We start from the raw sequence: 72,089 nt of genomic DNA on the forward strand, positions 1-72,089 counted from the left end.
TGTTGTTACTGAAATGTTTCATTCTTTACTGTCTTTTATAAAATAATATAATATTTTTGAACAGAATGCTGTAATTTATAACTTATTTAATTCTCTAAACATTTTTGCACTACCTTGCATCCACACCAACACTGGCGACATTAGCGTTCTTTGGGTAGTATTTCTGTTATGTAGTAGTAACCTCTATAGTTTTTTTTTAACGATCATAACATAATTATCGTGAGCGTAGTAGTGGAAATAACATAGAAGTAGCTTTTGTATTTGTAGTTAAGGTACCATGATATTAATTGAATCACGGTTTCGCGCGTGTTTTCGGCACTGGAGATTTTTTTTTGTTTTTTCCTGTTTTGGAGCGTCTTGCTGGGTAGTGCTTCGTGAAGCCCAAGCAGGACAGTTTTTACATTCAGAAATGGAATAGTAAAAAGTGAAAAATGAAAAAGTGATTTGTTTGATTTGTGTCCTCAGTACTGTTGGTTTTTGGCTGCCCTAAGTTCACCGAACCATCCGGAAGTGACAGGCAGCACATAAATTTAGAGAATCAATCCGGTGAGTTTGTTCCAGTATGATACTTTTTTTTTGTGAGCCTTCCGGATCGTTTTTGTCCGCGTCGTGGAACTTCTGATCGTTTCTTGAACGAAAAATGTTATTTTCGGAGTTTGATAATTATGTTCAGATTGCGCATTCTGTCCGGGCGGGTGTTACGCAACTAACAATCGGTTGTGGATGCTTTTTAACCGTTCGATGACCCTGGAGGGATCGATTCTGCTTTTCGTATAATTTTGAGCAGAAAAACCGACTGTGTTATCCTAGGGTGTTTAGTTTGAACGCGCTTCCTTTCGTTTTTCGATTATCTAAAAATACAGTACAGTTTTTCAATGGGCACAGTACAGTTTTTCAATAGGCGTGATTTTTTTTTTACGCTTATCGTTATTTTATACAATCCGATGACCCTGGAGGGATCGGTTTTGCTTTTTACTGGTTATTGAACAAAAATATTACTGCACAATCGACAAGCATTTCGCGAAATACTATTTATACTATAAATAAGCTATTGTTTTCTCTTATGATTGCCGGCATTCAAAAGATTGATTTGAAAACGCTTAAACAACAAATATTTATGGTTTATCGCCAGCTTTCTAGGCGAATCCTGACAATATACCTTCCCCAACCTCCAACTCCGTAGCACTTATGAGGGTGTCGCTGAGTCGGTGGCCTCTCATTAAGTAAGTGCTACATCAACATTTCCTTCCCTTATCCCAAGTTACGGTAAAGATGGGCGTGGCCGGGAATAGCGATATTCATGCTTTTAGTATTCTTGTTTATGATTTGAACAAGGTATATTCCCCTGCCTTGTTCTTGAAAGTAGTCAGGATGAGATTATTAAAAAGAAACATGAATGTTGCTAGTATCCAATCTACGAAGTATACCGTAACTACGCTAACGCTAACTACACGGAGCCAAAAATTACGTACGAATTTCATAAGAGAACGCTTGTGAATTGCTTTCTTGACTTGGTTTCCCTCTTTCATAATGAATGATTCTTATGAAACACAAAACGTCCGGTAATCACAAGAAGTACTTGTCGGTGTCATTAGAGATCTTATGAAAATCTCTCTTTTATTAAATTCAAAGAGCGATCCTCTCAATACACAATAGTCCTAAAGAATTCCATAATTGAAATCTATAATCCTTCCTAAGAGTATCTTATGATATTACACTCATTTGTATTATGAACGCAATGATCGATGGAAGTTCACAAGTTTTTCTTATGAATCTCATTAGCTGCTTCTTATGCAAGGGGTGGATCACTTGTTCGATGCACATCTAATGTACATCGATTTGCATTAAATGCATTTTTTCGATAAATTCATCAACTTAGCCCTGGACCATACCATTGTATCGTGCTATAGCAACAAGTCATTGTTTGTTTTGGAAATCTCAACATTGTTTTACTCTATGCTAATTTTCTTCAACGTATAACAAATTTTATTCGTTTCAGATCTCCATCAAAACGCAAGCCAACAAATCCCCAAATTAAGATGCCTGATTAGTGCTGTTTATATACCATTGATTCATTAGGCATCTGATTTTCAAAGGATTTCAATAACAATCTATAGATATGTAAGATGTACAGTGGGGAAATGATGATTGACTGCAGTACTCCTGTGACTAATCAGGATTTATTAGAACCCTCAAAATTTCCTTCCCGATAAAGTCTTTGGCCTAGAGTCTTTGGCTTAGTGGGACAAATAAAAATCCTCATCGATTCTTAAATCAAGGAAATCCAAATAAAACAAATATAATACTATTTGTCATAATCAATTGTTTTATTTTTTTAGTGTTGGTCAGGGATTTCGGAGACAGGAATAGAATTAATAACCCTTATGGTTGATATTCTCCTCCTTGAAGTATATCTTGCAGAATGAATATTTCTCCATCGGAACGTTGAATCACTGCAACGTTTAGATTAAATTAAGGGACACGAGTGTAGGTAAAGGGGTTAAATAGTGTATGGGTCGTCGAATAACTAGCCGTCTCTTCAAGACCTCAACTCTCACTATAAAATTCGCTTCTGGGTACTCTGGATTTGCCTGGTTTAAGTTATAAACTGACGGGAGATAATAGTACTGGAAATTAAACTCTAAGGTCATTAGCGGATTGATGATTAAGATTATATTTATTCCACATAGGAGAATGAAGCCCAACATGCTAATATCCGATGGTCCAATGAATCCGAAAAGTGCCAGCAGCTGGTCAGAAGCGTCCATTTCGCAGCTTGCAAAAAAGTAAAGTTTTTGGAGTTTTCCTCACTGCGGGTCCTAAGCGGGTCTGTTCTTTGGCAAAAAGAACACAGGATTATCAGAATCGGTTACGACACGACGTGATTTTCTTGGGTGAGCAGCAGCTTTTCTTCAGCTTGTGCAAAAATGAGTTTGACATTAAGACTAGGATAGCAAATAAACATTGGAGCATGCCATGAAGTGCGAATTTGCTGAGTGTGCATTTAAATGCATTTGAATGCATGAAATAATTCAAATTTATCAGATGCATCAGAAGTGATCCACCCCTTGTTCTTATGTCTTTATTCCATTAGAAATTCGTATGAAACTCCTACGTGTTTGTTGATAGAAAGTTTTTTCACAAGTGTTACTAATCATTGTCATACGCACACTTATGAATCTCTATTTAAAATATTATGTTATTGACATCGCTCCTCGTAATTCATAAGATTTAGGCATGATTTTTTTTACAAAAGTCGTACTTCATTAGATTGTTTTATGAAAGCCAACGATCAATGCATGTGATTACCAAAAAGAGTTTCTTATGAAATTATATCTGTTTATGTTATGAGTATTGTTTCATAAGTCTTCTATGGAATATTATAAGATTCTCGAATGAAAAAAAGAAATACCGTAAAACGGGGTAACTTTGATAATGCGGGTAACTTTGATAATGCGAGACTCTCAACATACTAAACGAAATAACAAAGTTCCTGTTAATCTGTTAAGCAAAACAAATGCAAAAGTAAAGAGTATTAGTATGACACTTCATGTTAAAGCTTTTTCCGTTGGAATCAAGTACATTTGAGGATTTATATGCATATATGGAAAATATATAAGATTTTAGCAATTTTGAAATGCTCTCAAACAATCTGTTCTACGATCACTATTTGATGAAGTCATAATGAATTCGTCACTTATACCTGACAGCCTAGTTATAGTAGAACTCGAATTCGGTCTCAAAACTCTTAGCGAATACTATTTTTACAAACTGGGACCATTTTTGTAATCTAAGTCAGAAGTTTCCATATAGCGTTGAACGCCTAAAGATATGCAACGCCCTACAAATGTTCTGTAATTCATTCAATTTTGTTCGAGTGATGCTCCATTATCAAAGTTACCGTAAAACGGGGTAACTTTGATAGTTTTTTCGAAGAAAACTTCAATATATATGCATGCTGTTTCAAAGAATTACAATTTATATTTTTAAAACAAGTACTGACATCCTAGCTATCGATTGCACTTGATAGATTGCCTAAGGATTTATTCTGAATGGATATATAATTTTTCATATAATCGAAAGTCGGTTTTCTGTTTTGGGGTAACTTTGATAATGGAGTATAAATCGAACAAAATTGAATGAATTACGGAACATTTATAGGGCGTTGCATACCTCTAGGCGTTTAGCGCTATATGGAAATCTCGGAACATTTCTGACTTAGATTACAAAAATGGTCCCAGTTTGTAAAAATGGTATTCGCTAAGAGATTTGAGACCGAAATCATGTTCTACTATAACTAGACTATCATGGATAAGTGACGAACACATTATGACTTTATTAAATAGTGATCGTAGAACAGATTGTTTGTAAGCGTTGCAAAAAAGATAAAATATTGTCATTTTTTAATATTTGGATTTATATCCTCAAATGCACTTGATTCCAACGAAAATAGCTTTGACATGAAGTGTCATACTAATACTTTTTAGTTTTGCATTCGTTTTGCTTAACTGATTGACAGAAACTTCGTTATTTCGTTCAATATGTTGTGGGTCTCGCACTATCAAAGTTACCCGCATTATCAAAGTTACCCCGTTTTACGGTACCCCAAAACAGAAAACCGACTTTCGATTATATGAAAAATTATATATTCATTAAGAATAAATCTTTTGGAAATCTATCAACTGGAATCGATAGTTAGGATACCAGTACTTGTTTTAAAAATATGAATTAAAATTCTTTGAAAAAGCATGCATAAATATTCAAGTTTTCTTCGAAAAAACTATCAAAGTTACCCCGTTTTACGGTACCGTAAAACGGGGTAACTTTGATAGTTTTTTTGGAGAAAACTTGAATATTTTTGCATGTTGTTTCAAAGATTTACTATTTATATTTTTAAAACAAGTACTGGCATCCTAGCTATCGATTACAGTCGATAAAATGACAATAGATTTATTTTGATTAGATATATAATTTTTCATATAATCGAAAGTTGGTTTTCTGTTTTGGGGTAACTTTGATAATGGAGCATACCTCGAACAAAATTGAATGAATTACGAACATTTGTAGGGCATTGCATACCTCTAGGCGTTTAACGTTATATGGAAATTTCTGACTTAGATTTCAAAAATGGTCCCAGTTTGTGAAAATGCTTTCCGCTAAGAGATTTGAGACCGTATTCCAGTTCTATGATAACTAGGCTGTCAAAGATAAGTGGCCAACTATTCAAAACTACATCAAATAGTGATCGTAGAACAGATTGTTTGTAAGCGTTTCAAAAATGCTAAAATTGTGTTAATTTTTTAAATTCGTATAAAAAGCCTAAAATGTTCTTGATTCAAATGAAAACCGCTCTTATATGAAGTGTCATACTAATGTTCTTTAGTTTTGCATTCGTTTTGCTTAACTGATTAACAGAAATGATGACATTTCGTTTAGTATGTGGTGGGTTACGCACTATCAAAGTTACCCGCATTATCAAAGTTACCCCGTTTTACGGTACTTCTTATGTCGTTATTCCATAAGAAAATCTTATGTACCTCACACGTTCCATTTCCTCTGTGAATAATATTACCGATAGAGATTCATAAGTATGCGTATGACAATGATTAGTAACACTTGTGAAAAAGAGTCAACTTCCTATCACAAAACACGTAGGAATTTCATACGATTTCTTTTTTTTTTTCTTTGCTGTCTTTAGAGCTCGGACCTAGTTGATCCATCTCGCTCTCATACGATTTCTTATGGAATAAAGACATAAGAAGCAGCTAATGAGACTCATAAGAAACTTGTGAAGTTCCATCGATCATTGCGTTCATAATACAAATGAGTATAATATCATAAGATACTCTTATGAAAGATCATAGACTTCAATTATGGAATTCTTCAGGATTATTATGTGTTAAGAGAATCGCTCTTTAAATTTAAGAAAAGAGAGATTTTCATAAGATCGCTAATGACAACGACAAGAATTTCATGTGATTATCGGACGTTTTGTGTTTCAAAAGAATCTTATGAAAGAAGGAAACCCAGACAGACAAGAAAGCAATTCACAAGCGTTCTTTTATGGAATTCGTACGTGATTGTTGGCTCCGTGTAGTGGGAAGCGGAAACTAAAATTGTGCTTGAACGTTATTAGTTAGATAAGAAAGGGGTCAACATTTTACGATTTTTCAATAGTTTAGTTGCTAATAATCATTAGTGTTCTCCTTTTGAATCAACGCGTAGGTAAATTTCCGATCGATTGATGGATAAATATTGAAAATCTATCGATAAATGGCTGAGTTATTAGCGGTCAGAACCTGACCGTTTTTCATTACATGCTCAATTTTTCGTTTTTTGGAATTGTACGAGGGATGTTATCCAACGTCTAACACATTTGTTTGAAAATTTTGGCACATGAGTCAAAGAAGCTGACCGTCGTACTTGTTTTCCTGCATTCAGTTGTTTGGCATTTTGAACATAATTGAAAACTGACAAGAAAAACCATGAAAAATGATCAATTTCACCCTAAATCACGGTACATGTAAACTTCAAAACTTCAAAACCTTATAATAGCAAGAAAAATGTGCTTTTCTATGGAAAATAAGACATGCCTCGATATTTACCTATTTTTCAATAGTTTTGTCATGAAAATCAATAGTTTTCATTATTGGAGTCGATTCGTAGAAAGATTTCCAATCGATTGGTGCAAGAATTTTGAAAATCTATCCGGGCGTTAGTAAGTTATTAACAGTCAAAATCTAACCACTTTTCGTGACGCGAGCGATTTTTTGTTTTTCGAAATTGTACCCCAGTATGTTGCCGTAAGACGTTATCCAACGTCAAAAAGCTACTGAAGTTCCTCGCTCTTCCTCGAAAACCCCCCGGGCCAAGCGAGGACTGATAACTTTTACGGCCCTTGTGGATCGCATATGTGATGCCCTCGGAGTTACAGACTCATTCAGAGGCATACTCGACCTTTTTCTCCCCGCAATAGAAGAGTATCTCAGGGAATTGACTATCTCGTGGCCCCTCATTGCTTCGATCATATCTCATCGATCATATTCATATCTTTCATCGAGTGAGGTACAAGATATGATCACTGTGTTACAGTGGAACTGCCATAGTCTTAAACCTAAATTAGACACATTTAAGTTTTTGCTTCACAATTCAGATTGTGATATATTTGCACTTTGTGAAACATGGCTTTCTTCTGAAGATGATCTTAACTTCTACGATTTTAACATTATACGCCAGGATCGAGATGATAATTACGGGGGTGTGCTTTTAGGGATCAAAAAGTGCCATTCATTCTACAGAATCCCCATCCCGACTCATCCAGGCATAGAAATCGTTGCTTGCCAAATAAACGTAAAGGGTAAAGATCTTTGCGTAGCTTCTGTTTATATTCCTCCAAGAGTTTCAATAAACCGCCGTCATCTTTGGAATGCAGTCACTATGCTTTCATCTCCAGTTTTAATACTGGGTGATATGAACTCACATGGTACTGGATGGGGCGAATCTTATGACGATTATAGAGCGGCTATTTTCTATGACTTATGCGACGATTTCAACTTGAACATTTTGAACACAGGTGAACTTACACGTATTTCATCCGACGGCAAAGGAAGCCGTCTTGACCTGTCTTTAGGATCAAGCTCACTATCATTCGATTGCATGTGGAAGGTTATCGATGATCCCCATGGTAGTGATCACTTGCCCATAATAACCTCTATCAGAACTAATTGTGAAAGGTCAGAACAGTCAATTCAGGTTCCTTTTGACCTCACTAGGAATATCGATTGGCAAAAATTTGCATCAGCGGTAACTTTTGGTATCGAATCATTCAACACTCTCCCACCGTTGGATGAGTATCGATTCCTAACAGAATTGATTTATAAAAGTGCATTAGAATCCCAAAAGCAACGAGTTCCAAGTGCATCCTTCAAAAGACGACCAGCCACACCTGGTTGGGATGATGAATGCACTCAGTTGTATCGAGAAAAATCTAATGCCTTTAAAGCTTTTCGTAGATATGGTACCTCAGAACTTTATTTAGAGTACTCGAAGCTCGAAAAAAGACTGAAGAATCTTATTAAAGCGAAGAAGCGTAGCTATTGGCGACGTTTCATCGATGGCCTCTCACGAGAAACTTCAATGACGACGCTTTGGAGAGTGGCTCGCAACATGCGAAACCGCTCATCCTCAAATGAGAGTGACGAATACTCCAATCGTTGGATATTCAACTTCGCAAAAAAGGTCTGTCCAGACTCAGTTCCAGCTCATCCGCCTTTTTGGGAAACTCCAAGAGACGATGCTTTGGATAGACCATTCACTATGCTGGAATTTTCTATGGCTCTTCTTTCATCAAACAACTCCTCTCCGGGACGCGATATGATTAAGTTCAATCTTCTTAAAAATCTCCCTGATATCGCTAAAAGACGGTTGCTTGACCTGTTCAACTCATTCATGGAACACAACATTGTTCCACCTGAATGGAGACAGGTCAAAGTAATAGCTATTCAAAAGCCTGGGAAACCAGCGTCTGATCATAATTCGTACCGCCCGATCGCTATGTTATCATGTTTAAGGAAATTGTTAGAAAAAATGATCCTATCCCGACTCGATCACTGGGTCGAATCAAACAACATGCTTTCCAGTACACAATTTGGCTTTCGCAAGGGCAAAGGAACAAACGATTGTCTAGCGTTGCTTTCATCAGATATTCAACTAGCCTTTGCGGACAAGGAGCAATTGGCTTCGGTTTTCTTGGACATTAAGGGCGCTTTTGATTCAGTTTCCATAGAAATATTGTCAGGAAGCCTGCACAATAGTGGACTACCTGGAATGTTGAATAATTTCTTGTACAATTTGTTGTCAGAAAAACACATGAGCTTCACTCTCGGTCAACTGACAACTTCCAGAATTAGCTATATGGGTCTTCCCCAAGGCTCATGTCTAAGTCCCTTGCTTTATAATTTTTATGTTAAAGATATTGACAACTGTTTGGAAGAACCATGCACGCTTAGACAACTTGCAGATGATGCTGTGGTCTCTATGAAGGGTCCACGAGCGGAAATCCTGCAAAGACCATTGCAAAATTCCTTTGATAATCTATCCACTTGGGCTAGAAACTTAGGGATCGAGTTTGCTCCGAAAAAAACTCAACTGGTTGTATTTTCTAGGAAGCGGAATCCTGCCCAACTGAAGCTTAAGCTTTTGGGAACAGACATCGACCAGTCTTTGACTTCAAAATACCTTGGGGTCTGGTTTGATTCAAAAGGCACTTGGCGAACCCATATTAGGCATTTAACGGAAAAATGCCAACAAAGGATCAATTTTCTACGAACAATTACCGGAACATGGTGGGGTGCTCACCCGGAAGACCTCATAAAACTCTATAAAACAACCATTCTCTCTGTTCTAGAGTATGGCTCTTTCTGTTTTCTCTCAGCAGCAAACTGCCACCTGATTAAATTGGAACGAATTCAATATCGTTGTTTGCGTATCGCCTTAGGGTGTATGCACTCAACACATAATGCGAGCCTAGAGGTTCTGGCAGGGGTTTTACCGCTACAGAACCGATTCTGGGAGCTCTCGCTAAGAATACTGATTAAGTGTGGAGTGAGCAACACACTCGTTATCGAAAATTTCGAAGAATTGCTCAAACTGAATGCTCAGTCAAAATTCATGAGAGTTTATCTCTACTACATGTCATCTGACATTAGCCTTCCATGTTACAACCCCCCACGTGTACGCTTCACCAATGACAGTTCCTCTGTTGAATATGATCTGTCCATGAAACAAGCTATTCATGGAATTCCAGATCAACTTCGATGTATTACTATCCCACGTATTTTTAACGCAAAGTACCAGAATGTCAATTCCTACAGGAGATATTTCACTGACGGGTCCCGTATAAATGGATCCACTGGCTTCGGTGTCTTCAATGAAAACTCCGCCTTCCGAAAACTTCAGGAACCTTGCACGGTTTATGTTGCAGAGCTGGCAGCAATCAACTTCGCTTTGGGGATGATCTCTAACATGCCCGCAGACCACTTCTTCATCTTCTCGGATAGTCTCAGTTCTATTGAGGCTCTCCGATCGATGAAACCTGTAAAGCATGCATCTTACTTTCTTACAAAAATAAGAGAGCAGATGTGTGCACTGGTCGAAAGATCATATAAGATTACCTCTGTATGGGTCCCCTCACATTGCTTATTTTATGGCAATGAGAAGGCGGACTCTCTCGCAAAGGTGGGCGCTGAGGAAGGTGAGATTTATGATAGACGAATTTCACACGATGAATTTTTTCATTTAGTACGTCAAAATTCTCTTCACGGTTGGCAAAGCGATTGGCTAAATGACCAACTGGGACGGTGGTTACATTCCATAATTCCTAGAGTTTCCTTGCGAGCCTGGTGGAAAGGTTTGGACATAAGTCGAGATTTCATTCGCGTGATGTCAAGACTTATGGCCAACCATTACTCGCTAGATGCACATCTACACAGGATTAACCTCGCGCTGAGCAATATTTGTAGTAGGTGTGGTTCCGGTTATGATGACATCGATCACGTAGTTTGGCAGTGCCCGGATATGGACGCCTCCAGAGCGCAACTTTTGGATACCCTTGCGGCCCGAGGTAGACGACCCTATGTTCCAGTTAGAGATGTGTTGGGCACCCGCGATTTCACTTATATGGTCGCAATTTACGATTTCCTTCGCTTGTCTTGTATAAAAGTTTAATTCTCTTGTGTTCTCTTCTCCAGTTTTTTGACGTTGGATAACGTCTTACGGCAACATACTGGGGTACAATTTCGAAAAACGAAAAATTGCTCGCGTCACGAAAAGTGGTTAGATTTTGACTGTTAATAACTTACTAACGCCCGGATAGATTTTCAAGATTCTTGCACCAATCGATTGGAAATCTTTCTACGAATCTACTCCCACAAAAATAACTATTGATTTTCATGACTTAACTATTGAAAAATTGAGAAATATCAAGGTATGTCTTATTTTTCATAGAAAAGCACATTTTTCTTGCTGTTATAAGGTTTTGACGTTATGAAGTTTACATGTACACGCAACTTTAACATCGATTAGAGCAAAGAGGAGAACCGTAATCCCGGGTATCATTGATCAGCGGGGTAACATTGATCGGAATGACTCACCTCGTAATAAGTTGCGTTATCTTTATGCGGAAATTTGTCAAGTTTGCGAAACAATGATTTCAATAGTTAAGGATGACACTACCATGGATTCATGTCTCACATAAGTTCTGCAAGCGATATGAGCAAAGGAAATGCGGTTCTCACTAAAAATGGCATTGCAAAAAACGATTCCGCTGTCAAAACTTTGATAAGTACCGTAAAACGGGGTAACTTTGATAGTTTTTTGGAAGAAAACTTCAATATTTATGCATGATGTGTAGAAGAATTACATTTTATATTTTTAAAACAAGTACTGACATCCTAGCTATCGATTGCACTTGATAGATTGCCAAAAGATTTATTCTGGATGAATATATTATTTTTCATATAATCGAAAGTCGGTTTTCTGTTTTGGGGTAACTTTGATAATCGAACAAAATTTTTTGAATTACGGAACATTTATAGGGCGTTACATACCTCTAGGCGTTTAACGCTATATGGACATTTCTGACTTAGATTACAAAAATGGTCCCAGTTTGTAAAAATGGATTTCGCTAAGAGATTTGAGACCGAATTCATGTTCTACTATAACTAGGCTGTCATGGATAAGTGACGAATTAATTATGACTTTATCAAATAGTGATCGTAGAACAGATTGTTTGTAAGCGGTGCAAAAACGCTAAAAACTTGTATTTTTTTTAAATTTGCATATAAATCCTCAAATGCACTTGATTCCAACGAAAATAGCTTTGACATGAAGTGTCATACTAATACTCTTTACTATTTCATTCGTTTTTCTTAACTGATTGACAGAAACTTCGTTTTTTTCGTTTAATATGTTGTGGGTCTCGCACTATCAAAGTTACCCGCATTATCAAAGTTACCCCGTTTTACGGTATGTTCTATTAGGCAACATTAACGAATTACTGTCAAGAATGTAGAATTCTCTTAGGAAATTGCCTACCTTTAGGCGTATTCCGCTGTTCGAAGTGTTTCTAATTTTAAAATTACCGTAAAACGGGGTAACTTTGATAATGCGGGTAACTTTGATAGTGCGAGACCCACAACATATTAAACGAAATAACACAGTTTCTGTTAATCAGCTAAGCAAAACGAATGCAAAAGTAAAGAGTATTAGTATGACACTTCATGTCAAAGCTATTTTCATTGAAATCAAGTGCATTTGAGGCTTTTTATACGAATATTAAACATTTACACAATTTTAGCATTTTCAAAACGCTTACAAACAATCTGTTCTACGATCACTATTTAATGTAGTTTTGAATAGTTGGCCACTTATCTTTGACAGCCTAGTTATCATAGAACTTGAATACGGTCTCAAATATCTTAGCGAATAGCATTTTCACAAACTGGGACCATTTTTGTAATCTAAATCAGAAATTTCCATATAACGTTAAACGCCTAGAGGTATGCAATGCCCTACAAATGCTCGTTATTCATTCAATTTTGTTCGATTCATACTCCATTATCAAAGTTACCCCAATACAGGAAACCAACTTCCGATTATATGAAAAATTATGTATCCATTCATAATAAATCTTTTGGAAATCTATCGACTGCAATCGATAGCTAGGATGCCAGTACTTGTTTTAAAAATATAAATTATTATTCTTTGAAACAGCATGCATAAATATTCAAGTTTTCTTCGAAAAAACTATCAAAGTTATCCCGTTTTACGGTACTCAAAAAGTAAATGAGATGTACTGATCAATGTTACCCCGGATTACGGAATATAGAGTTCGCGGTTCATGGAGAAGTACCTCAACCTCAAACTGGCTTCGAAACTCACTAAAGCAACCAATTTAGTGGATCATGCTTGGACCTTACGTTCAACCGGAATATTTGTTTGGAGAGCAAGAGTTACCGCTCATGCTTCTTCTTCCATCGACCGATTCTATCGGTGTTGAAGTGGTAACCGTACCAACCAAATAATAACACACAATGTCCATAATACGTCAGAATCGACATGCAACAAATAGTATGAAAATTGATTGGATTTTTATAAGTAGAAATCTTTCATAAGTTCGTGACGGTCTCAAGCCAGGAAATAGGATAGGCTAACGTACTCCAACGTCAACTTGGCGGTCGTATCTTGGAAACAACCTCTTACTTTTTTTTCTCTGTGTTGTCCCTTTTGTGTTGGATTGAGGATCCTGGCCATCCGGCAGACGAATACCGGCAAGAAATTGGTACCAACGCCATGACACGATAATAGAGCTACCACGCTATACCTCCCGGATGAGCTGCAGAGAACCCTAAACCCAATCCTTACCATGTCCTTCCCTTTCAAAATTGTGACCATTAACCTCGAGTTGCCACGAGTACCCTGGCTCCATCCCATACTAACTTTGGTAATGAAAAAGTAAATAAATTGTAAATAGTACAAAAATGAACTTCGGCTCCGTAAAGCGTTACACGCATTTGAGCCCCAAATAAACGAACTAGTAAAAAAAAAAAAGTAAGAGGTTGTTTCCGAGATACGACCGCCAAATTCACGTTGGATAACGTTAGTTTCTTCTATTTCCTGGTTCGAGACCGTCACGAACCTATGAAAGATTTCTACTGCTAAAAATCTAATCAATTTTCACACTATTTGTTGCATGTCAATTCTGACCTATAACGGACAACTTGTGTTATTATTTGTTTGGTTCGATTAACACTTCAACAATAGAACCAGTCGACGGAAGAAGAAGCATGAGCGGTAACTTTTGCTCTTGAAACAAATATTACGGTTGAACGTTAGAGCCACGTACATTTTTGGTTTCCGCTTCCCACTACACGGAGCCAAAAATTACCACGGAGCCAAAAACAAGACTGGGAAACCAACGATCACCATCATCAGTAGCACTATTTCTAATAGTAGTATTAGTTCAATATACACAAGTCGTTTTCAATAGTCCACGAGGCGCAAGAGTGGGTGCGGGTGGTCTCTGCGTCTCACACATTGAAAATAGACTTTTATATTAGGTTTACTAACAACGTAGTAATAGTTACCTTGGTATAAGACCAATACTGTGGGTTGCCCTAATTCAGCGCATCGCCTAAATCCGATGCCCATACCGCTATTTGTTTTTTGTATATTCATAATTGCAATTAAAAACATCATAAACAATAATTTCCAATGTTTGAGAAATATTCCAAAATGTGCTGATTTACGGCATTTTACAATATTGCGTTATCTAGTAAGGTTGTAGCGGAATTAGAGAAGTATTACTGATATATGTATAATAATTAGAAAACTAATGGCGCTGTTGTTACTGAAATGTTTCATTCTTTACTGTCTTTTATAAAATAATATAATATTTTTGAACAGAATGCTGTAATTTATAACTTATTTAATTCTCTAAACATTTTTGCACTACCTTGCATCCACACCAACACTGGCGACATTAGCGTTCTTTGGGTAGTATTTCTGTTATGTAGTAGTAACCTCTATAGTTTTTTTTTAACGATCATAACATAATTATCGTGAGCGTAGTAGTGGAAATAACATAGAAGTAGCTTTTGTATTTGTAGTTAAGGTACCATGATATTAATTGAATCACGGTTTCGCGCGTGTTTTCGGCACTGGAGATTTTTTTTTGTTTTTTCCTGTTTTGGAGCGTCTTGCTGGGTAGTGCTTCGTGAAGCCCAAGCAGGACAGTTTTTACATTCAGAAATGGAATAGTAAAAAGTGAAAAATGAAAAAGTGATTTGTTTGATTTGTGTCCTCAGTACTGTTGGTTTTTGGCTGCCCTAAGTTCACCGAACCATCCGGAAGTGACAGGCAGCACATAAATTTAGAGAATCAATCCGGTGAGTTTGTTCCAGTATGATACTTTTTTTTTGTGAGCCTTCCGGATCGTTTTTGTCCGCGTCGTGGAACTTCTGATCGTTTCTTGAACGAAAAATGTTATTTTCGGAGTTTGATAATTATGTTCAGATTGCGCATTCTGTCCGGGCGGGTGTTACGCAACTAACAATCGGTTGTGGATGCTTTTTAACCGTTCGATGACCCTGGAGGGATCGATTCTGCTTTTCGTATAATTTTGAGCAGAAAAACCGACTGTGTTATCCTAGGGTGTTTAGTTTGAACGCGCTTCCTTTCGTTTTTCGATTATCTAAAAATACAGTACAGTTTTTCAATGGGCACAGTACAGTTTTTCAATAGGCGTGATTTTTTTTTTACGCTTATCGTTATTTTATACAATCCGATGACCCTGGAGGGATCGGTTTTGCTTTTTACTGGTTATTGAACAAAAATATTACTGCACAATCGACAAGCATTTCGCGAAATACTATTTATACTATAAATAAGCTATTGTTTTCTCTTATGATTGCCGGCATTCAAAAGATTGATTTGAAAACGCTTAAACAACAAATATTTATGGTTTATCGCCAGCTTTCTAGGCGAATCCTGACAATATACCTTCCCCAACCTCCAACTCCGTAGCACTTATGAGGGTGTCGCTGAGTCGGTGGCCTCTCATTAAGTAAGTGCTACATCAACATTTCCTTCCCTTATCCCAAGTTACGGTAAAGATGGGCGTGGCCGGGAATAGCGATATTCATGCTTTTAGTATTCTTGTTTATGATTTGAACAAGGTATATTCCCCTGCCTTGTTCTTGAAAGTAGTCAGGATGAGATTATTAAAAAGAAACATGAATGTTGCTAGTATCCAATCTACGAAGTATACCGTAACTACGCTAACGCTAACTACACGGAGCCAAAAATTACGTACGAATTTCATAAGAGAACGCTTGTGAATTGCTTTCTTGACTTGGTTTCCCTCTTTCATAATGAATGATTCTTATGAAACACAAAACGTCCGGTAATCACAAGAAGTACTTGTCGGTGTCATTAGAGATCTTATGAAAATCTCTCTTTTATTAAATTCAAAGAGCGATCCTCTCAATACACAATAGTCCTAAAGAATTCCATAATTGAAATCTATAATCCTTCCTAAGAGTATCTTATGATATTACACTCATTTGTATTATGAACGCAATGATCGATGGAAGTTCACAAGTTTTTCTTATGAATCTCATTAGCTGCTTCTTATGCAAGGGGTGGATCACTTGTTCGATGCACATCTAATGTACATCGATTTGCATTAAATGCATTTTTTCGATAAATTCATCAACTTAGCCCTGGACCATACCATTGTATCGTGCTATAGCAACAAGTCATTGTTTGTTTTGGAAATCTCAACATTGTTTTACTCTATGCTAATTTTCTTCAACGTATAACAAATTTTATTCGTTTCAGATCTCCATCAAAACGCAAGCCAACAAATCCCCAAATTAAGATGCCTGATTAGTGCTGTTTATATACCATTGATTCATTAGGCATCTGATTTTCAAAGGATTTCAATAACAATCTATAGATATGTAAGATGTACAGTGGGGAAATGATGATTGACTGCAGTACTCCTGTGACTAATCAGGATTTATTAGAACCCTCAAAATTTCCTTCCCGATAAAGTCTTTGGCCTAGAGTCTTTGGCTTAGTGGGACAAATAAAAATCCTCATCGATTCTTAAATCAAGGAAATCCAAATAAAACAAATATAATACTATTTGTCATAATCAATTGTTTTATTTTTTTAGTGTTGGTCAGGGATTTCGGAGACAGGAATAGAATTAATAACCCTTATGGTTGATATTCTCCTCCTTGAAGTATATCTTGCAGAATGAATATTTCTCCATCGGAACGTTGAATCACTGCAACGTTTAGATTAAATTAAGGGACACGAGTGTAGGTAAAGGGGTTAAATAGTGTATGGGTCGTCGAATAACTAGCCGTCTCTTCAAGACCTCAACTCTCACTATAAAATTCGCTTCTGGGTACTCTGGATTTGCCTGGTTTAAGTTATAAACTGACGGGAGATAATAGTACTGGAAATTAAACTCTAAGGTCATTAGCGGATTGATGATTAAGATTATATTTATTCCACATAGGAGAATGAAGCCCAACATGCTAATATCCGATGGTCCAATGAATCCGAAAAGTGCCAGCAGCTGGTCAGAAGCGTCCATTTCGCAGCTTGCAAAAAAGTAAAGTTTTTGGAGTTTTCCTCACTGCGGGTCCTAAGCGGGTCTGTTCTTTGGCAAAAAGAACACAGGATTATCAGAATCGGTTACGACACGACGTGATTTTCTTGGGTGAGCAGCAGCTTTTCTTCAGCTTGTGCAAAAATGAGTTTGACATTAAGACTAGGATAGCAAATAAACATTGGAGCATGCCATGAAGTGCGAATTTGCTGAGTGTGCATTTAAATGCATTTGAATGCATGAAATAATTCAAATTTATCAGATGCATCAGAAGTGATCCACCCCTTGTTCTTATGTCTTTATTCCATTAGAAATTCGTATGAAACTCCTACGTGTTTGTTGATAGAAAGTTTTTTCACAAGTGTTACTAATCATTGTCATACGCACACTTATGAATCTCTATTTAAAATATTATGTTATTGACATCGCTCCTCGTAATTCATAAGATTTAGGCATGATTTTTTTTACAAAAGTCGTACTTCATTAGATTGTTTTATGAAAGCCAACGATCAATGCATGTGATTACCAAAAAGAGTTTCTTATGAAATTATATCTGTTTATGTTATGAGTATTGTTTCATAAGTCTTCTATGGAATATTATAAGATTCTCGAATGAAAAAAAGAAATACCGTAAAACGGGGTAACTTTGATAATGCGGGTAACTTTGATAATGCGAGACTCTCAACATACTAAACGAAATAACAAAGTTCCTGTTAATCTGTTAAGCAAAACAAATGCAAAAGTAAAGAGTATTAGTATGACACTTCATGTTAAAGCTTTTTCCGTTGGAATCAAGTACATTTGAGGATTTATATGCATATATGGAAAATATATAAGATTTTAGCAATTTTGAAATGCTCTCAAACAATCTGTTCTACGATCACTATTTGATGAAGTCATAATGAATTCGTCACTTATACCTGACAGCCTAGTTATAGTAGAACTCGAATTCGGTCTCAAAACTCTTAGCGAATACTATTTTTACAAACTGGGACCATTTTTGTAATCTAAGTCAGAAGTTTCCATATAGCGTTGAACGCCTAAAGATATGCAACGCCCTACAAATGTTCTGTAATTCATTCAATTTTGTTCGAGTGATGCTCCATTATCAAAGTTACCGTAAAACGGGGTAACTTTGATAGTTTTGACGTTGGATAACGTCTTACGGCAACATACTGGGGTACAATTTCGAAAAACGAAAAATTGCTCGCGTCACGAAAAGTGGTTAGATTTTGACTGTTAATAACTTACTAACGCCCGGATAGATTTTCAAGATTCTTGCACCAATCGATTGGAAATCTTTCTACGAATCTACTCCCACAAAAATAACTATTGATTTTCATGACTTAACTATTGAAAAATTGAGAAATATCAAGGTATGTCTTATTTTTCATAGAAAAGCACATTTTTCTTGCTGTTATAAGGTTTTGACGTTATGAAGTTTACATGTACACGCAACTTTAACATCGATTAGAGCAAAGAGGAGAACCGTAATCCCGGGTATCATTGATCAGCGGGGTAACATTGATCGGAATGACTCACCTCGTAATAAGTTGCGTTATCTTTATGCGGAAATTTGTCAAGTTTGCGAAACAATGATTTCAATAGTTAAGGATGACACTACCATGGATTCATGTCTCACATAAGTTCTGCAAGCGATATGAGCAAAGGAAATGCGGTTCTCACTAAAAATGGCATTGCAAAAAACGATTCCGCTGTCAAAACTTTGATAAGTACCGTAAAACGGGGTAACTTTGATAGTTTTTTGGAAGAAAACTTCAATATTTATGCATGATGTGTAGAAGAATTACATTTTATATTTTTAAAACAAGTACTGACATCCTAGCTATCGATTGCACTTGATAGATTGCCAAAAGATTTATTCTGGATGAATATATTATTTTTCATATAATCGAAAGTCGGTTTTCTGTTTTGGGGTAACTTTGATAATCGAACAAAATTTTTTGAATTACGGAACATTTATAGGGCGTTACATACCTCTAGGCGTTTAACGCTATATGGACATTTCTGACTTAGATTACAAAAATGGTCCCAGTTTGTAAAAATGGATTTCGCTAAGAGATTTGAGACCGAATTCATGTTCTACTATAACTAGGCTGTCATGGATAAGTGACGAATTAATTATGACTTTATCAAATAGTGATCGTAGAACAGATTGTTTGTAAGCGGTGCAAAAACGCTAAAAACTTGTATTTTTTTTAAATTTGCATATAAATCCTCAAATGCACTTGATTCCAACGAAAATAGCTTTGACATGAAGTGTCATACTAATACTCTTTACTATTTCATTCGTTTTTCTTAACTGATTGACAGAAACTTCGTTTTTTTCGTTTAATATGTTGTGGGTCTCGCACTATCAAAGTTACCCGCATTATCAAAGTTACCCCGTTTTACGGTATGTTCTATTAGGCAACATTAACGAATTACTGTCAAGAATGTAGAATTCTCTTAGGAAATTGCCTACCTTTAGGCGTATTCCGCTGTTCGAAGTGTTTCTAATTTTAAAATTACCGTAAAACGGGGTAACTTTGATAATGCGGGTAACTTTGATAGTGCGAGACCCACAACATATTAAACGAAATAACACAGTTTCTGTTAATCAGCTAAGCAAAACGAATGCAAAAGTAAAGAGTATTAGTATGACACTTCATGTCAAAGCTATTTTCATTGAAATCAAGTGCATTTGAGGCTTTTTATACGAATATTAAACATTTACACAATTTTAGCATTTTCAAAACGCTTACAAACAATCTGTTCTACGATCACTATTTAATGTAGTTTTGAATAGTTGGCCACTTATCTTTGACAGCCTAGTTATCATAGAACTTGAATACGGTCTCAAATATCTTAGCGAATAGCATTTTCACAAACTGGGACCATTTTTGTAATCTAAATCAGAAATTTCCATATAACGTTAAACGCCTAGAGGTATGCAATGCCCTACAAATGCTCGTTATTCATTCAATTTTGTTCGATTCATACTCCATTATCAAAGTTACCCCAATACAGGAAACCAACTTCCGATTATATGAAAAATTATGTATCCATTCATAATAAATCTTTTGGAAATCTATCGACTGCAATCGATAGCTAGGATGCCAGTACTTGTTTTAAAAATATAAATTATTATTCTTTGAAACAGCATGCATAAATATTCAAGTTTTCTTCGAAAAAACTATCAAAGTTATCCCGTTTTACGGTACTCAAAAAGTAAATGAGATGTACTGATCAATGTTACCCCGGATTACGGAATATAGAGTTCGCGGTTCATGGAGAAGTACCTCAACCTCAAACTGGCTTCGAAACTCACTAAAGCAACCAATTTAGTGGATCATGCTTGGACCTTACGTTCAACCGGAATATTTGTTTGGAGAGCAAGAGTTACCGCTCATGCTTCTTCTTCCATCGACCGATTCTATCGGTGTTGAAGTGGTAACCGTACCAACCAAATAATAACACACAATGTCCATAATACGTCAGAATCGACATGCAACAAATAGTATGAAAATTGATTGGATTTTTATAAGTAGAAATCTTTCATAAGTTCGTGACGGTCTCAAGCCAGGAAATAGGATAGGCTAACGTACTCCAACGTCAACTTGGCGGTCGTATCTTGGAAACAACCTCTTACTTTTTTTAAAGTTGTAACACTTAATAACGAACAACATCTCTGACGACATCATACAATCTATGAAATCGAAAAAAAAAAACTTAAATACTGATAAATTGTCGATTCAAACCACTGTGTACTGCTAGTTGATGTTTCTTGATTTAAAATGAACTTCGTGGTGGAAAGCAGAGCGATTTGTAGCGTTTAAATCAGATTGGTTGCCCTGGAAAAAGCCCGGAGCTTATAAAGAAACATATCAGGTGGTAACTCAGCCAATGATGGCAAGATCCACCTAATGGCCCAGAAACAGGACGGATTGTATCCGCTTTTATGGCCTTCGGTTTTCCTCAGGATGAACGCAGAACGACCCTACACGGCATATCGATTGCAATTTTATGCGTTCGATTTGCCCTCTCGGCAAATTGTTTTATCGTCTCGCGTCTCCAAAAGCCTCCTAATCTCCGACGAGGAAGAACCACTCGTAAAATATCCTCCACACCGCTGTAAGTGCTGTGCTGGAGGCCCAAGTCTGGCGGACAAGCGAGACGAAATTTACGACCGTGTACACGCTCTAAAAGCCAGACCAATTTTCGATTCGAGTGAAGCCTAATCTCTCTAATGAGAAAATATGACAGGTTCGGATTTTGGGGCTCTAGGTTTTCGGTGCCGGAGTGAGGAGGAATATTTTTGCAAGCGTGAGAGGTATGGTGGTGAAGAGTAGATGTTGGCAGTAGATTACCGGGCATTATCACAAGGATTAGTTGGAGTGATCCGATCAAGAAATATTGCCGACGGGAATATTTTTGGTCACTTTAGGACAAGTGCTGAATGCAGAAATCTACCAGTAAAAGATGATTTTCGGGTTGTACTACACATAGATTTTAATGACAAGGGTAGTTTTTCGAAATTTTTTAAATTGTCAGGATTCAATCTTGATTTTTTTTTTGAATCTAAGTCACTGTTTACGAAGGACAACATAAGCTGTAGGAATACGGAAGATGTTAAAAACTTTTGTCTAAAAGAATTTTTCATGCTTTTTAATCTTCAAAATTATAAAACTGAAATCGACCGATAACTTTTTTACTTTAAGAATTAAAGACTTGCGGTATTCAGCAAAGACACGTGTTTCGGAATACCTGATAATTAGATTCTTTTTAGAAAGGTTATTGTTTCAAATACTCGGGTTATTACGTAAAAAGATAATATGACGATTTCCTAAGAAAATTCTACAAGCAAATATTTAGGATTCGATCAATTTTTTTTTATCAATAATTCATCTAGTATTTTTGAAAAAGTTTCTACGGAAAATATAGAATTGAATCGAATGAGTTACTTCCATTGATATACAATGATTTCATTCTGAAGCGACATCAGAAACGGACGCATTGATTCGTCCTGGAATTAATCTTGTAATTATTTTCAAGGAAAATGTCCAATGATTTTTCTCAAGATTCCTCCAAAAATTCGAACAAGAATTCTTCCAAAAATTCATTGCGAATAATTTCAGACATTTTTCCAGGGTTTTATCTAATGTTTATTTCAGGTTCCACTATCATACATATATCTCTGAATACTACTTAGAACACTAAACAATCATCTGCAACGCATTGCTTCTTAAATTCTGCAAGCGATATTAGATGTATTCCTGGAGAAACCTTGGAGGAGTCCCTGAAAGAAATTTTGCAGTATTCATTGAAGGAATTATTAAAATTGCCTGGTCGAAAAAAAAAATCGAAAATTTTTTGAGAAAATTTAAAGACATGGATGAAGTTTAAAAGGAGAAAAGCTCTTCCTAAATTTCTTGTAATCAAACATTATGAAGGAGCTTTGAAAAATGTTCATTTTAATATTAATTTCAGTGATCTGTAAAACATTCTTAGATTCTTAGTGTAGTTGTATGTCTAATTTTTAAAGAAGAAGGTGAACCATGAAAAATTTACTTATATGAAAAGCATTGAAATATTTCTGAACATTCAATAAATTTATAGTTTTTCTCAGAGCTATATATCTAAAAGAACGTTTGATAAAATCTTTGAAAGAATTTCATTGAAAACCTTCAGATAAATTCTTCAAATTTCAATTTCAATTTCAAATTCTGTGTTATCGTACATGTGGCGACATGCATGCACGTCATCAAAACTTAAAGTATTTCAATTTCAACCGCAAAAATCGCCTCCGGCTTTGAAATGGCACACTGCATCCTATCGGGTCCATCATCTCATCAAACACGAGAGGCTTTTACCCCCTTCCACAACGAGTCAATCCTTTTGATGCAAAGTAGGCTCTCACATTCGCATCCATAGTGGTATCCAACCCGGCTCGATTTCAGATTAGCTCGATTCCGGCCAGATTTACCACGATGATGACGACAACTGGTTCCTCCGGGGGAAACGGTCTGCTGCTGCTGCTGCTGCTGCCATGGCCATGTTGCATCGCATGTCCCACTCCGTTGGCTGTGAGATTTGAAAGGTTTTTGAGAGGCGGAGCTTTTTACGACTTCCGTCCCTGAGCTGGGATTTGTGACATTCGAACGAACAGATGAACGCAGAAGCACCACCGATACGACATTTCCAATTAAAGTCATGAGTAGCGTCGTCATCTGGGGATCCCATGTGCCCGGCATCTTTTTTTTTTCGATCTATCTAGAGCCCCATCTATCTCTGTGGGTTCAGTTATCAGTTCATCAATCTGTAGTAGACCGGAGGTGGTGGTCGACCCGCAACTTTGATTGCCTGTCTCAAAGAGAATTGTAATAAAAAGTTAGATTCCGGGGCAGGACGACCGACGAGATAGAGCCTATGGGTTGATAGTTTTTCCAAGACTGACTTCAATTAATGCTTTAGACTGAGTTTGGTTCTTGGATCAATGTGTGCACTGAAATCAGGTATTACGTAGGTTTTTTTGTGTGAAGGTAATTTTTTATGAAGTTTTTAAATCGGGGGATGATCATTTAGCACAAATGACAATTTTCACGATACTGTTAAAGATCATCACCATAATATTTTGATGCAGATCTGCTCAACCCACTCAATAGTTTAAGACAGGCATTGCAGAATTCACTCTCATTTGAGAATGAAGCACGATCAAAGCAAGCAAAGAAAAAAATCCCATCTGTTGCGGTCCTCGATCGTCATTGTATCGCAAGGTGTAACAAGTCTGATAAATGGAAGCAGCGAGCGAGAGCCCCAAAGAGAGAGAGCGATGATAAAATCCATTTTTCTCGCTTGTTTACCGTTGGGGATAGGTGTTTTTCTTTACTGGCACGATAAACAATCCACGAACTTCCAACAGCAATAGTGTCCCCCAGATTTGGAGCATATTTAGAGGGGTTTTATCATACACTACTATCCCCACAATCTGATCAAAGTTGTAGCAGGATACGATAAACAGTCTCTCATAATGTGCAGCATGTTATGATAGTTACAGAGAGCGATACGTGAAAGATTCTCTCAATTTTATCAGGATTCAATCCCTGGTTTTAGATAATCAAATGGATTGTTAATTTATAGAACAACAAGAATCTAAATCTACTACTATTTCTAGATTGAGTAGAAAAATAACGGCATGAAGTGTTATATCCGCGTTATGCGGTTATGAAAATATACGTCATTTTTATGAATATTTTTATGTGCACGTATTCATTTCGAATTATACATTTATCGTTTACCAATACGGAACCTTGCAAGTAACCTTTCCTATTTCCAAACTCCCAGTGTACATTGGTCCCAAAGCCATATCAAGGAAGACAAAAATTATTGCGCCTAAGCCGTCAATTTAAAATATATTGTGTCTTCGGCAAAGTTTCTACATATTTTTCAAACATTTTTTTTTTTCAGTCATGTGAAATTAAGGTGGCCCCCATGGTTTACAAGATCAGAATATAAACTGCAGTGCTATCGTGTAGAAGTGCATGAAGCTTAAGGGAAGAAGTAATCAACAGGTTAACATTTCCTTCCCATCCAAAAATTGACCTGCATTCGGACGCAGCAGGTGCAGTTATTGTGTGTTAGCCATCTAAATCAATTTGTTTTGAATCGTTAGCGATCGCCATCGTTAAACAAAGATCTTGAAAGAATTATAAACACTGATTGGTCGGGATACATTTTCACATCTATGAGTTATTTTCTGAATAAATGAGAATGCCGGGCCCGTGGGTCACACGATGAAGTTGGTGAGGTTAACAAAGAGAGGTAAGTATGTCTTAAATTTTCTCTTTTACAATACAAGAGTCTTTTCAAAATCCCTTAAATTCTAGAAACAAACACGGCTTTAAGTTAGATTTCATCCAGAATTCTTTAAATTTTACTTCAAATTCGTTTGGGACCGCAAAAACAATGAAAAAAAAAAAATGAAATCCTTAGGAATCCAAAAGATCTTACATGGAATCTCAAGAGAATCCTCAGGCAAATGCCAGACAAAAACAATTTTTCTCCTGGATTCTGATGAAAACGCTCAAGACTCCATAGAGAATTCTCAACAGGGATTTACAGATTTCGCAACGATCCGTTTATTAAATCTAGTGACATCCAAGAGGATTGTACCCCGTTTAGCATAAAGTAGTTTGGCATAAGGTCGTTTGGCATAAAGCCGTTTGGCATAAAGTCGTTTGGCATAATGGTCGTTTGGCATAATGGCCGTTTGGCATAATGGTCGTTTGGCATAATGATTTACTTAAAATTAGTATAGGCATTTTTTTAAGCTTTTACCGAGATTAACACCACAGAGCCCATAGCAATAATTTTTGGTTCATAACAAGCGTGGTGTTCGTTCAGAGATTTTCCAAGCGATGAATTTCAAAAATGGTTCTGGCATAAGAGAGCATTACTAAATAAAACTCGTGACGGGTCTGGTTAAAGATCTTTTCGGAATAATAATTTTCTCTTCATCCCAAAACATAGAGTATCTTTGAGCTTGTTGCGAGAAAGTTCGCAGATACTCATAAAGGGAATGCTCATAGAATATTTCGCTGCAGATCAATCTCTGTCCCAGTTTGGACGTAACACTCGGTGAAAATGACTTGATAAAGGAATGGAAAATCTATTTTCAAAATATTAAAAGTTCTAATCCAAAGATCTCTTAATACAGCATAATGCAAAAATAGTCTTTATACGAGAGCAGATCATGTTAGCATTAGCATTAAGCCTTTCGCACAAATTCGTAGGTGGTACAGTCCTAGACCATTGTATGAGGGTTGCCTCCTTCCCGTCCGTTACCAAAGTCAGAAATTTGGGACTAACCTCTAACTCTTAGACAAGATTGACGCATCCTCCAATAGTCGAGAGCTGTCCTGGCCACGTCCTTGCGAAAGCTGGGGAATGGGAAAGGATGATTGATTGAACACCTACTTAAGAAAGATGCAGAGAACTCTACGACCTCTCATAGGTGTTACGGGATGTTGTGGAATGTTGATGGAAAGGGTAGTGCCATAGGATACGTTCGGTAAACGTTCTGGCCAACAAATGGTTATTATTTACGCATTGTGATCATGCGCTGCTGATCAGAACAAACTCACCAAATTCCTTTTTAGAAACTGCAATCCGTCGCTCCTCTAACAATGAATAATAACGTGAGCCGCAAACTTCTGCTTATCCAAATGCGCGCACCGCACGAAAAATCGACTAAAACTGTAGTTTATAATCCATCCCGAATCGACCATCCACGAACCAAAACCAATTCATTTTCTTCAATACGTTTAACAAACACAGGACACGAGTTGCGCGAAACCTTATACGAGAGCAGATCATGTTTCGTTTAAAATTTTTAAGGCCCTAACGCAAAAAAAAAAAAAAATTGCGGAATAGCTAAAACGAACAACACATTTTTAAAAGATAATATTTGTGACAAAACTTTTCAACGATTCAATACAAGTTCCAATCTTGGAAGTGTACATCAGAAACACCGTCTATTGTCGAAAAAAGGGAAAATTTAACGTCTTGCAAGAATTGATAAACAGCAAAATATAAAAATGGTTAACATTTAGTTTCACTGATTAATAAAATTTAAAACAGTATAATTATAAAGAACAGCCAATATATAAAGGAAGGTAAAATTTATGATTAAACGAATAGAAGATTGACGCCAAAAAATAATGCGTCATAATCAAACGAAAAGAACTACAAAATTGCGTTCAGAATCATCGAAGTGATTGTGCTACTTTTCGCCCAATGTTTTTTCTCTGAATGCCGTTTCCCCGAATGCTATTTCCCCAAAAGACTGGTTTACCCGAAAAGTGGTGCAGTTTAAATAGGTGCTACAATAGTCTTCAGTGACTGGATAGTGAACGAGAAAGATCGATAAGCAATCAAAGAAGGAAGTATTCTGTCATTCTCGGCTATACACGTGTTGGCAAAAATGCTGAGGACGGTAATACTCGAAAGAACCACCTATTAAATAAAGAAGGGTGCTTATTACATGGCCAGTTTGTTCACCACCTTGAAATGTAAGAGTTACGCAATTATGAGAGCAAAAAACTTTTCAGGGAATTGGGTTAGTCGGGGAAACGAGATATTCGGGGAACTAGCATTCGAGGAAACGACATTCGGGAAAAAGTAGCACAACCCATCGATGTAACTGCATTAATTGATTTCTCTTTTCGCTGAAAACTTGAGCAGATCAATGGCATCAAGTGCCGCCCTTTTTTCGATTGGAAACAAAAAAATATGAAAAAATAGCTCCAAAGAACAGCCTATTAATAAAAGAAGGTGATATTTATTTAAATTTTAAATCAACAGTTTTCATACCAATAAATATGGTTACATCATATTTAGAAAAAAAAAATAAAACGTTTGAAAGAAGGGGAAATTTGTGCTAAATATATAAAAAAATCAGTATAAAATTTCATTTCAATAGTGAAACTCAAAAGAAGAATTAATATTTGAATGAAGGGTAATTTCTGGATAAACAATAAAATACTAATGGCAATAACTTTCCTAATATGCTTTAGTTTATTCAAGAGCATTTTATTGTTGAATAAAGTGTAATTTTGTATCAATTGATTCCAAAACAAGCCTGATGCCATCAGAAAGATTTAATAAAAACTTGAGAATTGAGGAATTCTCAGTTTCAGACCCATTATTCCAAACGACTATTATACCAAACAACCATTATGCCAAACGACCTTTATACCAAACGACTTTATGCCAAATGACCATTATGCCAAACGACTTTATGCCAAACGGCTTTGTGCCAAACGACTTTATGCCAAATGACCTACCAACACCCAAGAGTTAGTTAGGAATCGTCAGATTTCACTTAGAATTCTTAAGACTCAGCTGGAAACTCACAATAGAGTTCTAGAAATCTACAGGAATCGACTGTGATGGAGGTTATGTTTTTGGGTTTTCGGCTATCAGTCTCTAGGGATCATAAACGGATTTCCGTTCTACACCTGACGTTTCGGTCACATTTATTGTGCCTTTTTCGAAGGATAGACACTCGTTCCATGTATCTCTTAAACATATTTGTACGTCGGACCATAAGTGTTTCGAGTTCCCTTCTTTTACGCTCGTTTTAAATCTACCGGTTGAATTTTGGTGTGCCTTCTACGATAATTCACTACTGTCACTTTCGCGCCAGATATCAATTTCATGTGTGTGTCGTTATAGCTACCCGACTAGAGGCTTGTAACAAAAATATAATAAAATTTTATCAGCATATGATATGCATATCATATTATGATATAATTTTGTTAGGCTCCTTTATCCATTGAACATAATAAAACAGAAATATAACATAATGTGTTTTATTTCCCTTTGAGATATTTTTTTGTTCATTTTTAACAACTTTATAACAAAATAAATAGATAGTTATGCATTTCAATAATATACAATATCATCGTATATCGAACAGTATTATAATTTTGATACTTTGTATCAAACATTATAACTTGGTTTGATATGTTTTTGATAGAATTAAAACACATTTTGTTATGTTTATGTTACTATTCATACACTTTTTGTTATAATTTTAGTTATTTTAACAACATCCTGCATCAAGTTTGTAACAACCTATGTTCGAAAAAAACTTATAACATAATAACATATGCTGATATAATTTTGTTATGTACCCTTAGTCGGGTATATACTATGGAATAGTATTTTAGCTATAACGACACACACATGAAATTGATATCTGGCGCGAAAGTGACGGTAGTGAATTATCGTAGAAGGCACACCAAAATTCAACCGGTAGATTTAAAACGAGCGTAAAAGAAGGGAACTCGAAACACTTATGGTCCGACGTACAAATATGTTTAAGAGATACATGGAACGAGTGAACGGAGTGATGGTTGTCTATCCTTCGAAAAAGGCACAATAAATGTGACCGCAACGTCAGATGTAGAACGGAAATCTGTTTATGATCCCTAGTTTTAGAAATCACGAACTCCGAAAGCCTACCACGAATATCTTATAGATTTTGTATGAAAGCAACAGCATCCCAATTCAAAGAATTCCATAAGGGAACCCAGGTGTAAAGTAGTCATTCATAGAATCTTTCAGGAAGGTACTAATAATCCGTTCAAATGCCGCTGGGAATGCTCAAACCCGATGGGAGGAGTTCCGTCCTACAGGTACCCCTAGGATTTAACTCCACAAGATCGCGGTAGGAATGTTCAGAATCCTATAATTATTGATGAAAACAGAGAATTTCACCTATTGTTCCCAAAATTCACTGAACTTTGAGGAATCCAGAACTCAACATTCCGGTGATATAATAATTCAATCACATTCATAAGACCTAGATCAATAATCGAAAGTCGTTTACTCGAAATATGCATCTGATTTAGTGCCATCGATCATCGATAGGTCATCCAATAACATCCTTAAATAGGTTAAGGTTTGATAAAATTAGACCAGTAGTGCTTTCAACTGACAAGAGATGAGATGAAGATTTCTCACATAATCGCTTATTACCATCACATCACATCAGAAAAATATTTGGGCAATGAATCCGAGCAGCATCTGAGAACTCTTGACGGTCCCTGGGGATTTTCGGACTACTAGTTCAGAACCACTGGCCTAGGCCTAGGAGAATTAGACGGAAGGTGCCTCATTCCTAACTCTTCATTTATCATTCCTCATTCCTCATTTCTCATTCCTCACTCCTAATTCTTCACTCCTCATCCCTCATTCTTCATTCTTCCTTCCTCACTCCCCATTCCTCATTCATAACTGCTCATTTCTCATTCCTAACTTCTCACTCTTCATTCCTCGTTCCTCGTTCTTCACTGATCACTCCTCACTCCATATTCCTCGCTCCTCATTCCTCACTCCTCACCCTTCACACCTCACTCCTCATTTCTTACTTCTGATCCCTCACTCCTCATTCCATATTCCTCAATCCTCATTCTTCACTCCTCACTTCTCATTTCTCATTCCTCACATCTCATTCCCCATTCTCTGCTCCTCATTCCTCACTCTTAATTCTTCATTCTTTTCACCCTGAACGTAAAAAAAGCAATCAGCATCGACTCAAGTCGTTCTGTCTTCAATTCCAGGCCGGAGTTTCAAATGTCTGGGAGCGCACAATACACTCACCAACTGTGCCTTTGTAGTGTCCGGAGGGTGGAATCGGCATATGCAAAGTTAATGGCTCAATCAGCCGAATTGCAGCAGGAGCGATTCCAGCGCAATTTCATCGCTCGAAACACTTTACAAGACTTGCGTGTCATTCGCCTCTTCCCGTTTGCTTAGGTTTTCCTTGGTATTTTCCTCAAACTATAGAGTGATTCCAAGCAACAGCACCAAAATTTGGTAAATTTTTTAATTCATTTTTTTTCTATTGAGCTGAAACTTTGCACAGTTTTCCAGTTCCATCTAAATCGTCATTTTCCGATATCAAATCTTCAAGTTGAGTCACGACTAACTTTTCAAAAGGGTGTATGTGAAAATGGTTCAAAAATATTCAAAAAGCTGCACAGCAAAAACGGTTCGTTCGATTGTTAGATAACTAAAGAAACAAAGTTAGACAACTAAATAAAGATTCAAAAAAAAAAATACACACAGTAAAAAAAATTTTTTTTTGCATTAAAAAACATAATTTTTGACACAAAAACTCAAATATCTCAAAACCCTATCGGAATACCAACGTAATTTTTTGAGGGAAAACGGTCCATTATATTAGCTATCTACCATAAAAATTTGGTAGACCATTATAACCAATTGGAATTCCCCTTGAGAAGTGATATGAGCTCCTAAGGTTATTCGTGAAGCTTCTGAGGGTTCTAAAAGATGTTTTAGGGTAGCTCAGCATTCCGAAAGTGATCTTAAGGTTCTCAAAGATTTTCAGATTTCAGAGTTTGAAAAAGTACCCAGCCAAAAATGAATTTCAAGTATTTTAAGGGAGCAAATGAAATTCCTAGAAGTTCCCAGGTATTTCGATACGAACTCAGGCGTTCTTATTAAGGTTTCAGCCTTTTCAGGATGTTTCTAAAGAATTTTCAGAAGTTATCAGTTTGTTTTCAAGGATTTCTAGGGAAGTGACGGAGAATCTCATGAGTTATAGAGGTTTCAAGATAGCGCTTCAGTTTTTCACTTTTTCGCTTTTAGGTTTTCATTAATTTAAAGTTCCTAGAAAATCCTAAACCATTCTTAATTAGGATTCCGAGAGTTAAAAGTGCTTTTATAAGTTCCCGAAGCCACGTACTATGATCTCCAAGAGGGTTTAAAGGAATTGTCAGAGAGCCCAAAGATCAAACAAAACAAAATCTTTGGAAGCTTGAAGATCCTACGTTAGATGCGTTTCTATGGTCAACAGTTACCTTCACCTCTTAAACCCAGTGTTTCTCACCCGGGGGTCCGTGGACCCTAGGGAGCCGTGACAACTTCTCAAGGGATCCGCGAAACTATCGCAACAAGAAGTGTTAATTCTGATTAAAAATCAATAAGTTAAATTGATAATAATTGTCAACTTAACAAAACAAATAGTAGTTGTATCTTCAGGTTCAAAATATGCGTTTCAATTAGCTTGAAAGGTGATTGAAAGCCAACTTTCAAGAAACTTAAAAAATATAAAAAATTACCAAACCGTACATCGATCTTAGAGCTAAAAAAATGTTTTCAAATCAGCCTAAAATTTTTCGATCTTCAATTTTATAAAACAAACTATACCGATATTCTTAGAATAAAACTGTTTTGGTAGGTATTTTTGAATAAAGCTTCAAATATTATTTTTGAGGGAGTGGCGGGTGCAATGTCAAATTCATTTTTAGGGTAATCTAAGAAACAGCTAGAGAACTTCTTGCAAAAAAATGCTGATAGATCTGCGGATAGCTTATATATTATCTACGGATAATAATTGCTTAGGATATTTTCCCATTTGAATCCGGCTTAATTTCTAACGCAAATATTGTGGGATATTAGGAAATATTCGTAGAGTAATCCCTTAAAGATTGTTTTTTTTTTGCAAGAAGTCCTGCAGAATTTTTGCTGTGAATTTTCAAGCAATCCTTGAAGAATTTTCGGAAGATTTTCTGTAATAACTGTTGAAGGAATCTGAAGATAATGTTTAGGAAGAACCTCAAAGTAAAAGTTGGAAATATTGTTGGTGTTCTCTCAGAAAAATTTGTAGAAATAACACTTGCTTGGTAATCTTAAGACAATTGTGGTGAGACTCCTTGAATTATTCGCACTTTTATTCGGAGAAATTCTCATTAATTCCAGAATATGTTAAACAAATCTTTAATGAACAACTGTATGATATTTTGGACTAACAATTGGAATTTTCATGTAATAAGTACATAAAGAACCTTCCTGAAGGAATGCTTAAAATAATTTCCTTGGATTTCTCATGGGGAATGCTTGAAGATAATTTTTAAAATTATTTGATATTGATTGAGATTTTTCGAGAAATGTTTCGGTAAGATTTGAAAGCTTAAAGAAATTTAAGGCAAAATCTCTTGTTGTAATCCGTGAATGATTTTCTGTGGGAATCCCAGAGGGAACTCAGTGAAAACTGGTGAAAGAGCTCTTGGAGAAAGCTTTTAAAAGATGTGGACATAATTCATGAAGAAATCCCCATGGGAGTTCTCAAAGAAATCTGGAGAATACCTGAAAAGTTCGTGGAAGGATAAAAATGTATATATCCTTCGAGATCTTTAGGGAATTTCTTGAAGCATTTTTCAATGAAGCTTTTCCAGTTTCTGCAAGAGCAGCTCTCCCAGCTTCTGAAAAAGAAGCTCTCCAGTTTCTGGAAGAAAAGCTCTCCAAGCTTCTGGAAGAGAAGCTTTCTCAGTTTCTGGAAGAGAAACTTTTCCAGTTACTGGAATAGAAGTTCTTCCAGCCTCTGGAAGACATGCTCTTGCAGCTCCAGGAAGAGATGCCCTTCCAGCTTCTGGTAGAGAAGCCGTTCCAGCTTCTGGAAGTGAAGGTCTTGCAGCTTTTGATAGACAAGCTCTTCCAGCTTCTGGAGGACTAGTTCTTCCATCTTCTGGAAGAGAAGCTCTTCCAGCTCCTGGAAGAGAAGCTCTTCCAGCTCCTGGAAGAGAAGCTCTTCCAGCTCCTGGAAGAGAAGCTCTTCCAGCTCCTGGAAGAGAAGCTCTTCCAGCTCCTGGAAGAGAAGCTCTTCCAGCTCCTGGAAGAGAAGCTCTTCCAGCTCCTGGAAGAGAAGCTCTTCCAGCTCCTGGAAGAGAAGCTCTTCCAGCTCCTGGAAGAGAAGCTTTTCCAGCTCCTGGAAGAGAAGCTTTTCCAGCTCCTGGAAGAGAAGCTTTTCCAGCTCCTGGAAGAGAAGCTCTTCCAGCTCCTGGAAGAGAAGCTCTTCCAGCTCCTGGAAGAGAAGCTCTTCCAGCTCCTGGAAGAGAAGCTCTTCCAGCTCCTGGAAGAGAAGCTCTTCCAGCTCCTGGAAGAGAAGCTCTTCCAGCTCCTGGAAGAGAAGCTCTTCCAGCTCCTGGAAGAGAAGCTCTTCCAGCTCCTGGAAGAGAAGCTCTTCTAGCTCCTGGAAGAGAAGCTCTTCCAGCTCCTGGAAGAGAAGCTCTTCCAGCTCCTGGAAGAGAAGCTCTTCCAGCTCCTGGAAGAGAAGCTCTTCCAGCTCCTGGAAGAGAAGCTCTTCCAGCTCCTGGAAGAGAAGCTCTTCCAGCTCCTGGAAGAGAAGCTCTTCCAGCTCCTGGAAGAGAAGCTCTTCCAGCTCCTGGAAGAGAAGCTCTTCCAGCTCCTGGAAGAGAAGCTCTTCCAGCTCCTGGAAGAGAAGCTCTTCCAGCTCCTGGAAGAGAAGCTCTTCCAGCTCCTGGAAGAGAAGCTCTTCCAGCTCCTGGAAGAGAAGCTCTTCCAGCTCCTGGAAGAGAAGCTCTTCCAGCTCCTGGAAGAGAAGCTCTTCCAGCTCCTGGAAGAGAAGCTCTTCCAGCTCCTGGAAGAGAAGCTCTTCCAGCTCCTGGAAGAGAAGCTCTTCCAGCTCCTGGAAGAGAAGCTCTTCCAGCTCCTGGAAGAGAAGCTCTTCCAGCTCCTGGAAGAGAAGCTTTTCCAGCTCCTGGAAGAGAAGCTTTTCCAGCTCCTGGAAGAGAAGCTCTTCCAGCTCCTGGAAGAGAAGCTCTTCCAGCTCCTGGAAGAGAAGCTCTTCCAGCTCCTGGAAGAGAAGCTCTTCCAGCTCCTGGAAGAGAAGCTCTTCCAGCTCCTGGAAGAGAAGCTCTTCCAGCTCCTGGAAGAGAAGCTCTTCCAGCTCCTGGAAGAGAAGCTCTTCCAGCTCCTGGAAGAGAAGCTCTTCCAGCTCCTGGAAGAGAAGCTCTTCCAGCTCCTGGAAGAGAAGCTCTTCCAGCTCCTGGAAGAGAAGCTCTTCCAGCTCCTGGAAGAGAAGCTCTTTCAGCTTCTGGAACAGAAGCTCTTTCAGCTCCTGGAAGAGAAGCTCTTCCAGCTCCTGGAAGAGAAGCTTTTCCAGCTTCTGGAAGAGAAGCTCTTTCAGCTTCTGGAAGAGAAGCTCTTCCAGCTCCTGGAAGAGAAGCTCTTCCAGCTCCTGGAAGAGAAGCTCTTCCAGCTCCTGGAAGAGAAGCTCTTCCAGCTCCTGGAAGAGAAGCTCTTCCAGCTCCTGGAAGAGAAGCTCTTCCAGCTCCTGGAAGAGAAGCTCTTTCAGCTCCTGGAAGAGAAGCTCTTTCAGCTCCTGGAAGAGAAGCTCTTCCAGCTCCTGGAAGAGAAGCTCTTCCAGCTCCTGGAAGAGAAGCTCTTTCAGCTCCTGGAAGAGAAGCTCTTTCAGCTCCTGGAACAGAAGCTCTTTCAGCACCTGGAAGAGAAGCTTTTCCAGCTCCTGGAAGAGAAGCTTTTCCAGCTTCTGGAAGAGAAGCTCTTCCAGCTCCTGGAAGAGAAGCTCTTCCAGCTCCTGGAAGAGAAGCTCTTCCAGCTCCTGGAAGAGAAGCTCTTCCAGCTCCTGGAAGAGAAGCTCTTCCAGCTCCTGGAAGAGAAGCTCTTCCAGCTCCTGGAAGAGAAGCTCTTCCAGCTCCTGGAAGAGAAGCTCTTCCAGCTCCTGGAAGAGAAGCTCTTCCAGCTCCTGGAAGAGAAGCTCTTCCAGCTCCTGGAAGAGAAGCTCTTCCAGCTCCTGGAAGAGAAGCTCTTCCAGCTCCTGGAAGAGAAGCTCTTCCAGCTCCTGGAAGAGAAGCTCTTCCAGCTCCTGGAAGAGAAGCTCTTCCAGCTCCTGGAAGAGAAGCTCTTCCAGCTCCTGGAAGAGAAGCTCTTCCAGCTCCTGGAAGAGAAGCTCTTCCAGCTCCTGGAAGAGAAGCTCTTCCAGCTCCTGGAAGAGAAGCTCTTCCAGCTCCTGGAAGAGAAGCTCTTCCAGCTCCTGGAAGAGAAGCTCTTCCAGCTCCTGGAAGAGAAGCTCTTCCAGCTCCTGGAAGAGAAGCTCTTCCAGCTCCTGGAAGAGAAGCTCTTCCAGCTCCTGGAAGAGAAGCTCTTCCAGCTCCTGGAAGAGAAGCTCTTCCAGCTCCTGGAAGAGAAGCTCTTCCAGCTCCTGGAAGAGAAGCTCTTCCAACTCCAGGAAGAGAAGCTCTTCCAGCTCCTGGAAGAGACGCTCTTCTAACTTCTGGAAATTTTAAAATTGCAACTCAGCCCTTAAAATGACGAGTTTCAAATATTCGTGGCATAAACGCTGCAGAAGTATTTGAATATATTATAGCCCAAAAAATTGCAGTCCGAGAAAAAAGTGCCCAATTTTACAATTTTATGTTAACTACGAAATTTGTGATATTAGTGATTATTTCGATCGACATTATTTCTGTATATAGGGAAAGTGTACCAGTTATGGCCATAGTGGTTCCCTATTTGGCCATATGTGAAATTTCGATGACTTTCACATTTTTAATATTTTTGAATGTTTTAACATCAAGATATATCCTATATCTTACTGCTTAAACACACACAACTTTTCAAAATGTGGAGACATTCAAGTTATCACGTATGGCGAAATAGGGAACCACTATTGCCATAACTGGTACACCTACCCTATACATCCAAACTCAGTGGATTCCAAAAGGTAAATTGAAAATTATATTCACGCGAACCCATACAATTATTATCCAACATGTTTTGGTCTTATTGAGTAACCTTTAAAAAACTCCTAAGAAATCATTTGGAACGCTTTGTGAATTCTTGTTTGTCTTTTAGGATGTATAGGTATTGTGGGCTTCGTAGCCGTGCGGTTAGTGTCACCGAGGCATTTAGCCGCATCGTGCTAAGGAGTGTGGGTTCGATTCCCGCCTCAGGCTGAAAACTTTTCGAGAGGAATGTTTTCCGACTGTGCCACTGGGCGTTGCATGCTAGTCCGTTGTCTAGTGTGGTGCTTCCTTCAAAGGGCAAACAGCCCACTGGAAGCATTAACGTGTAGTGTCTTTACTGCAATAAATCTGTTTCAAACAATCTGTCGTTTTCGTATTAGATCGCAAATTGAGCTCCACTTAGTGGCTCCTTTTGGTATACAACTCCTTCTACGGCTACACAAAGTTGATTGAGGCCAACAGAAATCAACGGATAAAATCTGCCCTCCAAATGATTCCCACCCAATCCACCCCTTCCCGTCTTATCAGCTGAGAGGACAGCTTGTCATGGAAAGCAAACTTCCATTAGAGATTGTAAGGATTTTTTTCTGCTTCAAAGCTTTTCTCCCTTTGTGCTCACTTTCACCGATGCAATCCGAGAGTTTAGAAGGGGCGACATAAATTTTTCACGCCAGCAAATGCGAAAAAACGCCATAATCCATTTACAGAGCTCGTTACCTCTCCCCCTGCCGCCTCTTTTCACCTCTCGCCAACAAAATGGTCAAACTATACCATACAGCATCAGATTTGTGTGTCGGGTGCTATTTCATTTTACCGCACACACATCCATTGCATCATTTCACAGAAGCTGAAGCTGCAGTAGCAGTAGTAGTACTCAAAGCTCAGTCAGCCAACAAACTGGAAAGGAAACTACTTTTCGGCTACACTTCTTCTGTTTGTGGAGTTCGGAGTGTGCCATCGCAAAGTCACACATGGAGACACACACTTTAGACTCCGGGCAGGGCTGCCAGGTTGAAAGACATGTCTTTGTGTTGAAATTTGTATTCATAATGAATTATAATCCGGGATTCTCCCAATGGCTACAATCAAAAATATTTCTAGGGATTATTGAAATTTCATAGCAAGATTTGTCAAACAAGTCTAGTGTCTAGATCACTGAAAAAAATTTCTCTAAGAATAGACAAGTTTGAAGCATTCGAAATACCGTGATATAAATCACCTGGCATCCCTGGCTCCGGATGAGACCGGCTACGGATGGGAAATCTGATTTAGAATTCCAACCAGTTTTGCGGGATCTCCTTTCGAGCGACAACGGACCGGGACTTGCGAGTGAGAAAACTCACAGAAATTTGTGGGTAATACATTCCGAGGACCGGAGCGAACGATGGATAGATGCAACTGCGAGACGGAGCCAAGAGATACCTACAGCTTTTGCAGAGGAGCTTGATGAAGATTTCAGCTCGGTGTGATGGGTCGAGATCGTAATATGCATTTGCACAATCCGGTGTCCTGCTGGCGGCACCCTGCCGGAGTTGCTGTCCACATCGTTGGTCGGGTGCATGTGTGGAGATTGAAGAAGGCACACGAGCGTAAACTTTGCTGCAAACGTAGGGTACAGTGGTCCATAATGTCACCATAAGAATTTGTGACGTTTTCTCGTAAAAAGATCGACATTTTGAGGCAACTAAAAATAATAACGATTCCAAAAAATTGAGATTTTAACGGTTATGGTTATTGAATTGTTTCAGAAAGTTGGTTGAAAATGGCTTTCGTTCAAATGCGACAGAGGAAAGGTTTATTTTGTATGAAGAACTATAAGTCAGCAACCATGCTACTCCATGCGTTTGCTACATGGCATGGAAACGCTTTTTCGTTAATGCAATCTTTGGAAAAACTAACGACTTAGGTAACAAAGTGAAATATTGTTGGATTTGACTGTGAAATTAAGAGAAAATCTAAGAGTTTATCTCCGAAGCTTGTAGTGGTACCTCTTAGGTAAACATTTGTTAATAAACATCGTTGGGTGAAGAAGAAGTTGAATCCTTCTAGGAATGACTCAATGAGTCGTGCCATTTTACCCCATCCGGTACGTATTGTGCCATGTTCTCCTACTTAATGTTATGCAGCCGAGAGTGAGCATATGTTACCGATGAACTTTGAATGGGATGACAATGCCAAAGGGGGTGGAAAGGGGAGGTTCAACTCCGTTCAGGATTTACAATTTGTCGTTGCATCCTTTGGCGCCTCGGATGTAAACCGGGCGCAACTGTGTGTTTCATCAAGCTTCGAAATGGAATTGCTTCGAAAGGATGAGTGGTTTTTTTTCCATATGGGAGGTAAAAGGCACAGTCACACACATTCCGTGTGGATGGTTGAACTTAAAATGGTTTTTGTGGTGGAAATATTATTGCAAATTATGGGGTTGCTATGGATTAAATTACAAAAACAGAAATATTATTAAAAAAAATTTAGAATCATGACGGAAAATAAACATTGAATTCCTAGTGAAATACCAAGCATTTTAAAGCTAGGCTCTTAAAAGCAGCCTGTAGAATTAATTTCCACAACCAGTTCTGAGGCAATCTTACACACATTGGCGTAGGAACAGGGGGGGCCAGGGGGGCCTGGCCCCCTCCAGAATCATCCAGGTCCCCCAGAATTTTTGATGATAATAAAAATAAAAAATTAAAACAAACAAACAATTTAACATAAAGCAAATTCTTCTGAATCTATGTGCATTGACTATTGTTATTAACAAAAAATTTCTTCAGTAATAACTTTATTTTATGTTGAACAACACAGTAACGAGAAAACCTCGCTTGTGTTATACAGCATCAGCGTGACGGTTCTGACTTCGGTGTATCACGCAACAACCGAAAGTTTATCCGTCCGACCATCGATCGATTGGTTACTGTTAGAACTAGCTTCTTGATGAATTCGATAAGAGCAATTTTTCGACATCTCCGTTGCCAAAAATACCGTGGTACAAAAAAGCAGAAGTTTGATTTCAAAAATTCGTTTTTCTTCTGAATAATCCTAATAATGCTGTTTAGCATAAAGCAGCATATTCACTGCATTCTGATTTCGCATGTTTTTGGAGTATACCTTGCCTGAGGTGTGCAGTGATGATGACGATTTCCCTTATAAAAAACCACTTCAAAAAAATCCACACATTAATTCCTCTACCGGCAGCTTCATTTTACCACTAAAACGTATTCAAATCACGATAACTTTTTTGTTTTTTGATATTTTTGCACAATTTTTTCACAAACTCTTAAAAAACTCTTCTAGTTTTAGAATAGGTGTCGATATTGATAATTGGTCATCTGGATCCGGAGATATTCCAAAATTCCTTGGGGGACCGACGGGTAGCCATAACCCAGTAAAATATCTCAGACTACAGAATTTTTATCGTATTCGGATATTCATTCCTTGGAATGATACATTAATGCGAGTATGTTGTGAAAAAATAAAGCAATTGGTGCAATTGAGTAATAAACATTTATGTTTCTGGTACAATGATGAACAAATAAAGATCTTTGAAACTCTAAAAATCTCATCGTTATTTTCAGATTTCTCCAAGAACACTGAACCGATTTGTATGATTTTCTCAGAGTTACTCCTTATTACCTAAAATATATAAAATGACCAAAAACATTTTTTTTCTAAAACTTTTCGATATTCTTTATAGAATTTAAGTTCAATCTATTTCCTCAAGTAATATTTAAGGGTGGATTCAGCACTTTTGAATTGTTTTCGAAATTAGTCAAATAATATTGTGGGACTTGTTCATATTTTCAAAGCGAGTTCCTTATGATGAGCATCCATTCCTTTTATGTCTATTATTAGCAAATCGATTCCGGAAAAAGTTCAGTTTTCCCTCGCAATCCCTCCAAAAAATCATTAATTCTGTCAAATCTAATACAAAGATATTTCGGTGTAAGTTCTACTAGAAATTCTTCGGTGATTTTTTAAATAGTTTTCCCAAAAATTTAATTACAAATTCTTCCGCAAAATTCATCTAATGTGCTTAAGAAATACAGTAGGAACCCGATTTTGTCAGCCCCTCGATGAATTTAGGTTGACAAAATCGGGAACCTGACAAAATCGGGTCATATTTGTTATTTCTGTTTTCAAAATTTTAATGTGTTAATAATTGCTTATGAACCGCGTTTTCAACCTACGTAGACTTTTGAGGGGGCGAGGGACATGGGCATAGCCAGGTTTTTTTTGTTTATCAGGGGGGAGAAGACCGGCCCTCACAATTTCATTCTCAAATTTCGTGTCGAAACGTTCTTTATACACTGTCTCTACATCCTTTTTGCATAAAACATAAAACTATGCAGGACATCTTGGGGCCCAGATAGCCGTAGCGGTAAACGCGCAGCTATTCAGCATGACCATGCTGAGGGTCGTGGGTTCGAATCCCACTGGTCGAGGATCTTTTCGTAAAGGAAATTTTCTCGATTCCCAGGGCATAGAGTATCTTCGTACCTGCCACACGATATACACATGCAAAAATGGTCAATTGGCATAGAAAGCTCTCAGTTAATAACTGTGGAAGTGCTCATAAGAACACTAAGCTGAGAAGCAGGCTTTGTCCCAGTTGGGACGTAACGCCAGAAAGAAGAAGAAGGACATCTACCCTACTTTTTCACAGTAAGCAAAGAAAGGTCTTAAACGCGTCTTGAGTAACGGTTCCTTCTAACGTCTTGGAAAATTCTTGGGTAACGGTTCCATCTAACTTCTTGGAAAAAATTTGAATTTGAAATTCGTAGTGATTTTTGCTCTGGCCAGTAAGAAAACCGGAATCAACCTGAATCCTAGTTGTACATGACCATTGAATTATCTTCAAATTTCTCCTAAAACACCGAAATTCATAAAAAAAAAACATAAAAATTCCTTTAAGATTTATTTTTAGAAATTCCTTCGAAATGGCATCAGTAATTGCCTCGACACTCTTCTTGGAATTCCTTTAAGTGTAGTTCATAAAATGTTTCAACTTGGATCTTTCTAAAAAAAGTTTTTTGAAATGCATCCTAAAGTGAAATATTGAAATAATTTATGGAATTATTTCAGAAATTTCACAGGCATTTAATCAAGAATTTGACCTGGAATTGTTGTAAAAAAATCTCAGTGTGAAAACCAAAAAGTAATATTTTTAGAAACTTTCTTATTTTTCTGTGCTCTTAGAAGTTTTCATAAATGACATTCGATGAAGTCGAGAATATCTGGAATTATTCCTATGCCAATGGGACTATTAAATGTTTAAAAATGATCTTAGAGAAATTCCTGGTCGAATCATGGAAACATCTCGTGAGATGTTTCCTGTAAGAAGCCTTTAATAATATTAGCAATTTTGCAAAAATTTTAAAAGTAAAATAAGAGGGATTTCTGAAGGAATCTCAAAGGCAGTTTTGAGAGGAATTTTGAAATTATCGAAAGATTTTTCGTCCTACGTCAATTTTTATTAAGAAGAAGCCACAACAAAATATAATTTTAAAGGGATCTTTTCAATAGTTTATGAAGTTATTCAAGGCACAATCCCAATAAAACATTAGAGAGCCAATTTTAAAGGAATATTTAGAGATATTTCTGCGGAAAACCCCGAATGAATGTAACAAGAAGTTAAAGTAATTGAAGTAATTCCTTGAAAATAATTTTTTTTCATAGGAATTTCTGGTGTACTTTCTGGACGAGGGAACGCATGAAGAAACATCTTGAAAAAATATTCTATGGAATCCTAATGACACTTTTTTTTCAAAAATATTTAGGTAATAATTTTAAAAATTGTTCCAGAAACATACTGGGAACATTGAACAGATTTCTTACGTATTCGTTTAAGATTAAATCGAATACTTTAAAAATCTGTTTAATGTTGCCAGTATGTTTCTGGAACAATTTTAAAAATTATTAACTAAATATTTTTGAGAAAAAGTTTCATTAGGATTCCATAGAATAATTCTTAGAGTAGTATCTAGAGAAATTCTTGGAGGGATTCTGAATAAACCTACACACCTAGTGTCTTTTGCATGAACTCGGCTGTGTTTTTCGGTTTTTAAATTTTTACCAATAATTGTCAGGTTGCTAAGTAACGAAGCACGATTTGCTGATATTCGAAATTCGTTTATCGACAACGGCTGTACATATCTCGTTTGCGAACTGTTTATAAAACCTTCGAACAATTTCTGACAAGATGTTTTTAAAAAGCCTGATAGTTTGGTAGACTCGATAAGTTTTACAATGTATCATGACGTAATCATTGTATAAATACGAGGGCTGGAGACAATCTTTGAAAAATGCAAATACAAGATTAATTCCCGTTGTAAAATTGTTCTATCGTATAAAGGGAAAGATGCATTGCCATTGCACCCTCTGGCTACACCCGTACGTTGTAAAACATTACGAAGACAATTTTTTGATATATTTAAAATTGGCTGACAAAATCGGGTCAAAATGCTGACAAAATCGAGAGTAGACAAAATCGGGGGCTGACAAAATCGGGTCAGCACTGTATATCCAAAATATTTCACAGATTCAAAAATTCATTTGTGTTTTCTTTTTTATAAATTTTGGCTCATTTCCCCGGCTAATTTTTGTTCCAATTCAGAAAATTGTTTTTGAAATTTGCTTTTTCTTCCGAAATAAGCATAGCGGTAAACGAACCTGTAGAGAAACATGGGGCAAAATACCTGGGAAGTAGAAAATTTATTACGATATTCAAAAGAAATTTGTATTGATCTTCCTTAAAACACTTCTTTAGAAATAATTTTACCAATTTTTGGCAGAATTTAATTCTTGGTTTGAATTTTTGGGCGATACGAGGGCGGAATTTCTGGAGGATTTTTGGCAGTATTCTATAAAACCAGAAGTCAAGGAAGGGTGGATTTCCAGAATAATTTCTAAAGAAGATTCAGATGGACCTTCTTGAGAAATTTGGAGAGTGGATACATTTTTATATGTTATTTATGAAAGAATCTTGAGATTTCTATTCGTAAAATATGGAGTTATTTCTAGATCCTAAAAGAGTAGTTGATGGAGCTTCCGGAGATTTTTTTTAGAAGTTCAAGAATAAATTGCAAAATCTTAGTGAATCTGGTAAACGAATTCTAGGTGGCTGCAGATTGTTCACGCTTGAGTTATAGCTTACGCATTTCAACAGCTACAATATCTTACATTAATTGGATTTTCATTGACTTATTTTCACAATTTTTTCTCACTCATAGCTTCCCAAATCGAAAAAAATGTTATTAATTCCATCTAGGGGATAAATTTGTTACTATCGCCACCTAGTGGATAATTTTCCAATTATTGGCAGATAGCCCTGAACAACTTTGCCGATGACACAAACTTTCTAGACCCTTCACAGAGATTTAACACTTCAGTGAAAGACGAAATAAAGGCCTCCATGTTCTTTTCAGTTGCCCAAAATTTTATGGCACATAAGGTAATAGACCAAAATTCAAAATGCCGTGAAAAGTGTACTACAATCTGCCAAACTTGGGTACCAAGGGACCAAATGCAGCACTAGAAGTGGTACCCAATCTTGACCCGACTACTATGTCTCTATTCGTTTCTGCTTCAATAGTCATGCTGTTGTATTTTGTATAACACAGGTAGAAAAACCTCGCTTATCATACACAGTATCAGCGCGGTGCTTCTGACAATGGCCAACCGTGTGACGATTGTAAGGTTAACTCAACGAAGGCGCGCCCCTATTGATCATAATTGACTCATTTTCTGATAAAAACAAAACATTAGTACTTCCGGAGATTTTTGTTTTAGAAGTTCAAGAATATATTGCAAAATCTTAGTGAATCTGGTAAACGAATTCTTTAAAAAAAAATCCCAAAAAATCACTGCTGCGGTAGAGAAACTTTAGAGAGAACTTCAAAAGCAAAGTTGGAAAAACTGTTGGTGAACTCTCTGAAGAATTCGTGGAATGAATCCATGCTTAGTGATTTTGAAGACATTTTTGGTGAGACTCCTAGAATTTTTTGAACTACACTTTGGAGAAATCCTCAGAAATTCCTGAAGATCCTAAACAAATTAAATACAAACACAGGAGGATACTCAAAACTAAAAATTGAAATTTTTATAAAATGTGTACCTAGAGGACGTTCCAGGAGAAAGGATTAAAATAATTTGTAATGCAACCAGGCTGAATTCTCTAAGATATTTTTTGAGCCATTCGATAGAGATTCTTCGAGAAATTTTCTGGTGAGATCAGATAGTCTGAGATAATTTTCCGTGGGAATCCCAGGACGATCTCAGTGAAAACTGGTAAACAAGTCTTTGAGAAAGCACTGAAAAGTACGAACATAATTCATGAAGAAATTCTCGTAGGAATTCTCGTAGGAATTGAATACCTGAAAAGATCAAAGAAGAAACATAAGACATTCCTTGAGAGTTCTTTTAATAGAATTCTTGAAAGATTACAAAAGAATGAATCTTTTTCGAAACGATAATTGAAATTTACAAAAATGACTGATGTGCCGCGAAATGAGATAAAATAAAAAATAAATGAAATCTATAGAAACAATGAAATGTATGAAAATCGTATTATTACGACCGGCATTACTTCGGTAAAACAAGTATTTGCTAGGCCCCCCCTAGGCCCCCTCCGGAGAAAAATCCTAGCTTCGCCAATGCTTACACATTAAAGAATGCTTCAACCTGAAAGCCTCAGAAAAAAACTTCTGCATTTCTTTTAACGATATCTCAGTGATTTTTTCCACTGCGATGGATAAGAAGCGTTGAAATATCCATTAGAACGGAGATTTTGAACCGAAATTTTAAGTTTAGACATGAGTTACTGTATCCTAAAACGGTGTTCTTTAGTATCAATTTATGAATAATTCACAATAAACATATACGAGTTTAGTATCAAATTTATTCAATAAAGTACGACTATTCGGTCCAAATTTGCTTTACTGTAAACTCTTCATAACCAGATATGCTGTATCTCGATATCGAGTAATAGAACTATACAGCCATTCCATGAAAAACCGATCTAGTGGGTCACCAAATTCTGTGAAAATTTGCTATTTTGTTCCTTATCCGAAATAAGGATACACGTGTTTTTAGATTTTTTGATTAGGGTGACCATTTCCGAAATAGGGTAACCAGTAAAATCGCGATTTTGCAAATATTTTTTTTTATTATAATTTTTGAACCGCTTGACCGATTTTCAATTTTCTTGGACGGTATAAAAGCTAAAGATTTAGACTTTTCAAGGAAAATATAAAATTTCACAAACATTGTTTTATTATATAAAAAAAATAGAATTTACGTTTTTTCGTATTTTGAAGGCCTCGGGACAAAAGGGGCTATTGCTATTCTCATTTTTTCTTGAGAGTTCAAAAAATTTTACTGTCAAATTTTCAGCGATGTATATTTTTTAGTTTTTTTTTTTTTTCATTGAAATTCAGTCATTTTGTATCGGCACACACTGCAGGTCTCAGCGCATTAGATTTTTTATTTTTGAAAAAATCATAACTTTTGGACAGCTGAACCGATTTCTAATATTTTTTTATGCAATGAGAACTAAAGTTTTTAACCTTTGAGAAAAAATATTAAAATCTGAAAAAAAATACATGAAAAAATATATAAATTTCCTTAAATACTAGACATTTTTTTCACATGAAAATATATAAAAATTTCTAGTTTTTAGGAAATTTTTATATTTTTTCGTGTATTTTTTTTCCAAGTTTAAAATTTAATATTTTCTGAAAAGTTGTAATCTTAGCTTTCATTCCATAAAAAATGATTGAAAATCAGTTGAGCTGTTCAAAAGTTATGATTTTTTTTTAAATAGGGTAAGCGTACCAGTTATGGACATAGTGGTTCCCTGTTTCGCCATACTTAGTCACTTAAATATCTTCAAATTTCGAAACTTTTTGTGTGTTGCAGTAGTTAGATTTAAGATATATCTTGATGTTAAAGCATTCACAAAAATTTAAAATGTGAAAGTTTTCAAACTATCACATATGGCCAAATAAGGAACCACTATAGCCATAACTGGTACACTTTTCCTATAAGAATCTAATGCGGTGAGACCTACAGTATGTGCCGATAGAAAATGACTGATATTTTATGTTAAAAAAAAAAAATATATCTCAAAAACTAAAAAACATACATCGCTGAAAATTTTACATTTGACCTGATCTTCAGTTTTCACCTCGCGACAAAATGTGAAAATAGTTTTAAGTAAAAGTCGTATTTTTCCTCCTTATCCATGGATCACATCACCGACCAAAGGTGACTCCTAGATCTTTTGCTTCCTCACTAATAAACACCTTTCACGTGGTGATTTTGGAGATGCAGAGGTATTCTCGGTCTCCAGATGCAACTATCATTACATCCTAACATTCCTTACCCATCCCAACTGACTGTAAGGACTTGGCCGGCGCTGTTATTGATCAATAATATGCGATTTGCTAAAATTGCACTTCGAGAGTTAGCGGAAACTCCCATCCCATTATTAGTTTGAATCGAAATGCAATTCTTACCTGTCCCGATCAATCACGGAGTAGCAACCATTGAGCTTTGCTTAAAAGATTTGAACGATTACACTCAAAATTTATTAAACTTTCTTCTCAACCGCTTGAAAACTTTCTTCTCAAAACTATGGAAGCGACTTGTCAGAAGTCTCAAAATTTTCCCTCAAAAGCTTTAAAAGCTTCCCTCAAAAGCTCAAAACGCTTCTCTCAAAGGATTGAAACACCGAGAACCGAGCCTCAATATCAGTTCAAACGCTAAATTCAACCCACTATATATCAGCTGTCCTAAACTCGATTTACAAAATTTTGGTACCTACAGATATGTGTGGGCTTTTTGATTTACGGTAAATTTTTGAAATTAGTTAAGAATTTATTGTTTGCTTTGTTGTACTGAAAACACTGGAACAAGTCCTAAAATAATTCTAATCAGCAATAATTTGAAGATAACTTTACCGCGATAACCTTTAGATTGTTTGCTGGTACACTCCAACCTCTTTTTACGACCCCGTTTTTTTTACCGACGGTTCTTTTTCCGACCACTTTTTTACGACCGAAATTCAGATTAACGGCCGTTTTTATTAATGATTATTATCTTAAAAAGTATTCAAAATAGAGGATCATGATGTTCAGCAAAGTTTTTCAGTAGTTCAAGGGCTAACATATGGTGGTCATTCAATTGCGGAATTCTGCCACCAGGTGGCGCTAGTGAGCATAGAACTTTTGTTTTGCGGATAGCTCACGATCCTGACCACTTAGAGAGATGGTGTCTTCGGCAAAGTTGTTCAGTAGCTCAAGGACTATCATTATATAAGCTATGAAGTTCAAAATTTTACCACCAGGCGGCGCTAGTGAGCATGAAACTTTTGTTTTGCGGATATCTCAGGATCGAGGCCACTTAGAAAGATGGCGCCTTCGGCAAAGTTGTTCAGTAGCTCAAGGACTATCATTATAAACGCTATGAAGTTCAAAATTTTGCCACCAGACGGCGCTAGTGAGCATAGATTTTTTTGTTTTCCGGATAGCTCAGGATCCTGACCACTTAGAAAGATGGCGTCTTCGGCAAAGTTGTTCAGTAGCTCAAGGACTATCATTATAAACGCTATGAAGTTCAAAATTTTACCACCAGGCGGCGCTAGTGAGCATGAAACTTTTGTTTTGCGGATCGAGGCCACTTAGAAAGATGGCGCCTTCGGCAAAGTTGTTCAGTAGCTCAAGGGCTATCATTATAAATGCTATGAGATTTAAAATTTTGCTACCAGACGGCGCTAGTGAGCATAAAACTTTTGTTTTGAGGATATCTCAGGATCCTGGCCACTTAGAAAGATGGAGTCTTCGGCAAAGTTGTTCAGTAGCTCAAGGACTATCATTATAAATTCCATGAGGTTCAAAATTGTGCCACCAGGTGGCGCTAGTGAGCATGAAACTTTTGTTTTGCGGCTATCTTAGGATCCTAGCCACTTAGAAATATGGCGCCTTCGGCAAAGTTGTTCAGTAGCTCAAGCACTATTATTATAGAAGCTATGAGATTTAAAATTCCGCCACCAGGCGGCGCTAGTGAGCATAGAACTTTTGTTTTGCGGATAGCTCCGGATCCTGACCACTTAAAAAAGATAGCGTCTTCGGCAGAGTTGTTCAGTAGCTCAAGGACTAACATTATAAAAGCTGTGAGATTTGAAATTCTGCTACCAAGCGGCGCTAGTGAGCACATAATTTTTGTTTTTCGGATAGCTCTGGATTATGACTATTCAAAAAGGTGGCGTCTTGGGCAAAGTTGTTCATCCGCTCAAGGGCTATCATTATAAGAGCTATAAGATTCAAAATTTTGTCACCAGGCGGCGCTAGTGAGCATGGAACTTTTATTTTGCTATTTTGCTTATTAACTGAACAACTTTGCCCAAGACGCCATCTTTCTAAGTGGTCAGGATCCTGAGTTATCCGGAAAACAAAAGTTTAATGCTCACTAGCGCCGTCTGGTGGCAAAATCTCGAATCTCTTGGCTTTTATAATGATAGTCCTTGAGCTACTGAACAACTTTGCTGAAGACGCCATCTTTCTAAGTGGCCAGGATCCTAAGATAACCGCAAAACAAAAGTTTCATGCTCACTAGCGCCGCCTGGTGGCAAATTTTTGAATCTCATACCTGTTACAATGATAGTCTTTGAGCTACTGAACAACTTTGTCGAAGACGCCATCTTTCTAAGTGACCAGGATCCTGAGCTATCCGCAAAACATACATTCTATGCTCACTAGCGCCACCTGGTGGCAAAATTTTGAATCTCTTTCGAAAACTTTTATAATGATAGCGCTTGACCTACTGAACAACTTTGCCGAAGACACCATCTTTCAAAGTGGCCAGGATCCTGAGCTATCCGCAAAACAAAAATTCTATGCTCACTAGCGCCGCCTGGTGGCAAAATTTCGAATCTCATAGCTTCTATAATGATAGCGCTTGAGCTACTGAATAACTTTGCTGAAGACGCCATCTTTCTTAATGGTCAGGATCCTGAGCTATCCGGAAAACAAATAATCTATGCTCACTAACGCTGCTTGAGGGCCAATTCTCGAATCTCTTGGCTAGAATAATGATAGTCCTTGTGCTACTGATTACTGAACAACTTTGCCGAAGGCGCCATCTCTCTAAGTGGCCAGGATCCTGAGATATCCGCAAAACAAAAGTTTCATGCTCACTAGCGCCGCCTGGTGGCAAAATTTTGAATCTCATATTTTTTATAATGATAGTCCTTGAGCTACTAAACAACTTTGCCGAAGACGCCATCTCTCTAAGTGGTCAGGATCCTAAGCTATCCGGAAAACAAAAATTCTATGCTCACTAGCGCCGCCTGGCGGCAAAATCTCGAATCTCTTGGCTAGAATAATGATAGTCCTTGAGCTATTGAACAACTTTGCCGAAGACGCCATCTCTCTAAGTGGTCAGGATCCTGAGATATCCGCAAAACTATAGTTGCATGCACACTTGTACTGCCTGGTGTTGCAATTTCACTTAAGCAGTGTTGCCAGCTAAGAAAAAATATTTGAACCCTTCATGAAAAACTGGATTAAAGTTGAAGAGTATTGCATTATATTTTTCTGTTCCGCTCAGGTTTGATGGTTCTAATCTTTACTTTATTCTTTTCGAACAGTGTTGCCAGCCACATGAACATTTGTGATTCGGCCGACTGTATGGCACGCAACACTTTCTTCAACTTTGGTGAACATTCGGTATCGTTATCTTTTAATATTTTTTTTGTATTTGCAAATCACACCCCCATAAAATTGGCTCTTTTGATAACAATCGAGCAGTGTTGCCAATTATTACCATAATATGAAAACTTGAACGGCCATTTTGGAAAGTTCTCAACCCATGCTTCAACTTTGCCGAATATGTCGAATCAATATTTCCGCATCTAGACGTACCATTTTTCAAAAACATAATTATAACCCTGTTTTTTTTTACGACCGATTTTTTTTACGACCCCCCGATAACGGTCGTAAAAAGAGGTTGAGGTGTATATATATGATCATCGTATGGATGTTTTCAAACAATTAGCATTGATGTTTTTATTGTATGTTATTTGGAGTAGTTTTCTCAATATAATCATATTTCAATATATTCAAAAAACTGCGTAGAATACATAAAAATTAAATTTTCTAATATTACTAGAAATTTATCACGATGGCCCATACATGTTATGATTTCAAAGTATTCTCATATTTACGGTTAGTTAGTTTGCAAAACGCTGATGACGATTTTCTATTGAAAGAACTACAATATTTTCACAAAACTTTGAATAATACGGAAAACATACGGAAACTTTTTCTATTGTACTTTGATATATATCAAGATATCACAACAATTTATTATTTTACACCGTTCTCATGTTTTTTTTTTCTAGTTCATTTATTTGAGGCTCAATCGCGTTTAACGCTTTACGGAGCCGAAATTCATTTTTTGTATTGTTTACAAATCATTCACTTTTTTGTACTAAGATTAGTATGGGATGGAGCCAGGGTACTCGTGGCAACTCGAGGTTAATGGTCACAATTTTTGGAAGGAAGGACATGGTGAGGATTGGGTTTAGGGTTTTCTGCAGCACATCCGGGAGGTATATCGTGGTATCGCGATTAACGTGTAGTGGCGTTGGTACCAATTTCTTGCCGGTATTCGTCTGCCGGATGGCCAGGATCCTCAATCCAACATACAGGGGACAAAACACAGAAAAAAAAAACTGGAGAAGAGAACACAGAAGAATTAAACTTTTATACTGGACAAGCGAAGAAAATCGTAAATTGCGACCATATAAATGAGATCGCGGGTGCCCAACACATCTCTAACAGGAACATAGAGTTGTCTACCTCGGGCCGCAAGGGTATCCAAAAGTTGCGCTCTGGAGGCGTCCATATCCGGGCATTTCCAAACTACATGATCGATGTCATCAAAACCGGAACCACACCTATTACAAATATTGCTCAGCGCGAGGTTAATCCTGTGCAAATGTGTACCTAGCGAGTAATGGTTGGACATAAGTCGTGACATCACGCGAATGAAATCTCGACTTACATCCAAACCTTTCCACCACGCTCGCAAGGAAACTTTAGGAATTATGGAATGTAACCACCGTCCCAGTTGGCCATTTAGCCAATCGCTTTGCCAACCGTGAAGAGAACTTTGACGTACTAAATAAAAAATTCATCGTGTGAAATTCTTCTATCATAAATCTCACCTTCCTCAGCGCCCACCTTTGCGAGAGAGTCCGCCTTCTCATTGCCATAAATTAAGCAATGTGAGGGGATCCATACAAAGGTAATCTTATATGATCTTTCGACCAGTGCACACATCTGCTCTCTTATTTTTGTAAGAAAGTAAGATGCATGCTTTACAGGTTTCATCGATCGAAGTGCCTCAATAGAACACATAAAAATTAAATTTTCTAATAAGGGAATTAGGGGCATAATGGACACGTTAAGCAAATGTTCGTTTTAAGACCATTAAATGGCAATGTTCTTAATTTACCCCCGGCTAGTTTTCAAGTTTGATGTTAGTACGACGTGCCACATTCATTCATAGTGATAAAAATCATATTATATATCAGAAAAGCGAGATTGAAAATTGGGTCGTAAACAAGGCTGGTAAAAAGGTATCGGGGCGAAATGAACACCTGCATCAAATTTAGTTATTCCAAAATATTCAATGACTGTCAATCATTCCGATATGGAAAAGGGCTCTCCCTCAATCATAATAGCTAAAAAAAACCTTTCTGGGTTCGTTACTTTGCTCAAAAATTAGATTCTTCCACGGTCTTGCTTATATGCCAATTTGAAACTGAGAAAATTTTTAAGTCAAATTTTGAAGAACAATTGAAGCAAAAAATAAACTTTTATACCGTCAAACATTTCAAATGCAATACCGATTTCATGCAGTGAATGAACTTTTGATGACGTATGCGTATTATCAGATATTGAGAGGGTGTCCATTTCGCCCCGTATGTTCATTATGCCCCTAATCCCCCTATTACTAGAAATTTATCACAATGACCCATACATGTTATGATTTCAAAGTATTCTCATATTTACGGTTAGTTAGTTTGCAAAACGCTGATGACGATTTTCTATTGAAAGAACTACAATATTTTCACAAAACTTTGAATAATACGGAAAACATACGGAAACTTTTTCTATTGTACTTTGATATATATCAAGATATCACAACAATTTTATTATTTTACACCGTTCTCATGTTCTCGAGATGTAAATTTGCTGAACATTGTGAGTGGCTATTTGTTCAAAGAACTACAATATTTTCACAGAAATTTGTATATTTCTGAATTTCAGATTTCTGCTGTAATTTAACATTTTTCTTAAGGATCTATAAATTTTATGATATTAAATTTTCAAATATGAATGAATATGGATTAAAAAATAATTTGCTATAATTTTTTAAAGAACTACAATCAAACTCAATGAAAAACAATCAAACAATGGAACTGGAAAGCTTTTCCTCAGCAGCTTGAAAAGTTATTGCTCAGAAGCCAGTAATTTCAAAACTTTCTTTCCAAAAGCTTGGGAAAAGATCAATAACTTTGAAAGCTTTTCTTCAGAAACTTAGAGTGCCATTCTTCATAAATTTGCTTATCTTCAAAAGCTGCGAAAGTTTCTCCGCCGAAGCTTCGGAAGCTTCCTTATTAAAGATATGAATCTTCTCCTCAGAAGCTTCTGAAAGCTTCCCCTATGAGGCTTGAACATTTTTTTTTTCAAAGATTGAAGAATTAAGCTTGAAAAAATTATCCTTAGAGCCTTTGAAAATTTCCCTTCAAGGGCTTTAAAATTAGTGTCCTCAAAAGTTTGGAAAGCTTTTCTTTAGAAGCTTGCGATGCTTCTATTAAGAAGCTTAGAAAACTACTCCTCAGACGATCAGAAATTTTTCCTCAGAATCTTGGAAAATTCCACTTAGAGGTTTGCTTCTAAGGAGAAAATTCAAATTGGAAAGTTTTCTTTTCTTGGCAAACTGAAAATCAGAAACATGGGAAGCTTCTCATCCGAAGCTCCCACAGCTTCTTCTAGAATGTTTAGAAATGTTCTCCTTAGTTGCTTGAATAGCTTTTTCTCATAAACTTGAAAAGCCTCTCCTCAGAATATTGATCTATTTATTTTCGAGATTGGAAAGCTTTTATTAGGAGGTAAGAATGCTTTTCATCAGAAGCTTGGATGATTATCAAATGTCTGGAAAACTTCCCTTCAGGGAAACTGCTCTACAGATTATTGTGAACTTCTTCCAAAACATTTAACGCTCTTTTCGGAAGCTTGGTTTCCTTTTTAAATGCTTAGAAAGCTAATCCTCAGTAGGTAAGGATACTTCTTTCTGAAGCATGGAGGGCTTTTTTTCGGATGTGTGGAAAATATCTCCTAATAACTTTGAGGAACAGGATACTTCATTTCAGAAATATGGATGTACTGTTATTTTTATGATAATGGAGTCATGAATGTCGAATAAATGTTTCCATGATTCCAAAGCTTCCCTAGAATCCAGAAAACAAAAAACCAAGCATAAACTCACACCTTTTGTAACACACGGAAATAGCCATCGATGAAAACAATCTCTCAAATGGAAATCAAATCAATGGAAATGGATTTACATTTCAGTGACTCGCCCTGCTCCTAACACTGCAAACCAACATCATCGAGGGACAATCAATCTAGAGGGAGATAAAAAAAAGAAACCAATTGAAACTCGATGGGGAATTGCACATCAAAACCACTTTACCACCACCCTCTTTTCCGGTTCCCCTTCCCCGTATTGAGAGGAAAAACGAACAAATTGCAATCGATAAAAGAGTGTTTAGAATTCGATTCGATTTTTGAATCAATCTCCATACATCTCTGGCAGTGTGTGCGAGAGCGATTGTTTGCTTCCGCGGAAGTGGATCGCTCGGGATTACGTTCATTTCGATTGGAATTGGTTATTTCTGAAGCGACATTTCGAAACGTCGTATCGATTTTGTCAGCAAGTGATGAATTTCGTTAAGGATCGATCATTCGATAAACGAACTAACATGAAATTTTAATTTTTTTAAATGCTCTTTGTATAAGTTGCTGTGAGCATTTGCTACATGAAGTGTTTTCAAATGTTGGTCTAGATTTGCGTGGCGATACCGAAGGTAGAGGTTGTTGGTGAATTCAATTGGTACGGAGCAGCCTCCATTGCCATTAGGTGAAGCGTGATGTTTGTTGTCCGTGATGATGTTTTTCATTGATTTACGACGCATAGTATTTCATCCATGGGGGTCAGAAGGGGATCTGTTACCCCCTTCATCCAACCTTTAGAAAAATAAATCAAAATAAACTGGTTTGTTAGGAAGCTTAACTTTTAGTTTGAATTTACCCAATATTTATATGATATTTTCATATTCAAATGCCGATTTCGATTCAAATGCCCGACGCTATGTTCTTTTTGACTCATTTTTCGAACACCTTGATTCCAATTCCGAACAACACGAATAAATCTTATTAAAATGAATAATTTCGCTTGCAATACCTCGTAATTTATTCTATCAAAAGTATAGCAGGAAAGTGCCCATGAGTAAAATTTCCCTCGAATTCTTTGATTTCTTTTCGACAGAAATAACTGACATTACAATCAATATTTCAAAGACCCCTCTCCTACCCTACAGTGACCTATAATGGAATCGCTGTCGACACATTTTTTTCTTTTTCTCAAACCACTTAACCGTCGTCGCTGTATCTTTCCGTACTTTTCCGGATTCTGCGAAAGAATCGACTCTTAACGACAATGCACTACTCTTGTAGCCATAATCGTACCCTCCCACCCCGTCCCACATCGCCCCATACCCCCGTGAAGTAAACTTCAGCCCCTGGAGAGGCCTTTGACAATGCACAATAGCCGTTTCAGAGAGGAAAAAAAGTGACCGAGTCACAGTGAGACGAATGCTTAAAATCGTGAACTTGGAACGTAAACTTTAAAGAATATAACGCATCTGGTGATCACAATATTTATAAACATCGCCATAGATGGCATAGTGAATTTCAGCTTTTTAATTTGATAATTTTCAAATATGTTGTCTTTGCCAAGGTTGTAGATTAATTAAATCGAAAAAAGAATGCTAAGCATGAGCAAAGTTACTTGTAAAATTCATAGTTGCTACTCCGTGATTAAGTCTTCTTCTTTCTGGCGTTACATTCCCATTGGGACAGAGCCTGCTTCTCAGCTTAGTGTTCTTATGAGCGCTTCCACAGTTATTAACTGAGAGCTTACTATGCCAATGACCATTTTTGCATGCGTATATCGTGTGGCACAGAGCGTTAATGATTAACGGGTCTCAATGATTGATTAAGTGATTTATGATTAAATTCAATTTTATCATGATTAATTGATTAAAATTTTTGAAGTCATGATTAATGATTGTGATTGATTATTGAGCTAAAGTATGATTAATGATTATAATTAATGATTAAATTACAATTTTAGATGATTAGTGATTATGATTAAACTCAATATGATTAGTGATTATGAATAATGATTATGATTAATTCTTACGTGCCTAATATCAAATTTGATGAAAATTTTCAATATCAAAATAATACGTTTTTTAATTATCATTTATCGTTTTTATATTGAGAACGTCGCGACTAGAGATGGGCAAATTGGTCCAATTTAAGGAGCGAACCGTAGGTGACTCACTCACAAAAGTGAATCGACTCTTTTGATCGATTCAGTGTCAAAAAAAAAGGAAAATAAATCATGAAAATAAAACAAACATAACATGACGATTTTAAACTGATTTATTTTTTATATGCGAAACAACTTCAGATATTTATACAGTGGTTAGTGCATTTGATTATGATAATTACAGCTGCAAAATGTCATCCCTGGTGATTTACAAACTCCATTCCAAAAATTACAGTGCTAGTGAATCGTGACTCTTTTGAAAAGAATCGTGATTCGTTCACTCATTTTTGATAGTCGGCTCTTTTGAACGATTTGTAAGTGAGTTGCCCATCTCTAGTCGCGACCCATTGTGGGCACTATACAAATCTCGTTCAACAAGTCGTTGGCGAGTAGTGTGTGATTATTGAATTGAAATCGAATTCAGGTTAACTTCTGCGTTCATGAGTCCTCTCGTGGTGTGTCTCGATTCTCATTGAGAAGACGTGTAAATTTATCGCAAATTTCACTTTTTTACACATTTTCATTTTTCCATTTAATCCAAATGCGAAGTGTATATAACGTTTCAAAAATTATAATAAATCCGAATTCAATTACGGGAAGTACTGGAGTAGTCCCCCCCTTAGAGTCAGTAGCCACTTTCATATCGAGTCCCAAAAGTTATTAACGATTAATCAAGCTCCATTGTTTTGCAGACCGAGTCTAAAGAAGTATGGTTCGAGAGCAGAAAGTAAGTTAACCGTGATTGAAAAATCACGATGAGAGCTATTTGATTCATATTTGAAGTGTGAATTCGAGAGAGTGATGTATTCGTTGCATACTCAAATGTGTTTTGGGCATCTCAAGTCATTTATTTATAAAAATATGATTAATCTTTGATAAATCAATAATCATTCATCAACTAATGATTAAATTCCCGAAAAGATGCACTAAGCGACTTGAAGTATGCAACCAATGGGTTATACACTAAGACTAGATAATGATGATGATATTACTCATAATTAACAAACAATCCTGTGTGTGTGTGTGTGTGTACAATCCATCTCCCACTGACCGGCAGTGCTTTTATGGAAGAAAATTGTATGCATGTATTTTTGATACCCTTCGATATCTTTATATCTGCAGACAATTTTAGCCCGGGAGATGAAAGGTGATAGCTCTACTGAAATTCCAACGACCCATTTCAAGAATGGCAGTAAATACACACACATTCTGAGGTCATTTTCATATACAGTAAGCCCCGCATAAAAACACCCAGATATCAAATGGATATATGAAATGTTTTTACACTTCCCGAATCGAAAATTAAATTTTCGACCCTGGCACGTATTTAGTTTCAAATGGTAATAGGTGAGTAAATAATAATAATGAACGATTTTACCTGGATGTAATGCTCTTTTTTTTCGTCGCCACACTGAGCTATACACTAAAGCTATACGCCAAATACTATACACTTTTTCACTGCACTGCGCGTATAACATGATCGCTTCACCCGCCCCTGCAGGAGCAAGCGTCACGGTCAAAGGATCACACACTATTCTCATAATTAACAAACAATCCTATATAAAAATCTTTTGAACTTCGTTATGGCAAATTGATCACATTGTTTAATTATAAATCAAGATTAATTGCTCTGGTTCAAAAGCCAGTATCCTGGAAGTAGTGGTCAATATATTGGCTTTGTGAAGCGTAGCTTGTGACACATCCAACTTCATGAATATCAAGTTTTAAACGGATGTCTCAAGCGTTATTGATAAAGAAGAATGCCGGGTTGTTAAGGTTTGTCGATTTTCCGGAGAAAGTATTCAAAATATTGGTAATTGAATTTCAAAACTTCACTTCAAGTTAGAAGAGTGTTGAAAAACTCATTAGGGGTCTTGAGATTTCTTACGCGCCATACAAATTATTTTTAATTTTCATACAAAAAATCTTACTTTAGGGGGAAGGGGGGGTCTAAAAACCGCCAAAATTGTCTAACGTAATTAATGGATCGCCCCTTAGTAAGGCGAGCAAACCCCGGTAAATTTCGACCATCAAGAATTCTGTGACAATTTTCGGATTTCTATACAATCCTATATATAAAAGTTTAATGGTATTTGCTCGCCTTCCTAGTGATTATTAGTATTTTTTTGTAAAGTGAAGTGTTAACATTCAATTAGTTGTTTAATCATACTCCAAAGTGAAAGTGAAGCACTATATTGACAGTTCTGAAACCTAGCTTTCCATATATTGAACTTCATGAATTTTTCAAACCAAGCCATTGAGTTCATTCTCAAGGGAATTATGGAAGTATTAGATATTAAATTATTCGGGAGAATTTGCTTGTTTAGGAGTATCAAGTTTTATGTACATATACAGATATGTTCCGTTTTTATCAACACGATCGGCGATTTTCAGTTACCGAAAAGCTAAACATTACATATAATTTGCAATTGGATTAGATGGACAAATTGATGTGAAGATTTGCGAAAAAGTTACACGTCTTCTCAGTGAGAATCGAACTCACGACTCCCCGATCTCTAGTTGGGGCGCGTTAACCACTACGCCATGAGAGGACTCATGAACGCAGAAGTTCACCTGAATTCGATTTCAGCTCAATAATCACGTGGTCCTCTTTCGCAAGGTGCACCTCTTTCGGAAGAATTAGATGCCCATCCAAACACAACGCTTTCTATATATATCCAATGCCTAGCCCGAGAGCGCATTGTTTTTTAGATATAGGAATAGCACACTACACTAGCCAGCAACTGCGCTGGCTGAGGTTTCTATTGTGTGGGCTTCCAATGGGTCGCGACGTTCTCAAACGACCGGTTACGGAACATGAGTCCGTTGCTCGATAAATACTTGTTTTAATTATGAATCGTGGTTTACGGCCAACCAGCCGAGTGGAAGTTTAACAACTACCGAAAAGCTAAACATTACATATAATTTGCAATTGGATTAGATGGACAAATTGATGTGAAGATTTGCGAAAAAGTTACACGTCTTCTCAGTGAGAATCGAACTCACGACTCATGTTCCGTAACCGGTCGTTTGAGAACGTCGCGACCCATTGGAAGCCCACACAATAGAAACCTCAGCCAGCGCAGTTGCTGGCTAGTGTAGTGTGCTATTCCTATATCTAAAAAACAATGCGCTCTCGGGCTAGGCATTGGATATATATAGAAAGCGTTGTGTTTGGATGGGCATCTAATTCTTCCGAAAGAGGTGCACTTTGCGAAAGAGGACCACGTGATTATTGAGCTGAAATCGAATGCAGGTTAACTTCTGCGTTCATGAGTCCTCTCATGGCGTAGTGGTTAACGCGCCCCAACTAGAGATCGGGGAGTCGTGAGTTCGATTCTCACTGAGAAGACGTGTAACTTTTTCGCAAATCTTCACATCAATTTGTCCATCTAATCCAATTGCAAATTATATGTAATGTTTAGCTTTTCGGTAGTTGTTAAACTTCCACTCGGCTGGTTGGCCGTAAACCACGATTCATAATTAAAACAAGGATTTTCAGTTGATAAAAACGGAACCGTGACAAAAACGGAACAATTTTCTTAGACAATATATTTTAAAAATTTGAAATGAAAATTTCAGTTTTGTCAGGATAATACTCATTTCATCATATAAATGCGCAGTAATATAGAATAATTAAACGATAATTACATAAATGTCCTTTGCATCACAAGGTTATGTCATATTTGTAAAAAATACTACAAGGAAGTGGGGTGAGCATAATATTGTTTTTTAGGAAATATTAAACAAGAAACAACTTATTGTTCTACTGTTCATCCTCATCCTTCTGCTTCTTCTTCTTCTTCTTCTTCTTCTTCTTTTTCTTTATAGTATTACATCTCAACTGAGAAATAGCCTCCTACTCAATTTAGTGTTCTTATAAACACTTCCGCAGTTATCAACTGAGAGCTTTTTTGCCAAGGAACATTTTTTGCATTTTTGGATACATCCGATTGATGATTAATGTAGAGTTATGTTGACAAAATTTTGCAAATTGAAATGAATACTTACGGTTTCCTGTGCTTTGAATTGTAAAATTTAGCAGTAAAATTATGGTAGTGATCGTTCTTCTAAAGTTACTACCAAATTACTACCAACTTCGACAAGGATGCACTAATCGCCAATCTAGAACAGCATCACCATCGCCTTTTAGTTTTAAGGCCCAATTGCAATGATAGCGGAACCGGTTCGCCAGCATGAACTGGAGCATGCTTGTCGACCCAGATTTGGCTCACTTTCGTTCGTTGACAGCTCAGTCAGGATGGTGTGATTCATGCTGGCGAATTGGTTCCGCTTTCCGTTGGCGTTCCACTATCATTGCGTTTGGGCCTTTACGTTAGATCACAAATAGACTGACAATAAACTGGCAATAAACTGACCTTAAGTTCTAGTTTTTTGTTGAGAAAAAATGATATTAAATACTAGTGGTCCCGTCAAGCTTTGTTTTGCTATCAAGTAGGCTACTGAAAAATGGCATGCAATTTCCCATACAAAACGACAGATTAGTTTCTGAGAGTTTTTTCCAGTTATTCCAGATAATTTTCCAAATCGTTTCCTTCACTCAAACACGTCATAACACTTGACCAATGCAATTGTGAAATAATCATGTAAGTCTATCAGGCCTTTTTTAAGGCATTTCGTGACGTATAAACACCATTGCATTTTTATTTACATAGAAGTCCATCCAAACACAAAAGTGTACAAATTTTAGAACAAGCATCACCAAATAATAACTTTTTGGTAAGAAACTCTTTTGTAAAGTTTTCTGAATAAGCGTATGACTGTTGGTATAAGACTCCTAATTAACCTGTTAGTCTCCATGTGGGGAAGGGGTTCATGGTCTGCTCAAAGATCAAGATTCCAGCAAACTTGGGATGGCAACAAAATCTTCTACAGGCTGCATAGTTTTGCTAGACCTCTTCCTCTACCCCTTGGAACAGCATCTAATCAATTACTGTTTGCTATAATTTGTGCAATGCTATCGAGTTTGAGAAATAGAAGATAATGTCCAAAATATGATAAGGTCGACAGTCTTATCAAGAATAAAATAAACTCGGTCATGTTTCTTGCCGCTGCCCAAACATTCTTGAGTTCATTCCCAAGTGTATCCCTTATCAAAAAGAACTGACCATATATGGGATCGTTCATTAATCATGTAAGCGGTTATGAGAGGAGGCAGGGGGATTTGAGATATCTTAAGTGCCATACAAATTATTTTTTATTTTCTTACAAAAAATCATATTATAGGGGAAGGGAGGAATATATGTGTATCAAATTAACATAGAAAATTATTTTATGCCATGTTGTATAAGGAAAAGGAGAGGTGTCTGCAACTCTTTTAAGTACGTATTCAACTACGCACAAATTCCAGTTGTTGCTAGGACGTGGCCAGAACAACTCTTGATTGTTGAAGGATGGGCTAATCTTATCCAACAGACCTTGTTAAGTTTGAAAACTCCAATTGAATAATTGCATAAGAAGGAGTCACACCTTATTGAACCGTACATGACTTGACATCTACCATGCATCGTGGAGGCTCAATATCAACAAAATGTCGAAAATTCAACTCTGGGTCTATTAAAAAGCATTTCAATTGCTTAAAAATAAGTATTTAGTTTATATTAGAAACATTTTGAAAATTTTAAAATATCAATTTTCATGTGTTGATAAAAACGGAATAATTTGTTGATGAAATCGGAAAGTGACAAAATCGGAACGTGATAAAAACGGAACATACCTGTATTCTGAATCTACGTTGAAGTTTGAACCAAACCTGAAATTTTAAAATTGTCCGTGTCCTGAAACTATTTTAATAACGCGTTTAATATAAGTATGAAAATCACTTTTGAATTACCCCCGGCCAATTTTTCTTCGAGCGAGCTGTCATTATGTACATTGAAATGTATTTGAGCAGTTGAGAGTTGATCTTTTGAACAAGCTACAAAGCACTGCAAATATTTCATTACTTCTTCTTCTTTTTGGCATTAACGTCCTCACTGGAACAGAACCTGCTTTTCAGCTTAGTGTTCTTAAGAGCACAGTTATTAACTCTATGCCCAGGGAAGTCAAGGAAATTTCATCACTAAACAATTTAATTCTTGGAGGAATGTTGGGCGAAATCAGTTTGAACATTTGCTAGAAATTTTCTAATCAGATCTTTATGAAAATAGGGGGGTCATATGTAATGTATAACTTGTTTGTTGCATACTTCAAGACGTTTAGTGCATACATTCGGGCATTTAATCATTAGCCTTTGAATGATTTACCATTAATCAATGATTATTTATAAAAGTAATGATTAAATGGCATCTGGTGGTGGCATCGAGTGGACGGTGCCTTACCACAAATTACGTAATGCTCGAAGGGGGAGGGTTAGGCTCTCACCGTATGAGCCTCAAACAAAATTTTGAAAATGTTTGTACAAAAAGCATTACGGAAAAAGGAGGGCTTTCCCCGGGGTTCAAAAATTCAAATTTTTAGCGCTATGTAATGAATGGATACTACTTACACGCCATGGCGTATGCAACGAATGAGCCATAAACACTTTACCCATTATTGAAGAGAACAGTTCAAGTTGAAAAGCTTTAAGCATGATTTATTGTTTATAATCATCAGATGTTTAATCAAGATTGACTTAATGCTCTGCTATATTCAGTGGATATCTGCAGGCGATGTTAGATTGCAAACATCAAACGTGAACATAAACAGCGAGGAGCTATTGACAGGAATACCACCTACTAGGGGAAAAGGAATAATTTTTGATCTCGAAAATGTTGCGCCAATTTTCGGAATTTCATACAAAGTATACACAAATCTTATGAACGGCTAAAAAGCTAGTGCTAGGTCGAAATTTGGTGATCTGCCCTTTCATGTAGAATGGTACCACTCTTAAGCTTCCAACCGGATCTTTGGATTCGGATCAAATACAACTGAGAAAATGCACCGTCTTATATGAAGGATATATTTAAGGGTCTTTTTAGTCTTATGGTAACGTCCGCGGATACCAAGCATAAACTATCATTGTTCATGTCATAAGATATAAAAAAGCAAAAATTATTTTGGAAGGCAATTTTGTAAAATTTGTTTAATTTTGTTCAATGATTGATTGATGATTGATTGAATATTTGACTTATGATTAGGATTATGATTACTGAATAAAATTAGCGATCTTTATGATTATGATTAATGATTTAAACATAACATTTCAATGATTATGATTAATGATTCATGATTAACTTTTGATTTTTCGTGATTAATGATTAACATTTTTGATTAATCATAATCATTGATCATTAATCATGATTAAATTTATGATAAATCATTAACGCTCTGGTGTGGCAGGTACGAAGAAACTCTATGCCAGGGCTGCCCAACGTACGGCCCGCGGGCCGCATCCGGCCCGCAACCTCATTTTGTGCGGCCTGCGGAGGGTTCGAAGATTCTTCTCATATTTGGCCCGTTGACTATTCTACAAACCCAAATTTACAACATACCAGGACTATTTAGTTATCAATTGAATTTCAACCTAATATTTTAGCTAGGTAATTATTTAAAATGTTTTGTTTGATTGTTAAGTTTATATATTTAATTTCATGCATGATTCAAACTCTAAATCTCAAATTCTGTGAATGTTTTTACCATGATTTTCTTACCCATAAAAAATATGTAGCCTGAACAAAACTTATGTTCAAAAGGCTAAATTTTCATACATGATTGCACTGTTTCATTGGTCAATATTCTCACAGAATCCTGGCGTAATTCACGCAGAATTCTTGAAAAGTATTATAAACAAAACGGGCTTTTTACTAAACCTTGAACAGGATTTTAATTAGAGTTCTGGATTCGAGTTTGATGGAAAACATTGGCAAGATTCTCACAGAAATTCCACCAGGATTATAAGGACTTCTAGCCAAGATTTACAACGAATTCAATACATAATTTTCTAATATTCTGGGCTAGATTACAACGCTATGTAAGATTTTTTCAAAAACTTTAGCGAATTTGTAATAAAATTTTGAGCAGGTTTCTTTTTAATTACTGTTTACCACTCGAAGATTTCAAGCTTTCGAAATGATTATTGGTCATTTTCGACACTATGAAATTTGAGAATGAACCCTAGGTTGGATTCTGATAGAATTAAAAGTATGATTTTTATGAAATCCTGGGCATTTTCACACAAGATCCAAAATTCTAGATTATTCAAAATATTCTGACCTGGATTATTATTTAATTTTGAAAGGAATTGCTGCAGAATTCTAAGCATCAATTATCTGTTTTTTGATAACTTAAAATAAAATTTACTTTATTCACAGATGTTTGTCAGATTTTATGAATTTTATTTGATGACTTTTGTCAGATTTCATGCGAATATTTGTATTTTTAAAAATGTAGCCCGCGACATGAAATTGTTTCTGTGATTTGGCCCGCGATTCAAAATGGTTGGGCAGGCCTGCTCTATGCCCTGGGATGTCGAGAAAATTTCCAACCCGAAAAGATCCTCGACTGGTGGGATTCGAACCCACGACCCTCAGCTTGGTCTTGTTGAATAGCTGCGCGTTTACCGCTACGGATATCTGGGCCCCGTGATTAATTCGAATAATTTAAATTGCACTAGGAACCAACAGATGGAGCTTGGGAGCCTAGCATCTTCAGAATACAACTTCAAGAACTCCAAACATTGTAAAATCAATAACGGCGCCGGAAATGACCTCAAAGATACCAGGGAAGAGAAGGAATATTAGTGTGACATCCATTGTTACAAAAGATCGAGTATACCTCTTTATCTTCATGGTTGTCACAGAAAAGAGATTCTTACGTATTTTGTTCAAGAATTGGTGCATTGATCCCACTGTGCCAGCAACGAATAACGGAGGCTGCAACTTTGACCGTCATCTTGCCTCTTCCGGCGTCCGGGCCTGGGCACAAGAGGCAAAGTTTCGCCCCACACCCTTTCGGACGGAACAATTCGGACCGGGACCGGAGCGAGGGCGACCCCGGGGATTATTATGATTATTATTTTTATGATGCGAGAGGATGTGAATTATTGTTGCACTGCACTCTGCTGTTGAACTGTGATTTTCCCGACCGAGCCTGGTTCCGGTGGGACATTTTTTTTTCTTGGTAAGAAATGTGCAGGATTTTTCGACGGTCTGAGGTGGAAATGTGTTTGCGCTGGATTGGCAGTTCCTGCAGTCGTCGTCGGGTTTTGGACAGTGCTCGGGACTCCGGACGTGGACAGAGTCTTATGTGCGGTGCAGGCAGTTGGACTGGACCAGTCGGATTTTCACGACGGAAAAGGGCTTTGTGCTGTTAGTGCGATAAAAATAAAAATGGGATTAACTTTATGAAATTTCTGAATGTTGCTTCTGCTGCTACTGAGAGAGGAAATAAAGAGCTGCAGTAAAACTTGGTTGGACTGTTAAAAGATTTTTTTTTTTCGGAAGGATTCTGTTTTTTACTGGTACTTAGTTTGGGCTATTTAAGTAAGTAGCAGAATCGCAGATGGCATTGTGGTTTTTTTAATAAAAATTAATGCCCCCTATTCATCCCAGTAGTGAATATTTCAAGAATCACCTAGGCTGAAACATCTCACATACGTACATAATGTTGACAAGCATTGAATGTTTGTGATTGCAAACCTTCTAAGTTCTTAAACGTTCTGTGCATTAGCATCTAAGCTGTCTTGACTATTGAGTATGAGTACCCTAGGTCATTTGACAACTTCTCAAGCTTTTAAACATAAGTATTAAAAGCTTATGAGGGAAACCTGTCTGAGCTTGTATGGAGATGCTTTCTAAGTTGCCAATCTTCTGAGGAGAATGGAAGGAAGAAAGTTTCTGAGAAAAAAGTTGCGATTCCAAAGTTCGGAGTTTCTAGAATTGCTCAAGAACTCCGTTGAGTACATGACTTCAAACCAACAAACGTAACCAGTAATCAGTAATGAAGATAAACCAACAAGGTTAACACTCATGTGGGCACATACAATTATGGTACACCAAACTAAACATTTCCACGTAATTGTTGCACTCCTTTGAGTAAAGCTGTTTAGATTTTCAAGCGTACAATGTAAGATTTCTGACATGAATTCTAAGTGATTTCCAATAGTTATTATGCTTTCTAAAACTCTGAAATCCCATTAGTAACCTATTAATACAAGTGTTGGAGAAAATTGAGATTATCGCTCCAGTCAACCTTTTGGTCGTCTACACTGAAGAAAATTTCAGCTCGATTGGTGAAATTATTATTCAGTGCAAGCCCTTCAAAGTAAATATGGAATTCACTATGGTATGACTTACTCTTACAAAGAAAAATCGCCAGAGGTCACCCAATAATTTTACTCAAAATTTGAACAAAGACGATAAAGAACAACCCTTTATACCCGACTTGACCCAGTGACTCATCGGAATAACTCCGGCTACAGGAGAATTCCCGATATCCTTTAATCACTTTCAGAAACTAGATAAGTGGACGAGTATACTGAGAAAAAAAAATTGCAATCCGTTAAGTATTCGTTGAGCGGTGAGAGTTTTAGTTTTTTGTCTTTCATTCAGGCCTACACGGGTTAAAAATATGTATACTTCGAAATGAAATGAAAATTCCATGACCTAGAGGATTTCGTATCGAGCTTCACGAAACTTTTATATTTCGTTTCGTTTATAAATAAAAAAAACATTTATCGCATACCCTTATTAATCTTTACAGTATAGATGGGAACGGTTCAGTGTCTCAGCGGCTAAAAAAAGAGCGACCGGTTCCAACGATACATTCCATGTCGCACGACTTGCATGCCATGTTTTGTTCGATCTTTTGCTTCCTCATTCTACGTACATTCTTCCCCAGAAACTCACAATTCGACCGAACACGATATACGGGTGATTTTCCCTGCCCGAACCGAACGAGAAATACAAAATTATGCGCTCTGCAGTTCAGGTGTACACTTTCTCTCTGTACCTTTTGTTTGCCTGTGATGCAAGTAGGAGGGGCTAATTTGGCTGTCTATGCTGAGAGCGCTGAGAGCACGGAGCAGCAGCAAACTGTGGTTGCATGTGTGGCGTGACGCGCAAAGCAAGGCACGTATCAAGTGTTATAATATAGCCGAGATACGAACGAAAGAGGATAGGGTAAAATAATCAATTCTCGCGGAACATTACTAAAGGACCTATGTACAAATGAGAGATTCTCTTCTCTCTCGTTCTCTTTCGATTATAACAGTGGAATACTAAAGATTTTGGAAAGTTTTTCACTATAGATCGAAAGTCAATTTCCTTGACTAGCGTTTCATACAAAAAACGCAACAGAAGAGGTTAATGTGACACAGTTATTAATGAAAGAGAAAGTGAACAAAGAGAGCCTCTCAATGTTAGATAGGTCCTTTAGTAATGTTCCGCGAGAATTCGTTCTTTTATTTTTACGGGTTACTTTTTTTCTGATCCGTTGTGTGACTGGTGGTCGAATGAACTCGTCAAAAAAGAGCAACGGATCACTCGTTCAATTTAGTGATTCGGTTCCTTAGAACGGGTCCGATTCATTTTGCCATTCTAAAATGAGTACTGATCCAGTTTGCGAATACCGTTATCCGGAGTAACATTGATCATTTTTTTGATATTTCTTAAATATTTCTCGCTGAACATCATTAAAGGACCTATTTACAAATGAGAGCTTCTCTTCCAAAGAACAAAACGTCAAAACCTTATAACATTAAGATTCCTAAGGCGGGCGTTGCCTATAACTTAACCATTAATTATCTGTGCAATTTATATTGCTGCTTGTATTTTCCTCATTATTTGGTGTTTGAACGATTAAAATATATAAATTATTTACAAAACAAACAATGTGTAGAAGTCAAATCAATAGTACATATTGATAAACTAGCTGAATATCCTGATGAGGAATATCGGTTTACGAAAAGCATATGAATAATTTGATTCAATTGTACTTACTCGACAGAAGAATGAGTAAATTTTTAAAGAATAAAGAATTCACAAAATGTAAAAAAACAGGTATGAATTTGATGAATTTTTCTTCTCATCATTGCTGTATTTAAGTTTTAGTCATATGGAAGTTACCATACCTATTTGAATGTATCTTCACTATCACACTCAACCAATGATATTTCCCTATTTACGACTACAGTCACCCCACAGTTATGGATCAACTAAGAGTCATATTTCAGAACAAAATATGATTAAAAATCATGGTGCCGCTGTACAAATTGAAATTATTTTCCTGACAATGCAGAATATAAATGTTTTTGAGAGTACAGCACAAAATTTGCGGTTATTTTCCAAAGAGTGTCGATTTTAAACGAAATTCCAAACGAGTCCACCCCACAGATGTGGATCGGTGGGAGAGGAAGATCCTTATTATGGATCGAATCTACTCATATTATGGATCGAATCTACTCATATTATGGATCAAAACACTATAACAGCAATTTATCTGCGAGGTAAACGGATGGTGTGTTAGTGAAAGCATACGTTTTGGCGTTTCTTTCGGAATCGTCTTAGGGACGATTCAAATATGACGTCCATCGTTTTTCGGTATTCCTAGACCCCCCCCCGTCACGTTTTTCTAATATCTTACACACGTACTGTCACACTTTTGTAGACCCCCCCCCTCCCCCAAATGATGGACGTCATTTTTGGATGACCCCCTAACTTTGATTCATTACTCTGGTATGGGTTTCATTGCCACAGTTATGAATCAACGCTTCTGGGAATACAGTTGACATTTTGTTATCCACGGACGGAAATAATATACTTAAGCATATTATGATTGATTGCGATGCTGTACAGATCTATGATTCGAGTAGGTAAAATGTATTCTGCGAAATTGCACCTGTATTTGATGAGATATTCCCGTTTTAATCCAACTCTGATCCATATCTGTGTGCTATCCATAACTGTGGGGTGACTGTACCTGTCTAAGGAATAGCATTTCTTGAGTTTCAACACCAAATTTGCTAATGATGAGCGATTTGTTTGAAAGGATGGTTCCGATAATTACCTGTTTGTTTTATTTTATTTTATTTGAGGAGTAGGGAAAAGCCCGTTTGAGTTGAGCTCAAAAATGAACTCTCTCTCAAATAGGCATAAAACCTTCTCATCTTTTCACATCAACAGATTAACAAATCCAAATGTTTGTTTTATAATTTGCAGTTGTCCAATTAGACTTATTTTTGAATTAATAGAACATTTAAAACGTAAGCTTCAATTTAAATTTGCTTCTAGTTCTCGCCAAGCTTCACTGCTTCATTGCTCGTCATAAATGTATGTGAGATTGTCATTTTTCTGAAAATTTGCCTTGTGCATACTTCGATGGAGATACAAAGCTTTACTGTTTCCAACGGCGTTCGTATAGCAACCGTTCTTTCCTTAGCAACACAAATTATCCATAAATAACTGCTTTCGACGTTTTGGAATTCGATGTTTTGAGTTTCGACGTTTTGTGTTTCGACATTTTGTCCCTTAACCGGTTATCGACTGTTTACATCGTGCCTAAATGCTAACAGTTGGCGCCCGCTGCAAAAATTACAGACTACAACCTTTCGAAATTCAGTTTCTCTCACTGGCCGTAGATGATGACAAAACATAATATTTATTTTTCTATGATGTACAATGTAAAAATAATACAAGTAGTCTAAAAATATTCAAGAAACTCTTTCGTAATGCTATTAAAAACAATTATAATGTTTAAAATTTTTTGTGCATCAGTTGCCATAGTGGAGGGTCCCATAAGAAATCAATGGTTTGCGGCATTGAAGGAACCATTCGTAAAACATACCTCCACTAAAGGAACAGTTCCTATTATCGATGCAAGGCTTTTAACAGGGAAATTTTAAATGAATCGTGATTTTCATACATTTGAATGGTAGAAGAATTTTAAACCTATCGACTGATACGTTGAAACCAACTATTTCGTGATTGTATCATCATGTTTTTGCAGTTTTCCCTTAGGCGGCATCCACAAATTACGTAACGCTTTAGGGGGAGGGAGAATAGGCTCAAGCGTTACGGCTCATACAAAAATTTGAAATTTTTCATACAAAAAGCGTTACGGAGGGGGGGAGGGGGTCAAAAATTTCAAATCATAGCGTTACGTAATAAATGGACGCTGCCTTAGGTGCACACCTAATGGTTGATTTGCCCTAGTCAAAAACTGTTCAAACGTATGGAAAATTATTAAAAACGTAAACGGCAATTGGATTCAAATAGTAGTGATTAGAAATCAAGCATAATGTGCATTTGTCCGTTCTTTGTTTCAGCATTACATTTTTCTACCACTGGGAAAGAACTGTTCAGTTGCCTGTTCAATTTTGAATATCGCCCTATTATTCAATCCTTTGTAAAGTTGGGCAAAAGTTCGAGTGGGGTAAGAGTTTCTTTTTAAGATTTTTAGCTCAATCTAAAACAAATCTTATAAATGTCATTGTGGTTCGAATGCTATTCAAATAAGAGACTTTTACTCCAAATATCGTTTAAATCGATTGAGATTTGGAAAAGTTATGGCTATTTGTTGTTTTTTGACGTGAATATTGTAATTTTTGGTCAAGTTTTCGTTGCATGGAACCAATTGAAGATAAAATCTTTTTCAATATTTTATGTAAGGGCATTTCTAGGCCTATCATAAGGTTGCTTTGACGTGTATTAGATTTTGCATAAATGCTTGAAAACAATTTTTGGCCCATAGTGGGGCAAAAGTTCGAATCAGCGGGGCAAAAGTTCGACCCATGTATAAAATCACGGAAAAGTTTTCAAATTGCCTAAAATCCACATATTATTTTCAAATTAAGTTAAATTTGTCTGATCGTGTGAAAACTGTCACCAAAATTTTACATTTCCACATAGTTTTGCGAAAAACTGCTATTTTTGAATATATTACAATTAACCCGGTTTTGGGCAATTTTTTGATGAAAATTTAGTGTGTATTTTTCTGCAAACTTAAGTTTACGGCTGGTGTAAAGTATGCCTGTCATAAAAGGATCAATATTTAGTGTTTTAGCCAGCGAACTTTTGCCCCACACTAGATTTGAACTTTTGCCCCACCGGTGGGGCAAAAGTTCGAATAAGACAATAAATTTTGAAACTGTTATAACTAAAAATGGTTTAATATTTGGACACAAGTTAGTTCAGCAAAATTATAGCCAATATGTTGAAGGTTCACTCTATGGTATTTGTTTTGTTTTAACTGCTATTGTTTTCTTGGAAACTTTGATTATACCACTAAGGTCGAACTTTTGCCCCACCTTACTCTATGCCTAAAAGGCAAATTGCCTAAAGAAATAACTGGTTATAGAATACTTTATACCATCAAGTTCAAGGGCAAAATAGGTAGAAAATACTTATAATTTGCATTCTCATGTAAACCTCACCACACATTTATATTTTTTTTTAATTTTACTTGTAAAATTCAAACTGCTTTCCAAAAGCTGAACTACAAATCTATGGTTCTTACAAGAAAACTCATCATATACAAAGAATACTTACGATTTTCATAAGCGTCATTGTTTTTCTATGTTGCAATGCATAAGTTGTGTACCTGTAATGAAAAAAATAACAATCAATCTTTAAACAGTAATCTGCATGTACGTGAATAAGGCTTAATGTAATTTAATTTACATATTTCCACGAATAATAAGAAGAAGACCATTGCTTCAAACTGAAATCACTTCCAACATTACATCACTTTGGCAACGATTTGAATCAATTATCATCCTTCATCAAGTCAAACAAATTATCCAACAATCTGTCGACTGCAACCATTCCGCCAGAATGGTATGATGAGTGACACACCACCATGTGGGAGCACACAAATATTAATAACAAGCAAAGTTCGCAAACAACTTCTTCCCAGAGAGTCATCATCGTGCGAGAAAATAGCCAATTTCCGATTGGTCGATCATTATTGGTATTCGGGCGAAATCCATAAGTTGCAAATATGACGGAACGTCACCATCATCGGGCCGATTTTCGAGTGAACTTCAGTGATCGATTTGACGTAATGGGAAACTTTTCTAATAGCCTATCGTTTGATGGAAGTGGTTGGATATTTGATATGCACGGAAGACGGAGCTTCTAGACGTGAAGTGTGCTTATCTCCTAACAGCTCTTCAAGTCCGCTTTGTTTCG

At 37.0% G+C, this 72,089-nt stretch overlaps 3 protein-coding genes across 3 annotated transcripts; all 3 read left to right on the forward strand.

Moving 5' to 3' along the window:
* Positions 1–33,543: 33,543 nt before the first annotated feature.
* LOC110674136 (micronuclear linker histone polyprotein-like) lies at positions 33,544–34,098 on the forward strand (the record flags this gene model as incomplete). The annotated part of the gene is made up of 1 exon (XM_021837895.1): positions 33,544–34,098. A coding segment is annotated over one exon (555 nt), but the record flags the coding sequence as incomplete, so codon positions are not given.
* Positions 34,099–34,311: 213 nt separating this feature from the next.
* Positions 34,312–34,842, forward strand: LOC110674137 (micronuclear linker histone polyprotein-like; the record flags this gene model as incomplete). The annotated part of the gene is made up of 1 exon (XM_021837896.1): positions 34,312–34,842. A coding segment is annotated over one exon (531 nt), but the record flags the coding sequence as incomplete, so codon positions are not given.
* A 237-nt stretch (positions 34,843–35,079) lies between these two features.
* LOC110674138 (micronuclear linker histone polyprotein-like) lies at positions 35,080–35,634 on the forward strand (the record flags this gene model as incomplete). The annotated part of the gene is made up of 1 exon (XM_021837897.1): positions 35,080–35,634. A coding segment is annotated over one exon (555 nt), but the record flags the coding sequence as incomplete, so codon positions are not given.
* Between the last annotated feature and the right edge of the window lie 36,455 nt (positions 35,635–72,089).

Source organism: Aedes aegypti, chromosome 1, assembly GCF_002204515.2.
Source record: "Aedes aegypti strain LVP_AGWG chromosome 1, AaegL5.0 Primary Assembly, whole genome shotgun sequence".
Lineage (NCBI taxonomy): Eukaryota > Metazoa > Arthropoda > Insecta > Diptera > Culicidae > Aedes > Aedes aegypti.